The sequence below is a fragment of the Mustela nivalis genome, assembly GCF_964662115.1.
Source record: "Mustela nivalis genome assembly, chromosome: 10".
NCBI classification, from domain to species: Eukaryota; Metazoa; Chordata; class Mammalia; order Carnivora; family Mustelidae; genus Mustela; species Mustela nivalis.
Window position 1 is genome coordinate 26,652,727 of NC_139029.1, and position 69,528 is coordinate 26,722,254.

General features: G+C 51.2%; 2 protein-coding genes across 4 annotated transcripts; both read right to left on the reverse strand.

Moving 5' to 3' along the window:
- Positions 1-2,327: 2,327 nt before the first annotated feature.
- On the reverse strand, positions 2,328-9,295 carry MRPS15 (mitochondrial ribosomal protein S15). Its single transcript, XM_082686932.1, has 8 exons — positions 9,037-9,295; positions 8,707-8,751; positions 7,529-7,604; positions 6,676-6,724; positions 6,074-6,158; positions 5,075-5,133; positions 2,729-2,920; positions 2,328-2,480 (listed from the first exon to the last, which is right to left on the reverse strand). Exons 1-8 carry the CDS (start codon positions 9,167-9,169, stop codon positions 2,343-2,345), a joined length of 777 nt encoding a protein of 258 aa, XP_082543058.1. The 5' UTR covers positions 9,170-9,295; the 3' UTR covers positions 2,328-2,342.
- Positions 9,296-9,931: 636 nt separating this feature from the next.
- Positions 9,932-25,499, reverse strand: CSF3R (colony stimulating factor 3 receptor). Of its 3 annotated transcripts, XM_082686894.1 has the most exons (18): positions 25,161-25,444; positions 23,935-23,989; positions 22,675-22,809; positions 22,047-22,130; positions 19,877-20,173; positions 18,428-18,551; positions 18,085-18,272; positions 16,896-17,065; positions 16,634-16,787; positions 16,464-16,543; positions 15,849-16,056; positions 14,703-14,891; positions 14,231-14,332; positions 13,494-13,640; positions 13,228-13,368; positions 12,898-12,991; positions 12,573-12,654; positions 9,932-12,144 (listed from the first exon to the last, which is right to left on the reverse strand). In XM_082686894.1, the coding sequence occupies exons 4-18, from the start codon at positions 22,108-22,110 to the stop codon at positions 11,665-11,667; spliced, it is 2,520 nt and encodes an 839-aa protein (XP_082543020.1). In that variant the 5' UTR covers positions 22,111-22,130; positions 22,675-22,809; positions 23,935-23,989; positions 25,161-25,444; the 3' UTR covers positions 9,932-11,664. The 3 variants fall into 3 exon arrangements, with proteins under 3 accessions (XP_082543020.1, XP_082543021.1, XP_082543019.1); XM_082686895.1 differs by lacking the exon at positions 22,675-22,809 and having other exon boundaries at positions 12,573-12,651; positions 25,161-25,499; XM_082686893.1 differs by lacking the exon at positions 22,675-22,809 and having other exon boundaries at positions 25,161-25,499.
- Between the last annotated feature and the right edge of the window lie 44,029 nt (positions 25,500-69,528).

The window sequence follows — 69,528 nt, forward strand, 5'->3', positions numbered from 1 at the left end:
CTCTCTCCATCCCACTCAAACTGCTTTATCATGGGGACTTTTTCCTCCTTAGCTAACATCTCAGCATTAGCTGCTATACAGTAGTTGAAAGCTGGTGGTTCAAGGCTTTGATTTGATTTTCCCTGGTCTCCCCATTTTCAACAGGGACAAGAACTAGGGTAGGAATGTATCAAGAAATTTAGCATCACTATCTTAAACTTGGCCTCATGCATTAACCTGCCTGATTGCTAAAGGCATTTTAGTATGCTATAGTACCAAATCCTCCCATAGTGACTCAAGTCATTTTTTTACCCCTAGCTAGTGTGGTATAATGAGCAGAACACAGGCTTGGAGTGAAGACAGATTCGGCCTGGATTCCTAGGCCTGTTTCTAACCAGCTGTGTGAACTTGGACAAGTTACCTAACCTCTGAGCCTGAGTGCTCACATGGTAAAATGAAGATAATCATGCCCATATGGGGTGGATGGGTGAGGAAAGTGGCTCTCAGATGAGATATTGTGCCTAAGGCAGCACTTACGATGCCTTTCCTGTAGGGTCTGCTCCAGGGTGTCCCTTTTCTCACCTTCTCCACTGGTCCCCCTAAATGATGGCACCTGCCCCCCCCCCCCAGCCATAGGCTCTCCATGCAGCTGTGTCTACTTAAAGCCCTGCCCCTTAAAGGGCCTTCCCCACTGTTCCTGGAGGTGACATCTGAACATCAAGTTTATAGTTCTGAGCCTCTCATCTCACTTCTGATTCTGTAGGAAAACAGGCTCTATTCTATCCTCACTTCACTCACCACTCCCTCTGGGGCTCTCAGCTGCTCCCGAGTCCCTCTATGTCCCGAGAGCATCCTTACCATCCTGACATGGCCCTTTCTTTGCTTACACTCCCTCCCTGGGCAATTTTACTCCCACCCATGGTTTCAATCACCATCTAAACCTAACCCCTAAACCTGTCTCTACTTCAGGCCTTCCTGCAGTCCTGGATCTAAGTTTCCTACCATTCTTTGGACGTCCCTTTAACACACCTTCCCCCATTTTGGCTTTCCTTCTCAGAATGAAGCCCAAAGTTTTCTCCCCACTGTTGTGGACTGAATGCTTGTATACCTCCCCAAATTCATATTATCAAAGCTCTAAGCCCCAACATTACGGTATTTGGTGGTGGGGTGTTTAGGAGGTAACAGATTAGATGAGATCATGAACGTAGGGTCCTCACAATGTGATTAGTGCCCTTGTAAAAGGAAAATATCTTTTTTTCCCCTCCCCTTGCATGTGAGGACATAGAAAGCGACATTCTGCAAGCCAGGAAGATTCCTCACCAGAAACCAAATTGACCAGCACCTAGGTCTTGGACTTCCTAGCTTCCAGAACTTTAAGGAAGTTTCTGTTGTTTAAGCCAGTTTACAGTTCTTATTGGCAGCCTGAGCAGACTAATAAACCCAGAAAACTCTGTTATCTGGTGTCTGCTCTTGCCTCTGACCTCTCTCCCTACTCCTCTCTTTGTTCACTCAGTTTTACACGCACTGCCTTCCTTGAGTTCTTCAGAGAGGCCAAGCATACTCAGACATCAAGGCCTTGACAGTTCACTTGGTGTGAATCCGTGAGTTTTGCAGGAAAAGGGGTATCCATAACTCCCAAAATTTATGAAGAATGTTTTGCATTTGCACTTTCTTAGGGATAGGACTTGTAGCTTCTAGCAGATTCTCAATTTGAGCACCAGTACCCTGACCCCAAAACAATAAATTGCTCTGAGTGTCTCCCCCTCCCATCTACCCTTCACAGTGCTGTTGCTTAACCATCTAAAAACAGACTTGGTGCTGTCATCACTCCTTCAGTTTTAAACCATAACTGTCTCTCCACTCCCTAGAGGGTAGCCAGTACATCAAGCCTCTCACTGCCCAGGTTCAGCTTACTGGTCAAGCTTCATTTCCCATTCCCAGTGCTCCTTGAATACGGCACACACCTGCTGACTTCCTTGCCTTTGCACTTGCAGTGCCTTCTGCCTGGATGTTTTCCCACCCCGTTTTTACCTGGTGAACTTGAACTCATCCTTTGGGGCCCAGTCCCAAAGGCAGCTCCTACAGCTGGCCTCACCCAGCAACCAGCCGGCCACACTTCCTTGGTGTGACTGGGCGCTCAGTCTCACCTCCTTAGGAACATCACCTGGACCGCAGGGAGCTGTTTATGTGAGTGTGTGTGAGGTGTGTTGTGAGAATGTGTCCTCTGGTGTGTGAGGGCAGATGCCCTGCCTCCGACAAGCTGAATGGAAGAACGAATTCCTCCTCCTCCTCAGGCTACACAGAGCAGTACCACGTTCTCTCCTATTATCCTTTAAGGCAGAAAGACATAACTCTAATAAAGTTTATTGGTTTTCTTTCATTGGCTCTGGTTCAGCTTTGGAAGAACTCTCTGGGTTCTTCTGGCCTTGTTTCTGGGCTGCTGCTGCTTTAGCTTTTAAGGCCCTTTTCTGCTTCTTGAGCTTTTGGGCCTCTTGGAAGACCTGGGGATGAAAGGGAGCAGAAGAAACTGTAATCCCATGTAAAGCCTCAGGCATAGAGCAGGTGGGATGGGCACAGACCTCCCTGGGTGGGCACGCCAGACTTTCTCCATGGGAATGATGGCTTGTGAGCCTTCTTGGGGTCTGGGGGCCAGTTCCGTGCCTCAGGCAGGAACAGACAACCCTCCCTGCTGCTCTCTCCACCACCGTCCCACAGTGGGGCCAACCAAAGCAGCAATTCTGACTCATACCCGAATGCACAGGGCCTTCTTGGCTGCCAAGCGTCGGTGGGGTTTCCGGTTGTACAGAGGAGGGAGGGTGTACTCTATCCCCAGTTCCTTGCATGTCTTCTCGAAGACACTGTAGTTGGTCTTACGGAGGGTTTTAAGCATCTTTTTCCTCTGGTCGATGCTCATCAGCAGATAGCGCTTGTGGGCTTTGTCCTGAGAGAGAGGTGGCACATTACCTTTAGTATTCTATAAGTGAGTGGTGTGCCACTTTACGGTAACAAAGGACGGTCATTGTATCATCTCACTGAATCCTCCTGACAATCTGATGCAAATATTAGTGTAATTCTGGGGGAGGTATTGTCACTGTTATTCCCATTTTATAGAGGGAGAAAAAGAAAGGCTCAAAGATGTCACCTGATTCATAGAATGTCCTAGAACTCTACAGGGCAGGGACCTTGTGTGAAGTCAGGTCTTGAATCTGCATCTACAGGTTTCACTCCAAATCTCATGCTCTTTCCCCTACACTCCCTGCTCAGCCTCCCCACACTTTGGCCAACTGTCAGCTGGGGTGGAGAGAAGGGAAGGCCATCTTGGATTCCTCAATGAGGGACCTCTGCAGTGGGGCTGCTGTTCCACACTCCAAATGAGCAAAAATCTCATCTCCAAAGAGCTGGCTCAGGCGGCTCCAAGGACCACCGAGTGCCACCCCTGCACGGTGCTGGGACGTCTGGATTTACAAAGGTGCGTTTGTTAAAAAAACCTGCAGTTGCCCAATTACAGCAGCACCATGCCCAGTGCTGTGCTGGGGTATGGCATCGTGGTTAAGAGTATGGGCCCTGCAAGGATGCAGAGAAAGAGGAACCCTCCTCCACTGTTGGTGGGAATGTAAGCTGGTGCAGCTACCTTGGAAAACAGTATGGAGGATCCTCAAAAGGTTGAAAATAGAGCTACCCTACGACCCAGCAATCGCACTACTGGGTATTTACCCTAAAGATGCAAATGTAGTGATCCGAAGGGGCACATGCACCCGAATGTTTATAGCAACAATGTCCACAGTAGCCAAACTATGGAAAAAGCCTAGATGTCCATCAACAGATGAGTCGATAAAGAAGATGTAGTATTTATATACAATGTAAAACTATGCAAAAACCGTCAAAAACCTGAAATCTTGCCATTTGCAATGACGTGGATGGAACTAGAGGGTATGATGCTGAGCGAAATAAGTCAATCAGAGAAAGACAATTATCATATGATCTGCCTGATATGAGGAATTTGAGAGGCAAGGCAGAGGGTTGTGGGGGCATAGGGAAGGAAAAAAATCAAACAAAATGGGACTGGGAGGGAGACAAACCTCAGGAAACAAACTGAGGGTTGCTGGGGGGTGGGGGCTAGGGAGAGGGTAGCTGGATGATGGACATTGGGGAGGGTATGTGCTATGGTGAGTGCTATGAATTGTGTAAGCGTGACGATTCGGACTTGTACCCCTGAAGCAAAAAATACCTTATATGTTAATTAAAAATAAAAAAAGTATGGGCCCTGGAGCAAGATCACCTAGTTTCAAGTCCTAGCACATCATTTCCCAGTTCTGTGCCTTGAGGATAAGTTAATCACCTCATGCCTGCATCATTCCTCTGTAAAATGGAAGAGGAGGATAGTTATAAGAGTTAAATGAGCTGAGGCATGGGAAGTACTCAGCACAGGCCTAGTACTTCACATGACCATGCTGGTGCTTTATTATTTATGTAGTTCTTACAATCCTGTCAGCAGGTACTGTTATGATCCCCACTTTACTTACGAACAGGAAAACTGAGGCTTGGGCACATAAAGTAACTTCCCCAAAGTCACACGTCTGGTCAGTGGGAATAGCAAAGCTGAGAATTTGAACTGAGTCCAAGAATATTCAAAAAATATTTACTGAGTGGGCGCCTGGGTGGCTCAGTGGGTTAAGCCGCTGCCTTCAGCTCAGGTCATGATCTCGGGGTCCTGGGATCAAGTCCCGCATCGGGCTCTCTGCTCAGCAGGAAGCCTGCTTCCCTCTCTCTCTGCCTGCCTCTCCGACTACTTGTGATTTCTCTCTGTCAAATAAATAAATAAAATCTTTAAAAAAAAAAAAAAAAAATTTACTGAGCATCCACCATGTGCCAGACACTGCGGCCGTGTCCTGAAGTTGGTTTTCTGGACCATGGGTGACACTCACCGAAGCCCTGTAAGGCTCCCATTTCCCACTGGAGGCAGGAGGGAAATGTCTGGCCCACTGGAGCTGAGGGTGCTATAGCCACTCGGCTTCTCCAGCTGCTTCCCTGCACCCAGAGCCCATGACCTCTCAGACTCTGCTGGTCTTAGCCGTGAGCGATACCCAAGGCTTACCTTTCGGTGTTTCTGCATGTGCTCTTCATAATTGCGGATCTTGACAGTCAGGGCAACAACTGAAACCACAAACCACAGAGGCTGAGAGCTGGCACAGAGGAAGGAAGGGCCCGGGCTTGGGTTATGTTTTAAGACCTCTCGGAGTAACAATCACCAATGCTCTGGTGCAGCTCTCCACAATTCCCAAAGCACTCTGAATGTCAAGCGCTCAGAAGACTTTGGATTATCTTCCTTTCAGAAAGCAAAGCCTAAAGAAGGAACATTCCTTAATCTTTTAAAGGTGTCCTCCCCAGATCATAGCAAATAGCATTCTTAATAGTAAAACTTCAGAGCACTCCTGTCAAATTCAGGAATTAGCCTATGATACATGCTCTCATTCTTAATGATTCACCACGGCACTGGCTGTCCTAGCCAATGCAGGAAGATCAGGTTCCAGAACCGACAAGGGTCCACTCCTTGCCTCTCCTCTTCCAGCTGCCACCCTTAGCTCTGTTTTCACTGATGAGTTTTCAGAATTATCAGCTCCCACTCCTCTCCTAAAGCCCCACAATATCTGTCCTTGGGCAGCCTCTTGTTTGATTCCTTCCTGAACTACAAAGATGGGGGCAAAGGCAGAAGCAGAAGGTGGCCCCAAGGAGATGCTCTCACTACAGCAGGCCCTTCCGTAAACACGATGAGTTTTGGGAGCATTGTAGGGTGAGGCGGAACCTGGGCCCTGACTACCTGGCCCTTCGTACCACCTTAGCAGCAGGGTAGAGAGAGACCCAGACAAGGTCTGGTTCCTGAGACTTGCCTAAGCTCACAAGAGAGGTGTGAGGAGGGACCTGGGAGCTAACTCCTGCGTCCTGGTGGGCAGTTTTCATTGCCCTGGGTCCTTCTTGTCTCTTGCTTCATCAGGCCACGTCTAATACCTGGTGCCCTTGTAGAGAAGGGCCCTGGATCGAGTGCTAGCTAGGAGACTCCCCTGCACTCCCTCTCCCCAAGGGCCCCCTGACCAACTTCGAGCCTCCAGGGAGCTGGTGTCCTCAGGGTTTGCCACGACCTTGTTCATCAGCTGCTGTTGCTTGATTTTTAGCTTCTCCTTCTGTTGAAGATAGAGACAGAGAATCTGTGAGATCTGCCCTCTCCTAAGAAATAGCCAAATACCTCAAAGGCCCTGGGTGCAGTCATGGAAATGAGGCCATAAAGCTTAGCACCTGGCTTCACTCTGTTCATCAGGACATGGCCTTTGTCAGCGCGTGGCTATCAACATCTGGATAAGCCCAAGGCCAATGGCAGGTGACACAGCTTGTTAGAGGAGAGTGCTCAAACTGTGCTCATTCATTCAGGCATTAGATCATTCCTGAGTACCTACTCAGTTGGGTGTTGGGGGCTAGGGATAAGTGGTTTGTTGGAGGCTGGGGGCTAGGGATACAGTGAGAGAACAAGAGCATCCCCGCCCTGGAGAGGCCTGTTCTGGGGGGTGGACAAGTGGACCTGGAATTCCAGTGGGATAAATGCTGTTTTAAGTTGAGAGGCACGGGATGGAGGTGTTACCACAGTAGGAGGGAGTCCCAGAGAAGAGGACTGGGAGAGGCTGAGGTCTGGCACACGTCACTCACCTGGTTTCCCATTTCTAAAGACAAGAGTCTTCTCACGACGTCGTCAAACCTGTGGGGAAAAGCACAGCAATGAGAGACAGGTGTGGGGGAAAGGGGAAAAGGGAATCAATGCTGTTTCCGTTTTTGTTTGAAAAGCAAGAATGATCGAGAATTTCTTTTATAACAAAAGTGTCTCTGTGGAAGTGGAGAGCCCTTTCTCAGGGATTCAAAGTCAGCAGGAATCTGATCTGCTGTGCTGAGAACATGGAATGATGTGATAACTGCACAAAATTGGGGCTTTTAGCTGGAGTGTTCCAAGGTCCTCACAGGGAGGGCAAAGGGAGGATTTTCATTTCAGCTGGAATATGGGTCAGTCTGTCTTGAGACATTTTGATTCTATAATCATTGTTTTTTTCCTCCTGTCACACGGTATAGCAGAAGGGACGGGCCAGCTCTGGCTGTATAGGGCAGGGGCTGGGCAGAAGGATCCGGTGTCTTTGGTGTCTTTCAGCCCTGCACGCCAGGAGGTCTATGATATTGGGCAGACATTACTAATCCATAAAATGGGGACACTAATTCTTTCCTCACAGGGCTTTTGTGAGGATCAAGAGATGAGAGATCTCACAAAGACCTATGGGGCATGTTGCCTCCTTCTATCTGAACCACAGTAGGAAAAAAGGCAAGCAGTTAAGCTCCATGAACTCCATTCTGACTCTGCTGCCCCTCAGCAAGCCTGGGCTTCAGTAGTTCTCGCCAGATTCTACCATCAAGCTTCAGATACAGCGGGCCAGGCCTCGAAGCCATGGTCTTCCCTCTTACCTCCCCAATCCTCTTACAGCCCCCTGCCTAATAAAAGAGATTTCTTTCTGCTTACTTCTCAATTCCAGGAATGTTCTGGTAGTCTTTGAGCAGCGTGGAAGGGGGTGGGTCATCTTCTTGGAGGGGCTGGACTGTCAAGTGTGGGGAGAGAAAACACCCAGAGTCAACTCTCGCTGCCCATGCTCCCTGTCCTGGTTTTTCTCACCAACTCTATCACAGACACCCAGGGCCTCAAGCAAGGCACTAGAGATCTCTGGGCTCAGCCTCTCCTTTGCAAACCCTACAGGCAACTGTCTTGATATTGCACACTGGGAGTGGATCACCTTTCCTAAGGTCCCATATTGTGTCTTTCCCTCTCACACCACTTTAGATTCGCCACTAGGATGGGTCATTTGGAGGATGGCCTGAGTTTGACTCTCTTCAAATCCCCTGGTCCGGTCCATGGGCTCATGGAAAACAGACACTCAACCAGCACTTACTGGTTGACAGCATGAATCAAATAAGGGCATTGAGGAGGGAACCCAAGCTTTAGGGCATAGTAAGCACCAAACAAAGACCACATATAGGAAACCCTCAGCCTTCGTGTGTATCATATTCCCTGGGAGGTGAGGGAGAGGCACGAGGGAGATCAGCGGGTCCTCTCCAGCCCAACCCCGCTCTGCCACTAGGCAAATCACAGCAATAAATGCTAATATATACATGTCTTACACCCAGTGTGAAGAACACTCTCTTCGTGTTAGCACTGAATCCTAACAACGATTCTTTCAAATAGATACTTTTATAATCGTTTCAGAATGAGACTCAGAGAAAGAGGAAGTAACCTCCCCAATATCATTTACCGAGGAAAAGAGATCTTCCCACTGTGCAGACGGCCTTGGAATGGGAAAACAAGGCCTCCACCACAGACAGAAGGGCAGACACAAAGCGTCTACCTATACTCTAGGTAAGCCTGGATGGTGCCAGGACGCTTTCTCTCGGGCTAGCTCATTCTCTCTCAAAGCCGGTCCGCAAGCTCCAGCTCCCACCCTCCCCCGGCCTCTCTCCCCACCCCAGAAAGGCTTCAGGCTACAGCCCGGTGGCAAGGCGGACGTGGGGGTCTTCTGCTCAGGACCTCTGGCCAACGCGTCTGCCCACTCCATCAAGTGGTTTTAACTAGCCACCTCCGTCCCTTTGGCCACCCGGCGCCCCTCCAGGAAGTGCCTCTCTGCCGAAGTCCCACCGCAGAGCTCCTACCTGGTTTCCCGGCGGCATATCCGCGAACGGCCTGGAGGATGACACCTACGCAGAAGAGAGAGGGCTGAGGCCCAGCTCCTTAACGAGTCCAGCCTCCATTCCTTTCTGTGCTCTCCGTATTACCCCTCCTGCACGGTCTTTGCGTCTCGGCGCCTTATCGCCGCCCCATTTCGTCCGCATCCCGCTGCCCCACGCCTCTCCCACCTCGTCTCACTTCTTCCCCGCCCACCGGCCTTTTCCCCTCATCCTGACGCTGCTCTTCTCCCGTATCCTCCACCTCCGTCTAACTCCACTTCCCTCATTGCATTGCCCCTCTTCTCAGCGCCTCACCTCGAGTACAGGGAAGGGCCCACTGGCGGGAGGGCGGCCTGGCACACGCTCCGTCTGGCAGCCCAAGGACTGGGGCCTGGGCTACTGCCTGGGTCCGAAGTGACCTCAGAGCCCTCCACGCCGTCCTCAGCATCGTGACTTGTGACACCGCGGGGCCGGCGCCACGGCCACTGTCCCTTTCGCCGCACGGACGGGGTTACATGGGCGCCGCCATGCTGCCTCAGGCTCGACCAATGGAGCGCAGTTGCGAGACTGGAGCAGATGAGGACCGAGAGAATGGATTAGAAAGGCAAGACTTGGGGTGCGGCAGGGTTGGGTCCAGGGGAGGGGTCTGGTTGGCAGCGCCGCAGGGCTGGAGGCTGGGTGGTTGCGGGCCTGGTTAGTGGTGTGCGGCGATGTATAAATTCTAAAATGCCGTTTTTTCCTTGGACATGCAACCCGCCCTTAATCCCATTCTATGTTTCTTTTGGAGGTTTTCTCGGGGCCTGCCTGTCTTCTTCCCCAACCTAGTCTTTCTGCCTCCTCTTCCACCACGTTCCAGGATGAGGCCCCGCAAGAGGTACTGGGATTCATTCAGCCTCCTGTGGGGCAGCCTTGTAAGCCTCATGATGAAGGTCGCTGATTTTGGAATGGAACAGCACTGGGCTGATTGAAGCGCAGCTGCTTACTCACTGTGATCTTGTGGGCAAACCACCCCACCTTTGTGGGCCATGGTGTACTCATTCACCAAAGTGGAACGGTATTTACTCTTTAGGTTGCTGGAGTATTAACTGAGGCAGTTGTGTGCAAGGGATCTGCTTGCAATATAGGAGGCATTCAATAAGTATTTGATGTGATAATATTTGTGAAATGAGGGGTGTAAAGACAAATACAAATTAAAAGCAGGAAACATAAATTTTTTTTTAAGATTTTATTTATTTATTTGACAGAGAGAAATCACAAGTAGTCGGAGAGGCAGGCAGAGAGAGAGAGAGAGGGGGAAGCAGGCTCCCTGCTGAGCAGAGAGCCCGATGCGGGACTCGATCCCAGGACCCCGAGATCATGACCTGAGCTGAAGGCAGCGGCTTAACCCACTGAGCCACCCAGGTGCCCAGGAAACATAAATTTTTAATGAAATAAAAATAACACTTTAATTCTCCCTTGGTGCAAAAAAGGAAAAAGCTCTCCTCCCCCTCATTTTTTGTAAGCACTGACTTTTGAAGAGTTGTAATTGTGAATTCTTTCTCTTTTATTTATTTATTTGACAGAGAGAGATCACAAGTAGGCAGAGAGAGGAGGAAGCAGGCTCCCTGCTGAGCAGAGAGCCTGATTCAGGGCTCGATCCCAGGACCCTGGGATCATGACCTGAGCTGAAAGCAGAGGCTTTAACACACTGAGCCACCCAGGCGCCCCCTTTCTCTATCCTTTTGAGACCATGTACATCTTTCCAAAAACTGAATAAGCCTCTTGCCAGTTTTACAGCGCAGGAATGTTCTTCTCAGGGACCTAGGCATCATTTCTTGAAATGCAATCATTAAGGAAGACAGTGCCTCTGTCTCCCGGTTTCTGCCGGGCTCCAAGTTGCCAACCTGCCTCTTCTCATAAAGATACAAGAAATTTCGTTTTCTCTGGGGTAAAGGCAATTAGCAAACATGGGTGGCTACCCCATTTACCAGGTGAATTTAGGATGAACTCTGTGTGACAGATGGTGCCATACACCTGTATCCACTTGGCTATATACAAGGGTAAGACTTCTTTCTGTCTTTTCAAGCTCTTTAGAGGATTGCTGGTGATGCAGATCACATTCTGGTTTAACGCTCATTCAGTAATAAAACTGATTTTGTCCTCTTCTACCCTCATGGAGTGGTTTTGTAGGTTGGCAGGAGATTTTGTGGTTTTTATTATTTTATTTTTTAAGCAATCTCTACACCCAACATGGGACATGAGCTCACAACCCTGAGATTGAGAGTAGCCCGCTCCATCCACTGAGCCGGCCAGGCGCCTCCGCAGATTTTCTTTTTAATTATATCTACTCCAACAGGGCTTAGTCTTTTCTGAGATCTATTCCCTATGTCCCACAGCCCTTTTGGGGCTCCCTTCAACCCTGGCCACTGTGCCCTAATGTCTTCAAGTCTCTACCACTAGCATGGGAGCCCTTCGCGGGTGGACTGAACCAAATCATTTTTGAGTCCCTGCTTCCAGCACAGGGCCTCCATGCTAGGTAAGTGCTGGTGGAATGAATGAGCGAAGGAAGGAATACACAAATGGATACTTCTGATAAGTACCCCCATCACTGCTAGGCCCTTAAAAGAAAAGGGACAGAGGCACAGGCACACTCGAGAGTTTCTCAGAATCAAACCAAACCAAACCATGAACCAGTTTAAGAGACTGAAATTATAGGAAATAAGCACAAGAGGTGAGTGGGCAGGGTTGGACAAAACATTCTCTGGTCACTAAAGTGAGAGGCCCAGTGGGGTCTGGGGAGATAGAGGAAGAGTGCTGAGGACCAGAGATAGAGAGATCCTGGTAGCCTTTCTGCCCTTCTGGAGCTATGTGGTTGTTTTCATGATGGACTTACTGACACTCTCCTCTCCTCTGGACGGCCCAGGCCTTTCAAGAGGCAGGCCCAGGTGGGGGCCCCAGGGAACGCTAGACACCCCCCAGCCCCTCTACCCCATGGACCTGGAGCCCTTGCAGGAGGGGGAAGTCAAGCAGTGGCCCAAAGACACAGTCATCCTCCTGGTTGGGTACGAGGGACTCTGGGGTATCCAGGGGGGTGGTCTGGAACCAGAGGTTCTCATAAAACTTGGGGCTGGGACTAAGGCTCCCTAAGAGGGGCTGAGTAGAGTCACAGCGGAGGTAATGCCCTGGACCTGGGCCTGTGGGGCTGCCCAGCACCTTCCCGTAAAGGACCTGGTCACTGGTGATAGACGGGGGCCGGGGCTGGTTGGAAGGTGTTCTTGGGTCCCCTTGGAGCACATAGGCCTGGACCAGGGTGGGGAGGCCACAGGTCCCTGAGCTGTCATTGGACTCCCTGGGCCCTGGCTTCTTCTCTTCTTCTTCTAGCACCGTGATCTTGGTGATGGGTGTCATGCCGGGGTCCCGAAGGCTGGGCAGCTGGAAGGTCTCCTGGACACAAGGATGTGGGGTGAGGGCATGAATCATCTCAGGTGTTCATCCCAACTGCCACCCCTTCCTTTGCTGGGACATCTGTGGAACTATTCCTTCTGTGGAGCCCAAAGGATGACACTTGTAGAACTGCTCATACTTTCCTGACACATGCTGTGTGCTTCAGACTTAGCTTGGTGAATGTCCCCAGCGATTCTGGGTGACATACATCTCATCTCACAGTGACATGGCCCAGGCTTTGTAATGGGTGGAGCTGGGATCCTAACTCAGATCTGCTTTCCTCCAGAGGGAGGGGACCTTGCCGGGAAGGGATGGGAAGTCCTGAGTCCTCACCCTCGGAGGAGTATCTTTTCACTTTGAGCCTGGACCAACACCAGCACCCCCCCCCCCACACACACCCCATTTCCCTCTCCTTCTGGGGTTCTCACCTCCACCATGATGGTCGGCACCCAGGAGCCCAGGCTGCTGTGGGCCGGGTCTGGGACACTTGGCCAGAGGGGATTCTTCCTGCTGCAGAAGAGGGCAGGTGAGGGCTGGGTCAGGCATGCCCTCCCATCTTTCCCTTCTTTTTTCCAACCCCTTCCCAGCAGCTTAAGGCCCCTTGGGCAGAGAAGAGTTGGTGCAGGGTGTAATCCAGACATGGGCCCTGAGGCCTGTGAAGGCCTTCGAAGAGGGGCTTGGACTGGCCCACTCCCGCCTGAAGTTCCCTGTGGGCAGGGGTAGCTTGGTGTCAGGTCTCTTGAAAGGACTCACCTGGGTCTGCAGCAGAACCGGGTGGCCCCACAGAGGCAGATGAACAAGAGGAGGAAGCCAAACAGGCCCAGGAGGACATGCAGCTCAGATTCCTCTGGGGTGAGGGGAAAGCCAGAGGTGGTTAGAGTGCATGTGAGTAAGGCTGGGCCTCTTCCCTCTGACTGAGCTCTGAAGGCAGGATTGGGCCTCTTCCCTCAGTCTGAGCCTCCTGGGCAGGGCTGGGTCTCTTCCCTCAGATGAGTGGATCCAGGCAGGTTCTCAAAATGAAAGCTCTATTGGATGAGGAACCTTCCCAATAGCCTTGTCTAGCGGGCCCTCTTCTCCCCTTACCTAGGGCCAACGTCATCAGGGTAAGGCTTGTACTGTTGGCGGCCCCGGCCTTGTTGGTAGCCATGAGGTGGACATGGTACAAGCTGGCAGGCTCCAAGCCGTGGAGGACCAAGCCATGGGAGGAGGCATTCAGGACAGTGGCTGGGAGTAGAAGAGAATGGTCAGCCTGGGCCCAGATGCTGAGACTCCCTCCAAGGCTGCCGAGTGCACCTCCCCGCCCGCCCCCCAGGCCTCCTGGGGCTGTGGGGTGCTAAGGATAGACTCACAGAAGGACTGGTCTTGAGCATTGGTCCAGAAGATGGTGTAGTGGGTAAGGGGGCTCTTCCCCAGCTCGGGGACCTGGGGCGCCCACTCCAGCTGGGCCCAGGTCTTGCCAATGTGCTTTAGATGCAGCTCTGGGGCGCGGGAGGGGGCTGCCGGAAGAGAGAGGTGCAGGGGCTGACGGGAAGCAGGGCAGAGTGGAGAGCCCAGCGGGACATCTTGGGGCTCCCCAGACCCCAGAACTGAGACACACTGTGCCTTAAGCCTCATGTTGCCAGGACCTTTGACTGAATTCCATCCACCGCTAATAAGTGGCTGGTTCCATATTTGAACTTGGTTCTCTTTGACTCCAAAGCCTTGCCAACTGCTTTCTGCCAAGCTTGATTTTGCTGGGCTCCCTCTCTGATTTCTACCGCTCGCTCTCTGACTTTATTCCAGGCCCTCTGTCTAACTTCTGCCACACAGGACGCTTGATTTCTATCAGGGCAATGGGTCGATTTTTGCCAGACTTGCTTCCCAAATTCTGCTGAACCCACTCCCTAATTTCTGTCGCCCCACCACCTGACTTCTGTCCCGTTGCAGGTGTCCAGTGTAAGACAGGGGTCATCTTGGGATTGGAAAAGAGCCTCTTCTGGGCCAGAGGTGGGGGAGGAAGGAAATGGTCCCTCGTTGTCCTGATTGCTGGGACCCAGACAGGCACTGAGAGGAGAGGATTCTGGGAGGGACCAGGTGGCCGACGTACCCATCTCTTGGGAGTAGGCGTAGATGTGCTGGGAGGGTCCCACGGTGTCCTGGTAGAGAGCGGTCACAGTGATCTCGTAGAGCTGAAAGGGCCTGATGTTCTCTGTAGAGAGAAGATGGGGCAGGCCCCCTGGTGAGGGAAGCTAACCTCAGAGCTTCAGCTGGGGACAACCCAGGCCTCCTGCTGCAGAGCATTCCTCTTCTACCTCTTCTTCAGATCATCTGATGGGGAGAGAGCAGAAAAGTGGGAAAGCTAGGAAGGTGGTGGTGTCAGGACTGTGAAAAGAGAGGGTCCAGTTAGACTGGGAGAAGGTCCTGATTCTGGGGATAAGAGATGACAGGAAAGAGTCTAGAAAGACTGGGGAGTCCGCTTCTCAGGTGGTTCAGGCCACCCCTTGCTAACTGTCAGACTAGCACTGCCTCCCTGCTTCCCAGGTGCGCCCCCCCCGGCCCCGCCTCCCCCTGCACCTCACCCTGCAGCAGCGTCCCAGAAATGCTTCCGTTATGCTCCATCTTCCAGCTCTTATTGCTGCCGCTGGGGCTGGGGGGACCCAGGCCCCACTCAATCACATAACCCCGAGGCCGAGGGCTGGGCTGCTCCCAGCCCACCCAGAGGCTGTGGGGATCTCGAGCCTCGATGTGGAGTCTGGCCAGGGGCGGGCCTGGAGACAGAGTAGGAGTTGAGAGAACAAAGCACGAAAAATGCAGGTCCCAGAGCCAGAAGCTTGGGTTCTGGTCCTGGCTTTGTTACTTACAGACTGGCTGACCGAGGGTCCCTCAAGCTCAGGACCTCACTTAGCTCATCTGTAAGGGCTCTGTGCAGATCCCATGAGCTGCTGCATAGGATGAGCCTAGCACAGTGCCCCGTGCAGAGGAGGGCCTGACCGTGATCAAGGGTAACACTGTGTAGTTCACAGTATATGTCGCTAGGGTCTTTGATCCATGTTAATTTCCTGAGTCCCCGAGAGTCCTGTGAGGGAGCTGCCGCCCTGGCCCCATTTGATCAAGGAGACAGTTGAGACAGGTTCAGGAACTTGTCTAAGGTCACACAGCTAATGAGATCGAATAGTCCCTCTTGTTATCGCCAGTCTCACCCGGTGAGGACCCATGTGCAGGGGATCCTGGGGATGGTGGTGTTGGCTGACCCTTGAGAATGAGCAATTAACTCAGGGACCGTGTTCCAGCTGGAAAAGTGTAGGGCTTTCTTCCCATCTTCCTTGGCAGCATGGGCTCTGTGTGTGTGCACACGGGAGTGTGAGTCTGTAAGCATCCGCGTGTGTGAGTGTGGAGTGAATGTGTGTGTGGTGCGTGCGTGCGAGTGTGTAACCACCAGCAGCCCAGCTTGGTTCTGGCTCGTGATGATAAGAGTGGCGAACACACACTGAACAGTAACTTGGTGTCAGGCACACGTCTGAACGCCTGTAGCCTTGTAACGACGCTTTAAGGTCGACACTCTATTGTCCCCCTTTGCGAGGTGAGTAAACAGAGGCCAGGGAGCTGGGATCCCTTGCCCCGGTCACGCTGCTATCTAGTGACAGGACTAGATGTGAACCCAGGCAGTCTGGCTTCCGAATTGACATGCTTAACCACCATGCTCTACCAGCTGCCAGCCCCCTTACCTGTGCTCTCCAGGAAGACCACTGGGCTGGGGTGGGAGGTCCCGGCTGTGTTATAGGCCACAAGGACCACTGCCTGGGCTTCCGAGGGCAAGTGGAAGGTGCAGCTTAGCTCCGTGGTGTTGCAGAGTGGGGGGACTGCCTCAGTCTGGTTCGGAGCTCTGACCAGGTAGCCTTGGATCTGCCCACTGTATTTGTCCAAGGGCATTGGCTGCAGTGGGCACAGGAAGAAGATAAGGGGGTTGCACAGCTCATCTTGAGTTGGGGGGAGGCTTCTAGATGGGGTGGGTGGGTCTTAGGAACTGAGCCCCACAGGCTGGGAGTCAACCTTCTTCCCTCCCTTCCTTCTACCCCTGTTCACCCTGTGCCAGGCCCTTGGAAGGAGAAAAGGAAGAAGCACGTTGACACTGAACTATTCCCTGAACCAACCCTTTGCCACAGGTGAGTCCTGCATTCTAGTCTCTCCAGAAGGGCACTACCCAGCTTCCTAGGCACACACAAATCACATACAAATGCATCCAAGGCTCCTGGACAGGTTGGAGTCCAGGGCCCCAGCTCACAGGGATGTGTCTGGGTTGGAAGGAGTCTCAGGGGTGGAGGGATGTCAGGATGGGTCACCTTCCAGAACAGCTGCACGGCCACCGTCCTGGGGTCCAATGACCTCTGCCGCCACCATGTGTCCAGTCTGACGATGGGGACTGTGGAAAGAGCCGGAGGGTCAGGGAGGGCCCTCGGGGCTGGACTTGGCCCTGATACCTGCCCCTGGCTCCTCTCCACCCACTGCTTACCCCGTTGCGCAGTGGTCAGCGTCAGGCTAGGGCTCCAGTCGCTCCATTGGCCAGGCAGGGGCCAGCGGGTACAACGCATCTGCAGGACGTAGGCTGTGGATGGGAGGAGCCCGCAGAGCTCATACTGGAGGGTCTGGGAGAGCAGGGGGCCCACCTGGTGGGGTGGCCATGGCTCTGAGCCTGGATCCTGTGTCCTTCAGGGCCAGCTCAGCCGCCCTCCCCTCAGCCAGCCCCAGGCCCTCCAGGCTGCCCTTCACCTCACCAGGACCCAGCTGTCTTCTCCAAGCTGTGGCTGATGGCGCAGCTCACATTTCTGTTCTATGTACAGGCTCGGCTTCCATGGCTCCCAGCGTAACAGCAGGCAGCCTGGCTGGGGTGGGGCCACCTCAGGGCTGGGGGCCAGGGCCCACAGTGTCGGGGGTTCCAACTTAACTGCAAGGAGAGGGGATGGTCAGAAACATTCCCTGTCCCATCCTGTAGGGGTCTCCTGTACTCCTGCTTTTCTCTTGGCCTGTTATTCCATTTTTGGCTCTGGATCTCCATCCCTGGGGTCTCTGTCAGTCTGTCTCTCTTTTCTCTGTCTCTCTGAGTCTCTTCATCTCCATGCCATCACAATTTCTGCAGGTCTGAGTGTGTATATGTGTCTGTCTCCCCCTAGGTCTCTGTTTCATCCTCTTGCCCCAGGGCCTTTGTACTTGTTCCCTCCGCCTGCAGATCTTCCCCTTCAGACATCCAGGGGCCTGCTCTCTCATTTCCTTCAAGGATCTTCTCAGATGTCACCTTCTCAGTGAGGCCGCCCCTGGCTATCTACCTGGGAGGGCGGTTGTCCCCCACCCCCAGCTTTCCCTACCCCTTTCCCTGTCACCCTTGTTGCCTGACATTCCATTTTATTTAGTTTGCCCCCTAAAATGTCATGTTCCAAGGGCAGGAGCTTCAATATTTCATTCAGTGCCCTATCTCCAGCACCAAGAGCAATGCCTAGTAATCTGTGGGCAACTCAAGAAACTTGCTGAAAGAATTATAGAACGTGTCTCCTTGCCTCTGTCCTTCTGCGTCTCCATAGCTCCATCCCCACCTGCATTCCATTTTGTCCCTGTCTCTTGCCTGCCTCTATCTCTAGGTCTCCCAGTGTCTCCTGGTCTGTGTCTGGGTCTGTAATTTCCTCTCTGTGCCTCTCTGGGTTGGCTCATCGTTATTTATTTATTTACTTTTTAAAAGATTTTATCCATTTATTTTACAGAGATCACAAGTAGTCAGAGAGGCAGGCAGAGAGAGAGAGGGGGAAGCAGGCTCCCCGCCGAGCAGAGAGCCCGACTTGGGGCTCTATCCCAGGACCCTGAGATCACGACCCGAGCCGAAGGCAGAGGCTCAACCACTGAGCCACCCAGGTGCCCCTCTGGGTTGGCTCATCGTGGGGGCCTCTCCCCTCCACCAGACCCAGCGTCACCTACCGACATCCATGGGAACGAGGCACAGCTGTGGGGACTTGCTGGTCCCTAAGGCGTTCTTGGCCTCCACCCAGATGCCCATGTTCTGGTACAACAGGAGGTCTCTTCGTGGGATGGAGCAGTGGTTCTGCCCATCGTTAGGCAAACAGTTGAGGATAGAGTCCTCTTGTGTCTGACAGTTTCCCCGGCTCCTGCCAAGAGGCCAGGCTTGGGTGTCTAGCAGAAAAAGGAAGCGAGGCTCCCTGCTCCCTTCTGTGTTTGCTTCTGGCTCCCCCATCCCACAGTCCCTCCCATGCCCCACCCTAGGACCCAGAAGAAGGGACCTAGCATTGAGACCCTTACTTACTTGAAGCTCTTGAGGGTGAAGTGGGTGGACAGGTGGGTGTCCGGTCCTGGCTCCCACTGACAGATGAGGCTGTTGGTTGTGAGGTTCATGAGGCAGGACAGGTCATGGGGAACGGCGGGAGGGTCTGCACATAGGGTGGGGAAAGCTGCGATTGGAACCAGTCAGCTTTGTTTCCTTGCTCTGGTTTGTTCCCTCTGGAGTCACCTTGTCTTGTTGCTCATCTCCCTATCAAGTGACCCAGGAGGGGCAGCCCTGGGGAAAGTGAAATGCAGGCCCGGACAGGGGCAGGTGCCACAGAGCCTCCCACCTCCTTGGCTCTGCCCCCTTGGACAGGGATGGTGCAGACCTGGCTTTTCATCCTGGTTTTGCCATTTGTTAGCTGTTGCGATCTGGAAGTCACTTAACTGTCCTGTGCCTCAGTTTCTTCATCTGTGAAATGGGAGTGATGGTAATATGCATACCCCTTGGGGTTTTGGGGACTGAATGACTATTTACACAGTGCTCTAGGCCATGCCTGGCATATGGTAGGTGCTATGTAAGTGTTAGCTCTACTATTAGTGATTTATATATATATATATATATATATATATATATATATATATATATATTTTAAGATTTTATGTATTTATTGGTCAGAGAGAGAGCAGGAGGCAGAGGAAAAGCAGACTCCCACTGAGTAGGGAGCCAGATATGGGACTTGATCCCAGGACTCTGAGATCATAACCTGAGCCAAAGGCAGATGCTTAACTGACTGAGCCACCCAGGTGCCCATACTATGAGTGACTCTTAGGAAAGAAACTGGTCAGATTGGCTGCGTGGCTTACTCATTAGGCGTCTGCCCTTGGCTCAGGTCATGATCTCAGGATTGAGCCCCGCATTGGGCTCCTTGCTGGGCGGGAAGCCTGCTTCTCCATCTCCCACTCCCCCTGCTTGTGTTCCCTCTCTCGCTGTCTGTCAAATAAATAAATAAAATCTTAAAAAAAAAAGAAAAAGAACTGGTCTTAGTGGTTTTCTTATGCATTGGCTTGGCAGAAAGTCCTCACTTCTCGGTTTGAGTAGGAGGCTGAGACTGCCATGGGGAGAAACTAGGAGCAGGCTGAGCTGGTCAGGTGTCCTCTCTGGGCACACTGTCCAGTGGCTGAGTGTCTGGGCTTACTTGCCAGCCACTCGGAGTAGTGGTGCCCTCTGACTTTGGAGCCGTACTGCCTGATAGAAATCTCAGCTCTATCCTTAGTTTGTGACCTTCACCAAATCACATATACTCCCTGAGCCTCAGTTTCGTCATCTACAAAATGGGGCTAAACAGCACTATCGCCGGGTTGAGAAGATTACCCAATGCCATGCCCATATCGTGTTTATTGAACAAGATCTCAGTGAATGATAATGGCTCTCCTGAGCCATGGCAGGAAGGCACGGGGGCCGGGCGGGTGGGTGGCCACGGGCACTTACAGCCTGCCTGCACCTCAGCCTGGTCCAGGATCTGTAGGCTGGTGCCCCAGCGCACGCAGCAGGAGAGAAGGACCCGGGGACTGCTGAGGCGGGGCACGGTGATGGTGGATTCCTGCCTTCCATCTGCCAGACGTCGCTGCCTCTTTCCAGGTTGAAGCTCTGTTCCCAGTTTCCACAGAATCTGTGACTCGGGGTCCAGGTGGCTGCAGTTTGGGCTGATGACGCAGGAGGCTGTGATGGGATCCCCCAGGTGGACAGTGGGGGTGGGGAGGCTGATGCGCCCACATTCCTCCAGGCCTGGGGGAGGGGAGAATGGGCCATGAGTCACTCCTCTGCCATGAGGAGCTGAGTTATAAACCTAGGCCTTTGTATTCCTAGACTCAAGGTCCTTACCTCCTTGCCTCACGCCCTGAGATACAGGGGCTGGAATGGGGTGAATGGCTGTGGGGATGGAGAGGGGCTTCCCGGGGTGAGAGAGAGCTAGGGATGTGTCCATCAGGGCCTATCAGCTGGCTCTTTGAGAAAACCAGATACTGATTGGTAGTCTGAGCTTCTTTCTCTGGTGTAAATATTCCCACCAAGATTGCTTTTCAAGCTACCAGTGCGACCTCACTGAACGTGAACTTGGGGAGGAAATGTGTACACTTAGGTCTCATAAGCCAGCACTAGCACACCGCCAAGCAGACACCAGGCCCCTCTGCGGCACCCTCCCCAGAGGTGGTGAAAGCATTGGTTGGAATGATAAGAACCCCACGGCCACAGCTCTCAGAATTCAAATCTTGATTGTGTTACCCCATCTGGACCACAGCCCTCCAACACTTCAGTGGTGTGTTGGGTAAGAGCACGGCTGGGTTTAGAGCCTGGCTGTATTGCTTATTAATTACATGACCCTGGCAGGTTACTGAGGGTTTCCATGCCTTGATTTTTCTCATCTGTACAATGGGGATGAAAAATAGTTTCCACCCATGTTGCTCACCTGATTAACATTGAGCATCTTGGGGGAACCAGACCAGACCCGGATCAACCAGACCAGGTCAAGTGCCCTGAACTTTCCCAAAGCTCTTATTCTCCTTCATAATTATGGAGTCATGTGATTCATTGCTTGCCTGTCTCCCCAGTTAGACTAGAGGTTCTGTGAGGCCAGAGACCTTGGCTGTTGGTCTTATTACTGTATTCCCAGAGCTTAGCACAGAGTAGGCCCTTGGTGAATATTTATTGTATAAACAAATAAAGATCCGCTGTACTTTGTCCACCGTGCCTTCTTTCCTCTGTCATGTGTTCTGGGGTCTGTTTTGCTGAGGAGGATGCTGAGGTCCTAGGAATTTGCCCAGGATTACAGAGCAAGTTCATGACTTTCAGCATGGAGCTCCTATCGCTTCACCAACTCAGAATTTCAGACTGGAAGGAATCTTGCAAAACTGTTTACTCCAGAACTCCACCTAACATTGCATCCTCTTTAGCAGGGCTAGGATGGTCCCGGTTTTGTACGGTCTGACCACTAAGAATGGGTTTTCCATTTTTAAATCCATTAAAAATGGGTTTTCCATTTTCCATTTCCCAATTTTAAAATTTCCACTTTTCTTCCATTTTAAAGGGTAAAAACAAAGCAGAAAACAGATAAGAACATGCAGCAGACACTATATGCGGCCAGCAAAGCCTAAATATGACTATCAGACAATGTTTGCTGACCTTTGCTATGCACCATCCCTGTCAGTCCTGGCCTCAGCTTGCATACCCCCACAGATGGGAAGCTCTCCACCTCTCAAGACAGTTTCCCTAGTTTAGAGAGCTCTGCCTGGGTTTCCTTATTCTGGGAATAAGTCTCCTTGTGGCTTCCACTCCTATTCCTTTGCTGCCCTTGAAGGCTGGAGAGGACCCAGAGTTTCCTTCTGACAAGCTTGGCAGAGATTTGTGGACAAGACCTGGGTCCCCTGGCCTTTTCCAGGCTGACCAGCTCAGAGTTTCTTGCCATTCCGCATGGGTGGAGGTTTGCCTCTAGAGGTTCATGGGTGGAGGCCTGGCTACCCCACATTCTTGGCCCAGCCTTGATTGTCTGGGAACCCCAGGAGCAGTGTGGCCGGTGCAGGCCAATGAATCCCTCTTCTACCCGCTGTACCTCTCTCCCGTGACTCTCCTCTCCTCATTGCACCCGATCCCCGGCCATACTCACTTCTGGGGAGCAGCGGGACAATCAGGGCAGCCACGGTCAGGCTCCAGGTTCCTAGCCCTGCCATAGCGCCAGTTTGGTGTTCACCTGGAGGCAGAGGGGGAAGGGGAAGGTCATGGGCTCTGGAGTCAGAGCTGAGCTTAACCCTTGCTCTGCCACAGTGTGGCTTTGGCCAGGGGATTTGACCTCTCTGAGCCTCAGTTTCTTTGTCCGCAAAATGGAATTAACAACAGCCTATATTGCATAGGACTTTGGGAAGAAGACACACAATGATGCAAGGCACATAGGCAATGACTTTGTAAGTGACAGCCACTGCTGTTATTATATTTGCCTTCCAGGAGAAAACAGGGACAGGAGCATCATGTCCTTTCCCTTTTATCTTGGCCAGGCTTGCATGCAGGTAGTTTATTTTGGAGAGACCCCAGGAACAGACGGAGGGGTTGGGGAGAACGAAACAGGTAAGGAGGGAAAGCCAACACAAAGGTGCGTCATGGAATTGGGGTCATCTCTACGGGTGAGGGGGGCTCCATCCTACTGGGACCTTCCAAGGAGCTGTGTAGGCTATGCCTCAGGACCATCCACTCAAGAGACAATGTATCCCTTGAACAGGAGAGAGGATGGGAACATTTACCTACTGACTTCCATCTCTCATCGGTCAGAGGATGTTCTTTGGGCTATTCACTTTCTGGCCCATCCAGGTTACACACGCATGAGTACGAGGCAGGTTCTCTTGGATGAGCCATGCCAGAAGGGTCAGAGACGCTCCCTGGCATGGATTAGCCGAGGCAAGGGGCTGTCAGTTTACACCTGTGGGAAGCTGGCCTCCATGGATGATACAAGGGGTCCAACACATGCCCAGTTCTGGGCACAGACCTCTGGAGGTTTTCTGGGGCCAGGTATTCCAGAAGCTATGCAAAAGGTATTCTACCACTGGGGTGGGCTTCTAGCCTGACCTCCATCCTGCTCCCTTAGGGGTCTTGGGACCAGGGACCTGCTTCCCCAGCACCAGGTGGCACTCTTGGCAGCAGGTCAGTGGAAATCACTGACTAGCCTGCGTGTATATCCAGGAATGCATTCGTGTAGGTGGTGTCCCAGCAGATCCCCTGTGCTCAGAGATGGGAAATTCCCCCTTTCTCTGCCCCTCTCAGACAGGAGTGTGAGTAGAAGCTGCCCAGGATACCCAAGGCTGTTCCTTCTCACAGGGGCCTTACCCCAACCCCCGAGCTATTCAAATACATTTCCATATCAAGATGCCAGAGGACAGCTAGCCCATAAGTCACTTTTTTTTGCAAATCAGGAAAAAAGTACCACTACCTCTAGACAGATGTAGCCTCACACTAAGACCTGGCAACTGAAGAATAGGCTGGATTTCAGCTTCTACTTGGTCCTCAGCTGGGCAGCTTTATGCAGTGAGAAACCCACACAACTGTTCAGAGCATCCCTGTCTACCAATCAGTGGTTGGCAACTTTCTTACCAGAGCATGGCAGTTTGATTATCCCCCATGCACACTTGTGGGGGGAAGATTTAGCCTTGTAGGCCTAGTCTTTGGGATGCTGGTTTCCATTTCTTTGTGCTTTTGATCATGTTGCAGCTCTGCTACCCTTGCAGGGGTCAGCATCACGCCTAGTGTGTGCCCAGCAAGGTACTACTTCATCCCTCTCTCTCCTCTGGCTCCTGTCCAGAATGGGCAACCAAACCTCACTCTCAGAGGTCCTGGTCTCCTCCCCTGGGCTGCCGAGTGTTGGCATGTTGGCTTTGGTCCCTGGTCCCCTGCAGCAGCCCGGGGTGCCCTCCACCCCCATTGAGTGTGATCGGGGATCTGTTGGAGCATGGTCTCACTCTCTGGGGGTCAGTACGTGGAGAAAGTGGGAGCCCAGCTCTGGGACTTACCGGCTTCGTGACTGTGGAGAAGTTACTTCACCTTTCTGAACCTTGGTTTCCCCATCTGTGAATGAGGGGGAACATTAGCACGCACTTCTCAGGATTGTAGTGAGGAGGCACCGAGATGGGCTGGGAAGAAAGCGCACTCAGTGACCGTAATTTGTTTTCACGCGACATGAAGTGGGACACCGTGTGGTGGAATCCAGCATGGGGCCTCTTCTCCCCCTCGCAGGCCGCAGGCCGTGTGGTCACAGCCTCCTAGGACTGCCACCTGGCTTTCATCCGTGTCACGCAGCATGGCTTCAAAGCCCCGTTTCTGGGTCCCCTACTTGCAGCCTCCCCTCCCTGAGGGGCCCTCAGTCTCCCCTTCGCTTCGGCTTCAGTCCTCTCTGATCAGTCCCAGCGGAACCCGCTGCCTCCTTGAGGCACTGCCATCACCCACCTCTTCCTGCCCTCCTCTCCTTTCCCTGCACTCTGGCCTTTTCCCCTGCTCCCCCTGCCCCAGCTCGCACCCTCTCCGCCCTGTTGTATCTCCTCTCCTTAAGGGAGATTCTTCCAGTGGGAGGAGGGGGCTGGGACTGAACCGAGGGAGAGGCCCTTGCTGAGAAGGAGGGAGGCAGAGCTGCAGAAGGTGTAAGAATGTGAAACAGGCATGCAGGCAGTGAGGCCTGGGCAGGACAGGTGCAGAGAGACAGGGCCCCGGGAGGACAAGGACGCTGACCCAGAGACCCAGGTGCTCAAGGCCAAGAAGCAAAAGGTCCCCGAGCGAGTTTAAGATTTGAGAGAGGGAAATGTGAGAGACAGAGAAAGGCACAGAAAGACTTCGAGACACACGGACAGACGGAGATCCAGAGCCCAGATAGTCCAGGTAGGGGCTGGGGAGGCAAGACAGAAACAGGGGACAGAGAGGGACAGGCTGAGACATAGGGTCTGAGACAGGAATGTGGAGAAGGATGGTGATCACGCCCTTCCCTGAGCCCAGCTCTGTGTTCCCAGAGAGGTATTCAGAGGTTCGTGACTTCCCCAATGCCCTCCCCCCCAAAAAGTGGGGGCAGCCCTGGCAAAAGAGACTCCGTGCCCGGGGGCTCCTGGTTCCCAAGGACCAATGCTAAAGGCAGGAGCCCTGGTCCCAGGCCTGTGCATGGGCACTTGGCCGAGGTGGGGGGAGAGGACCCAGGACTCAAGGGTCCTTTCCTGCCCAAGGTACAGCCCTCCCAGCGGATTCCCCTACTCACGCTGGAGCCTGCAGCGGGAACCCGCCTGGCCTCCTTGGTCTCCGCGCTCCTCTGGAGGGCAAGTTCCTGAAAACAGCCGCAGTCCGGCTCCTCTCCCCAGCCCTGTCGTTAATGGCTCAGTCTCTGACAGGCCCAGGGGCTGCCGATTGCAACACCTGCCCAGCCTCCTTCCCTCCCTTGTGCTGTCAGACAGTCACTGAAGCACAGGGCAGCCCCTTCCTCCCAGGAAGGAGCCTGGGAGGGAAGCCGGTGAGGCCAGGCAGCCTTCCTGCCTCGGGGGTCTCAAAGGGGCCGGGGAGTGTGGCAACCGCGTCCCTCTCCCCTGCCTCCGGATTTCCTGACCTCAAAGCTTTGGGGCTGGCCGGGGCCCAGCCGTCAAGCCGCCTGGGTGCCATTCCTGCACCCCTAACCCTGAGGGAGCATCAGTGGGAGACAGACCTTGGCTTGAAGGGTCACTCTGCTCTAAGCCTCTTTTTTGGCTTAGCCTTGGGGCCCTAATCCTCACAGTACTCAAGAGACAGCCTCCAGGTTATGGGAAATTTTGGATCTGACTCCCTGTGGCCTTCTTGACTGCCTATTTTCCACCATTGACTGGCAATGGGGAAATGGGGACTCTGGAAACAAGACGGGGGGAAGACCTCAGGGAAGGCTCAGGGTCTTCATATGTGACCTTGAAATTGGTTTACTCACGATGATTCTGCTACCCTGAATATTTTTGGATTGGGTGTAGCAGGCTAAATTTTGTGTCTTTCATTGTTTGTATCCATGATTTCCCTGGAACTGGTTATAAAGACTTATTGAAAAATTTATTTATTTGATAGAGAGAGTGAGAGCGAGAGCAAGCACAGGCAGGGGGAGTGGCAGAGGCAGAGGGAGAAGCAGCCTCCCCTCTGAGCAGGGAACCTGACATGGGGCTTGATCCCAGGACTCCTGGATCAGGACCAGAGCCGAAGGCAGGTGCTTAACCAATTGAACCACCCAGGTGCCCTTCAGAACTGCTTATAAATAATTTTCTGTGCATTTTTCTGAAGAGGGTTCAGACTGTTCATAGTTCATTGGATTTATGACCCAGTAAGGTTAGGTACCAACTAACCAGCAGAGCGTCCATAACGTATGATCCTTTTTGGAAAAAAGGCTTCTGAGTCTTATGTGAGGGGCAGACGTGGGCTGCAGGGGAGGGTCCAAAAGGAAATACCCACCTGTCTGTGGCAACCTCCCCAAGATGTCCTATAGGGACCCCGCCTGCTCAGCAAATCCTGTCAACTCTTCTTTCAAAATATAAGCAGAGTTTTGGGGAGACAGTTGTTCCTGTTACAGTTCACCTTGCCTCTATGTTTCAATATTTTCATGATACAAAGTTGGAAAATATAACTACCACTTAAACCAATACTAGTCAGGATTAAACAACCCTAACCTCTTACTTAGATTGTTGCAATAGTCTCCTACTTCCATTTATCCTGTCCCCCACCAATTTGTCTATTGTACCTTCAGTACTGGTATGATACTGACCAAAAAAAAGTCAGTTCCTGTCAAGTCACTTCATGTCATCCTCTGTCCCAAGCCCCCAGTGGTTCTCATCTCACTCAGAGTCAAGTTCAAGGTCCTTTTGATGATCTACAAGGTCCCACTCAACATGGGGGGGGCACTCTCCTATTCTTCTCTCCCTTGCTGCTCTGCTTCAGCTATGCTGTTTTTCTTCTTGTTTCTTAAATTTGCTAGGCTCCCTCCTGCCTCAGGGCCTTTGCACTTGCTGTTTCTCTTGCCTGGATTCCACCCCCCCCCCCCAATAATGACATGGGTCCACTCTCTCTCCTTCTTCAGATCTTTGCTCAAATATCAACTTCTCATTGAGTCTTTCTTTGATTACCCTTTAAAAAAAATTGCACCCCCTACTCCGTAGCCCTCTTTTTTCCCATATCCCTTTTCACCATCTGTCATTGGCTTTCCCCACCCCCCACCTCCCACTAGAATGGAAGTTCCATGAGGGCGAGGGTTTAAGTCTGTTTTTGGTCAAAGCTTTCTCTCCACTGCCTACAACACTGCCTGTCACCTAGTGAGCCCTCAGTGCACACTGGATGAATGAGTAAAGTGGAGAATGAATGACTGAATGGATGAATCTTCTCTGCACCTCGCCAGACCTGTCCTCAGTCCTTGTGGGCCTCATCTTGGTAAAGTATATCACCATCCCCACTTCCTCAAGTCACCCAAAGAAGGGACCCAGGAGTCCTTCCTCACCCCCCCCCCTTCTCCACACTCCCATCTCCAGCCAATCCCTAATGAAGGAGAATGGGCCTTTGGTTCATTATTCAGAAAAACGTATTCCCAGAGCAGATGCCGGGATGTAATGGTGACCCAAAGCAGTTTTCATTCCTGCCTTTGTGGAACTCTTTGTCTTGTCCACAATTCTGAAATTCATCTCTCCCCGCCTTTGTCGGGTCTCCCCAACCCTCCCTGGGGCTCCCGTGGACTCCCTGCTCTGGGTCCTCTCCCTCTGCCAGCTCCTGGCAGAGTGAGCTTTCCTACATGCAGGGATGGCTGACCATGTTGGTCCCCATTCTTCAGAGGCCCTATGGCACATCCTAATTCCTTCACAGGACAATCAAGGTACCCGGCCAGCTGGTCCCACCTCCTTCTCCTGCCTTACCCGCCTCTGCTTCCCCAGACACATTTCTTTGGGTTGTGGTCCAGCAGCGTTGGTTTACCTCTCCCTGCCTGCCTCAGGCTCTGAACACCTCCGCGTGTTTGCTCTTGCTGACCCCCTGTCACCGCCAGCTGGCTGAGTCCTGCCCCTGAGCTCGCCCAGACTTGAGTCTGTGCTGAGCATCTCTCTGGGCTGGTGCCCTCTTTCCTCGGCGATCCTGGATAACCGCAGTGGGTTCTTGGCTGTCTACCTCCTCCATTAGACTGTGAACTCCTTGAGGGCAGAAACCATATTCTCATTCTGCCTCCAGCCTCCACCTAGAGGATCTCTTGGGCTGCAGAATCTCCCTCTCCAAGCCTCTGTCTGTTGCCTTACCTGCCACAGGGAAAGCAATTCCTCCCAGGGGTTTTGTGATGATTAAATGAACTCTGGGAGGTCTAATACCCAGCGTGGTAGGTGTTCAGTCCAATTCTTTTCCTTTCCCCCCACTGCATAGTTCAGTATTTCAGAGCAAGGTTTTACTGATCTCATCTGTGTTCTGTTCTCCACTGAAGGCCTGCACCAGGAAACAAAACTGTGGCAGCTGAAATGAAAGTTAGGTTTAAGGAAGAACTTTATTTAGGGGAGAGACCTTAGAGACTTTGTATTAGGCGTTGAGAGGTGAAGAGCGGGGCTGAAGGGTTGGACTGCTTGGATTTGCCACTTACTAGTTGTGTGATGCTGGGCAAGTTGTTTAACCTCTCTGAGCCTCAGTTTTGTCATCTTTAAAGTGGGGATGGTAGTATTTGCTTTATGGGGTTTTTGAGAGAAATTGGTGAAACAATGCATGTGAGGCATGTGCAACAGAGTCAGGTATACAGTAAGTGCTCAATAAGTGTTTACTCCCGTGCGCTGAAAAGCACGAGACAGATGTGGTCATCTCCTCCATCACACCCAGTGTCTGCTTTGTGGATACTTCCTCCTCCAGCCCTCTTGCCCCAGCCCCCTCCTCCATCAGACAGAGTGACCTCCGGGGTCTGGAAAGCCCAGTCAGGAAGCCCAGGGGAGGAACCCCGCTCTTGGCAGTCCTACGGCGGGTTGGATCGTTTCGGTTTCTGTCATTGTCTGCGGTGTGTAGGGCTCCTGAGTGGGTCAAGGAGCTGCCTGTCCCCAAGGGGCGGGAATGGGTGGGCCAGCCAGGGTACGTGTCCGGAAGTGGAGGCTGTGCTCATCTGCCCCAGGCTGGTTTGGCTGGAATATAGCAGTCGGCCGAGATTGTGCAAACAGGTCATTGTGCAAACACGTCCCTGTGTGTGACCTCGATTGTGCAAAAAGGTGTTTACTGGAGGCTGCCTGCCTTGGACTGCTTGCTTACAAAAAGTGCCTGAGCTGTTGACTCAGAAAGAAACCAGAATCTGGACACTCATTCTTCCTTGAACACACCCTGAACTTTGTGTCTGCCGGTCTTTGCTGGGGCTGGTCTCTCTGCTTGAGGGCCCGCTTCTGCCTCTCTCCACTTGCTGAAATTGTACCTATTCTTCATGGCTCAGAGAAAATACCACGAAGTCTTTCTCCATAAACTTTTTCCCGACTTGCCTCCTCAAGGGACACAATACACCTCTTAATCAATGGTCCTGTTTTACCTTGTGGCCCTTTCTAGACCTCGAGCTCCCTGGGGATGAGGACCTTTCCTTGTTAGGACAGGTTCGGATGAGGCCCAGAGAGGGAGAGTGACCTGTCACACGGCCAGCTCGCAGCTGAGCTGGGTTCTATGTTTCGTCTCCGCACTTTCTGTCATACTCACCATTCCCTCTTTTGAACCCCACTCATCTCTGACTGTGGCTCTGTGCTCTAGCCCCTGAACGGAGCTGTGACTCTAGCTGGAACTGGAGGGTGGGTGGGATGATACAGAGGAGGAAGGAGTACTCTGGGCAGATAAACAACAAGAGCAAAGGCATCAAGGCCGGGAACAGGAAGAAGGTGTATAGAGACCATAGTAGGAAGAGGCAGCACTGGCCCTGGGGAGTTGGCGGGGCAGGCTTGCGTTCTAGACCCAGAGGTGGCACTAACCCTGTATGGCCCTGGGTAACACCTCACAGGCCTGCTTCTCGGATCCCCATCTGCCCTGTGATGCTCCAGAGATAGCCCAGACTAAACGTGCCTCCCACCGAACTCCTCCATGGCTCGCCTCCCCCCTGCCCTGCTCTCTACAACCTGCTGGAAACCTGCACTCAGCCTGGACTCCTTGCTTTCCCTTTGGCCGCACGTCCAGCCCGTCAGCCCTTTGCATGGGTCCTTCTCTCCCAGCGCCCTGCCACCGGCTGGGCTGCCAGCCTCGTTCTCAGGGACAATGGTGGCAGCCTCCGCCTGCTCTCCCATCTTCACTCCTGCGAGGCCACCCTTGCTGTACTCGGCTGGACAGCTTCTTCCAAAACACAGCCCCACCTGACCATTGCGCCAGCAAAAACCTTCCATTGGTGCCTTGTTGCCCATGGGATAAAGTCCCAAGTCTTTCTTCTGACCTTTGAGGCCTTTCAAAACCAGCCCCTAACCCTCCCTGATGCTGGGACCTCATCTCTTCATGCTCTTGCTACCTTTTTTTTTTTTTTTTAAAGATTTTACTTATTTATTTTAGAGAGTGAGTGTGAGTGCGGGAGGGGCAGAGGGAGAAGGAGCGAGAGAATCTCAAGCAGACTCTTCACTGAGTGTGGAGCCCAGCGTGGGGCTCGATCCCATGACCCTGAGATCATGAGCTGAGCCAGAACCAAGAATTGGATGCTTAACCGACTGAGCCACCCAGGCGCCCCTTTTCATGCTTCTTTCTAAGCTTCCTCTTCCCTCTCTTGGACCTGACAGCCCCGCCATAGGACAGTTATTATCACTGTCCTATCACGCGTGGTTTTTTCATGGCTCCAAGACTTCTCCACATGGTTCCCTCTGCTTGGAATGGCCTTCCCCTTATTTCTGTGTCTGAAGAAATCCTTTTCATCCTTTAAAACCCAGGGGAAATGTTACCTCCTCTGGGAAGCCTCCCTGGATTTCCCAGGCTGGGTTAGCTGCTGCTTACCTGGGCTCCCAGGTGTTCTGTGAAGGCAGGGACTCACTCTGTGACTCCAGTACCCAGCATGGGATGTGGCATTAGAGGAGGTGTCTGTGAAAGGATGCTGAACAGTTGGGATGTTGGACCCGGTTTTCAGGCCTGAGAGGTCCCCAGCAGCCATCAGGTTTCCTGCCAAGAATCTGGAGAAGTCTCTTCCACCCTGTGGCAGCCAGCACTCCACTGTCCTGCTTCCCTGGTGCTCAGACTGGCAGGATTTTCTCCCTCTGATTGGTGCCCCGAGATGAGAAATGAGTCAGTTAGGACACAATCAATGCTGGGTGCTAGAGAGCAGAGTGCAGGGCCCAGGCTGTGAAGGCGCTGGGATGACTGTCCAGATACTGTCTTGGGGCCCGTCTCTAGGGAAGGAAGCAGAATTTGAGCTTTGGGTGGACCAAAGGGAAGGACCTCCCCCCCAACACCCCTCTTGTGGTCTGCTGGCCAGGAGGGCCTTATCTCTGTTCTCCATGGTGTGGCTGGGGAGGCGGTATGGTCTGGGGGACAGGGTATGGGAAGATCAGAGGCTGAGGAGAGATAAAGCTCAGATACTTATCTTGGCTTGGAGGAAACCTATTCCTTCTGCAACCCTGTGGCTGGCAGACGAGGTGGGGGGCAGCCAGATAAAGGGGAGAATCTCCAGGCCAGGCCAGCAACTACCCTCGTCATGGGCTTCCTTGGCTGGGGGAGTTAGTTCAGGCAGCTGGTTCACCTTCTCACAACACTGGGGTGGGCCCATGGAAGGGACAAGACAGGGGCACTTTTCCTGAAAAATCTTGCCAGTAAGAGTGTCAGGAAACTGGATGACCTGTTTAAGGCAAGAGAGAGGTGAAGGCAGGTCCATAACTTCTGTGATGAGAGCTGGGGTCTGCATTCTCCCCTGCTTTCTGGGGTTTTCCATCTGGATCCTGAGAGGGAAGAGGGGTCCCCATTGGTTTCCAGTGCTCCCTGGTGTCGTGTCCTCTGCCCCACCAGTCTAGATGCAAGGGCCACAGATGGGGGCTTGTGGCCACAGATAAGCCTTTGGGCTGGGGGAAACCAGGGAGCAGAGGGATGGCGACTTTTGCAAACTCCTTATGCTTATAAATGTTCTTATGAGTGGTTTGGACTGTGAGGGAAGGGCCTGACGTGTCATCTCTGTCACATTTCTGACCTCCCAGGCTGACCTCTCATGTTTCCTGGATTGCTCGGTTTATTTAATTCATGCATTTGTTGATTTACTCATCCCTACACCCATACTTTTTTTTCCTCTTCATCCCCTTACTCACCCATCCACCCACCCATCCACCCATCCATCCATCCACCTACCCATCCACCCATCCATCCATCCATCCATCCATCCATCCACCCGTCCACTCATCCACCCACCCACCCACCCATCCAACCATCCATCCATCCACCCACCCATCCACACACCCATCCACCCACCCATCCAACCATCCACCCACCCATCCAACCATCCATCCATCCATCTGTCCATCCATCCTCCCGTCCACCTGTCCATCCATTCTCCCACCCACCCACCCACCCACCCATCCACCCATTCTCCCACCCACCCACCCATCCATCCATCCACCCACCCACGCATCTACCTGTCCACCCATCCATCCATTCATACACCCATCCATCCACCCACCTACTCACTTATCTCTCCACCCACCTATCCATCACCCATCCATTTTTCCATCCTGTTTTCTACCCACCCACCTGTCCATCACTCTCCCATTCATTTGTTCATTTGCCAACCATGCGCTCCTCATCCATCCATCCTTCTGTTCAGCAAATATTTTTGAGTACTTACTACTAACCTGTCCTTGCATGTGAGTCTGAGGATAGCATATGAATAAAAGGCCAGGTTGTGCCGTCTTTGATAAGCCAACTTGCCACCCCCTTGAGCTCTTCACAGAACCCATGTACCTCCCATCCCTAAGGACATCTCCCTGTGGCCCTTATGGCTGGAGATGGTTCCTTTCATCAAGCTCCAGGTATAAGAGGAGTCAGAAGCATGGTTGAATTTCTTCTTGATCCTGGTGTTGGATCTAGACATGGCTCCTGGGTCATCATTTGAAGCCCTTCCCCGTGAAGCTGTGATACCCTCTTCTGTCCTATCACACTTCTACTTTTCTCTGGGCACTTGGCCTCATTCTCTCCTGACTTGGGAGCCTGCCTCATCCTCATCCTCTCCACTCCCATCCTGCCACCAGTTGGGGGCTCTTCTCAGCTACATGGATGGTGCCCCCACATGTTCATTGTTCAGTTCCTTGACCAGTGACCTCCACCTAGTTATTTGACAGAGAGATCACAAGTAGGCAGAGCAGCAGAAAAGAAAGAGAGGGGGAAGCAGGCTCCCTGCTGAGCGGAGAGCCTGATGTGGGCCATCCACGTACCCCATGTATGTACTTTTAAGCTTTTAATTTTGAGATCATTTCAGATTTATAGAAAAGTTCCAAGAATAGTGCAGAACACTTTTATCTACCCTTTACCCAGATCCTCAACATTTTATCAAATTTCCTTCTTTCCTTCCTTCTTTCCTTCCTTCCTGTGTGCCTCCCTTCCTGCCTTCCTTATCGATCTATGTCTCTGTGTATCTATCATCGCTCTATCATGGGCTGAGTTGTGTGCCCCCCCATCCATATGTTGAAGTCTCAACTCCTAGCAGAAAGTGACTGTATTCGGAAATAAGGTCTTAAAGGAGATGATTAAGTTAATACGAGGCCTTTGATATAGGGCCTAGTTCAATATGATTGGTGTTCTTGTAAGAAGAGGAAGAGACACTAGGGGTGTGCATATACCTTGGAAAGACCTCTCACCATGAGGACACAGTGAGAAGGTGGCTGCAAGCCGAGGAGAGAGGCCTCAGAAGAAACCAACCCTGCTGACACCTTGATCTTAGACTTCCAGCTTCCAGAGGACTCCTGAACTCTGGTATTTTGTTACGGCAGCCTTAGCAAACTAATACAGAGTGTGTGTGTGTGTGTGTGTGTGTGTGTGTATGTATACGAATACCATTTATTTCTGAACCATTTGAGAGTAAGTTGTACACTGTGATCCTCCAACAGCCTTAAGTGTTATCATGGTGTTTTTCCTAAAAACAAGGACACTCTCTTACTTGACCACTGTATAAGGATAAACATCAGAAAATTCGTAATATTACTATCCAGTCTATAAATCTTATTCAGACTTCCCCAGTTGTCCCTGGATATATCTTTAAAATTTAAATTATTCTTTACTATTTGATATGTAAGCATGCTTGAAAACTATGAAGCATTATAATAAAGTGACCATCTGTCCATTAATCACTCAACTTCAGATCTAGAATAGGCATCTTTGGCTATATATAGACTATATATATAGAGAGAGACTATAGTATATAGTCTTTGACTCCCTGATTTTTTTTTTAGCATTATATTTCTGCCATGTCACTCTGGGTGATTGGAGCTTTTTCGCTTTATCTGATTCTTTTTTTTTTTTTAATATTTTATTTATTTATTTGACAGACAGAGATCACAAGTAGGCAGAGAGGCAGAGAGAGGAGGAAGCAGGCTCCAGGCTGATCAGAGAGCCCAATGCAGGGCTCGATCCCAGGACCCTGGGATCATGACACGAGCCGAAGGCAGAGGCTTTAACCCACTGAGCCACCCAGGCGCCCCTTTTTCGCTTTATCTATGGAGAGGTCATTGTGTAGCCATACCAAAAATTAGTTTAGGCATTTCTTACTAATAGAGGTGGAGGTACTATACCCACCCTTTTTTTGTTCCTAGGGACATTCTTTTTTCTTTTTTTTTTTATATTTTATTTATTTATGATTTTATTTTATTTATTTATCAGAGAGTGAGAGTGAGTGAGCACAAGCAAGGGAGTGGCAGGCAGAGGGAGAAGCAGGTTCCCCGCTGAGCAGGGAGCCTGATGTGGGACTCGATCCCAGAACCCCGCGATCATGACCCAAGCTGAAGGCAGACGCTTAACTGACTGAGCCACCCAGGCATCCCTCCTAGGGACATTCTTTTTTTTTTTTTTTTTTTTTAAAGATTCTATTTATTTATTTGACAGACAGCGATCACAAGTAGGCAGAGAGGCAGGCAGAGAGAGAGGGGAAAGCAGGCTCCCTGCTGAGCAGAGAGCCCTATGCAGGGCTCTATCCCAGGACCCTGGGATCATGACCCGAGTTGAAGGCAGAGGCTCAACCCACTGAGCCACAGGCGCCCCTCCTAGGGACATTCTATACAGCTTCCCTGAAGCATGAGTTCCTGGGTTTCTCTGGAGAAATTACTGGGCACTGTAGGATATGCAAATGTTCCAATTTGCAAAGGGCATCATCTTGTCTCCCAACAGGCTTTGGTCATACTCATTTGCATTACTACCAGCTAAGTGTAAGAGTTCCTGTTGATCCAGATCCTCAACAACCCTTGGTGGTGTCAGACTTCACTTTTTGCCAACATGGCGTAAAATTGTAGCTCATGTTGTCTTCATCTACATTTACTGATTATTAATGAAGTTGATCTTTTCATATGTTGGTTGTCTTTCATGTCCTGCTTCTGAGAAATGCCTGTTCCTCTCTTTTGTTCGCTCATGTGTTCAGCTGGGCTGTCAGTTGTGTATGTTGCAGATACCTTTCCCCGGCCGGTGGCTTGTCTTTTCATTTTCTTTTTTCTTTCTTTCTTTTTTTTTTTTTTAAAGATTTTATTTATTTATTTGACAGAGAGAGATATCACAAGTAGGCAGAGAGTGGGAGAGAGGAAAGCAGGCTCCCTGCTGAGCAGAGAGCCCGATGCAGGGCTCAATTCCAGGATCCTGGGATCATGACCTGAGCCGAAGGCAGAGGCTTTAACCCACTGAGCCACCCAGGTGCCCCGTCTTTTCATTTTCTTTGCGATGTCTTGATGAGTAAAAGTTCTTAATTTTAAGGTAATTGAATTTATGAATAATTTCTTCCATCATTGGTTGGTGCTTTTTACTTTATTGGGGAGGGTCTTTCCCATTCTGAAGTCATATAGATATTCTCCTGTATTTTTTCCTACGAGTTTAAAAGTTTTGGCTTTCATATTGAAAGCTTTAATCCACCTGGGACTATTATCATTAATGGTTTGAGGAAAGGATCCAATGTTATTTTTTTCTGGGTGGATTTCCAATTACTCAAGTACAATAGGTCTTGCGTTTCCCAGTGATCTGAAATCATACTTTATCTATGTCATAGACCAAATTTCCATATATTTGTGGTTTGAGGCTCTCTATTCTGTTCTGTTGGTCTATTTGACCATCCCTATGCCAATGCCATATTATTTTTGTTACTTGACCTTTAAAAGTATTCATATTTGGTAGTGCAAGTCACCTGGCCTTATTTTTTATTTTTTGCCAGCCAAGTTAATGCTTGGGTGTTTGCTCTTCTAAGGTGGCTAGAGTTAGCTAGTTAGCTTGTCCAGATCTGCAACAGTTTTGTTGTAAATTTCATTGGCACTGCATTGATTCTATAGACCAATTTAGAAGGAATTGACATCTTTATTTATTTATATAGTTAAAAAAATTTAAAAATAAACATATAATATATTATTAGCCCCAGTGGTACAGGTCTGTGAATCGCCAGGTTTACACACTTCACAGCACTCACCATAGCACATACCCTCCCCAATGTCCATAACCCAACCACCCTCTTCCTACCCCCCTCCCCCCAGCAACCCTCAGTTTGTTTTGTGAGATTAAGAGTCTCTTATGGTTTGTCTCCCTCCCGATCCCATTCATTTATTCTTTTCCTACCCCCCAAACCCCCACATTGCATCTCTACTTCCTCATATCAGGGAGATCATATCATAGTTGTCTTTCTCCAATTGACTTATTTTGCTAAGCATAATACCCTCTAGTTCCATCCAAGTTGTTGCAAATGGCAAGATTTCATTTCTTTTGATGGCTACATAGTATTCCATTGTATATATATATATACCACATCTTCTTTATCCATTCATCTGTTGATAGATGTCTAGGTTCCATAGTTTGGCTATTGTGGACATTGCTGCTATAAGCATTTGGGTGCACGTGCCCTTTCGGATCACTACATTTGTATCTTTTTTTTTTTTTTTTTAAGATTTTATTTATTTATTTGTCAGAGAGAGGGAGAATGAGAAAGCGAGCACAGGCAGGCAGAGGCAGAGGGAGAAGCAGGCTCCCTGCTGAGTAAGGAGCCTGATGTGGGACTCCATCCCAGGACGCTGGGATCATGACCTGAGCCAAAGGCAACTGCTTAACCAACTGAGCCACCCAGGCATCCCTACATTTGTATTTTTAGGGTAAATACCCAGTAGTGCAATTGCTGGGTCATAGGGTAGCTCTATTTTCAACTTTTTGAGGAACTTCCATACTGTTTTCCAGAGTAGCTGCACCAGCTTGCATTCCCACCAACAGTGTAGGAGGGTTCCCCTTTCTCTGCATCCTCGCCAGCATCTGTCATTTCCTGACTTGTTAACTTTAGCCATTCTGACTGGTGTGAGGTGATATCTCATTGTGGTTTTGGTTTGTATTTCCCTGATTCCGAGTGATGTGGAGCACTTTTTCATGTGTCTGTTGGCCATCTGAATGTCTTCTTTGCAGAAATGTCTGTTCATGTCCTCTGCCCATTTCTCGATTGGATTATTTGTTCTTTGGGTGTTGAGTTTGATAAGCTCTTTATAGATTTTGGATACTAGCCCTTTATTTGATATGTCGTTTGCAAGTATCTTCTCCCATTCTGTAAGTTGTCTTTTGGTTTTGTTGATTGATTCCTTTGCTGTGCAAAAGCTTGATGAAGTACCAGTAGTTCATTTTTGCACTTGCTTCCCTTGCCTCTGGTGATGTTCCTAGGAAGAAGTTGCTGCGGCTGAGGTCGAAGAGGTTGCTGCCTGTGTTCTCAAGGATTTTGATGGATTCCTCACATTGAGGTCCTTCATCCATTTTGAGTCTATTTTTGTGTGTGGTGTAAGGAAATGGTCCAGTTTCATTTTTCTGCACGTGGCTGTCCAAATTTCCCAACACCATTTGTTGAAGAGACTGTCTCTTTTCCATTGAACATTCTTTCCTGCTTTGGGAATTGACATCTTTAAATACTAAGTTTCCGTATCCACAAAGCTTTCTTTCTTTCAACTTTGTTTACTGTCTTTAAGTTTTTGGATTCTTTCCATTCAGGTTTTACACATCTTTTATTAGATTTACTACTGGTAACCTTATGGTTTTGTTGCTATTGTAAATGATACATAGTTTAAAATTGCATTTCCTAAATGCAGCTGATTTTTTCCCCCTTTCAGGAAAAAACACCTTTCTTCTTCCCTCTTATACATTGTGTCTTTTTTTCCTTCTCTTTAAGATTTTATTTATTTTTTTGACAGAGAGAGGGAACAGAAGTAGGGGGAGTGGGAGAGGGAGAAGCAGCCTCCCCCCCCCCCCAGCAGGGAACCTTATCCCAGGACCCTTCGATCATGACCTTAGCCAAAGTCAGATGCTTAATGACTGAGCCATCCAGGTGCCCCTTATATATTGTTTCAAAAAGCTTGCAACTTTGGGGGCATCTGGCTGGCTCAGTCAGTCAAGTCTGCCACTCTTTACTTTTGGGTATTGGGCAAAGAACACCTTGGACATAGAGCTTACTTAAAAAAAGAAAAAAATCTAACAACTTTGTTACATCTCTTATCCTAACACTTTGTAGATTTTTGGGTTTTCTATGGAGATAAATATGTAATCTGTGAATGACATACATTTCTTTCCCTCTGATCTTTGCATTTTTTATTTCATTCTTTTGTCTTATGTACTAGCTAGGATTACCAGTTTGGCTTTGAAGAGAAACTGGGTAATAACATCTTTGTCTTGTTTATTATTTTAAAGGAGATGCTAATATTTCCCATTAAGAATAAAGTTTTCTAAAGGTTTGGGTAAGTAACCTTATTATTTAGGAATTTTCTCCTCTAGAAAAAACATTTTTTCCCTCCTAGTTCTAGTTTGTTAAGAGTTAAAAAATCATGAGTAAGCTGTTATGTCCTATCAAATACTTCTGCCTCTAATGAAGAGATAATGTGGTTTTTCTCAATTCATTTGTTAACATAATGAATAACATTTGTAGGTTTAAAATATTAAAACATCCTTGTAATTCTAGGATGAACCCAACCTAGCCATATTAACATTTTTATGCATGGCTGGGTTCAGGTTGTTATTACCTTGTTTAAGATTTTTTGTGTCTATGCTCTTGAGTGAAATTAGCCTATAATTTTCCTTTCTTGTATTCTCCCTGTTAGGTTTTGGAATCAAGGTTATACTGTCCTCATGAAATGAACTCAAAAGTGCTCTTTGTTTAGTTTCTATAGGTTTGTATAGGTTGGAATGATCTTTTCCTTAAAATAGAGTCAGTGGGTCATAGCATTCACTTTCTGTCCTTCAAATCTCTTCTGGATATATACATATGTTCCTTTAAAAATTCTTTTTTTTTTTTTAAAGATTTTATTTATTTATTTGACAGACAGAGATCACAAGTAGGCAGAGAGGCAGGCAGAGAGAGAGAGGAGGAAGCAGGCTCCCCGCTGAGCAGAGAGCCCGATGTGGGACTCGATCCCAGCACCCCGAGATCATGACCTGAGCTGAAGGCAGCGGCTTAACCCACTGAGCCACCCAGGTGCCCCTAAAAATTCTTTTTGAATATAGAATTTTGGATTAATCTCGCCAGAGGTTTGTCTATTTATTATTCTTTTCATGAGGCCAGTTTTTGACTTTGCTTTGCATTAATTTGATATGCTTTGCATTAATTTAATTAGTTTGTCTTCTTAGCTTTATTACTTTTTAAAAATCTCTTTGGGTTTATTCTGTGGTTCTTTTTATAAATTCTTTTTTTTTCTTTTAAAGATTTTATTTATTTATGAGAGCTGGAGAGAGAGAGTTGAGAGCAAAAACTGGGGGAGGGACAAAAGGAGAGGGAGAATCAGGCTCCCCACTGAGCAAGGAGTGGAAGGGGGGGCTCCACGGGCAGGGTGTTTGGGGGTAGCTACATTCCAGGACCCCAGGATCCTGACCTGAGCTGAAGGCAGTTGCTCAACCTACTGAGCCGCCCAGGTGCCTCTTTTTATAATTTGTAAGTCAGATGCTTAGTTCATTAATTTTTTTGACTTTTCATCTTTTCTAATAGAAACTTTCAAGCTCTCTGTTTTACTAGAAATACTACTTTGGCTCTACCCCACGGTTTTGACAGGCAGTATTTTCATTTCATCGTTCTGTTCTAAGTGCTGTTAGATTTTCATTTGGATTTCTACTTTGATTTATGAATTACTTAGAAGAAAACTTTAAAATGTCTGAATGTATGGGGATTTTAAATTGATCTGTTTCTTACTGACTTCTACTTTAAATGCACTGCAGTCAGGGAACATGATCTGTGTGACATTTCTTTGGAATCGAGACCTGCTTTTTAACCTAGTACGTGATCAATTAAAATAACTTATTTTTTATTTTTAAAATTTTATTTATTTATTTATTTTTAGAAAAGAGTTTTATTTATTTATTTGACCCAGAGAGAGATCACAAATAGGTAGAGAGGCAGGCAGAGAGAGGAGTGGGGGGCGGGGCGGGGGAAGCAGGCTTTCCAATGAGCAGGGAACTCAACACAGGCTTGATCGCAGGACACTGGGATCATGATCTGAGCCAAAGGCAGAGGCTTTAACCCACTGAGCCATCCAGGCACCCTGTCTTATCGGTATCTTAAAATCCCTTTCTAAAGAATACAGTGAGCTTTTGAACACTTGAACTTCGATCGTCCACAGATGTACATGCTATTTGGAAGCAGCATTTTAATTATTTCTGTTCCCATATGTTGTTGTTATTTTATACAGTGTTTGTGTAGACGTAGCTCCCTGTTTATCAACGTCTGTGCTCACCATTCTTTCTTGCACACCTGATCTTTCTTCTGGGGTAATTTCCCTTTCTCTTATAGCACATCCTTCAGAGCCTCCTTTCGGAAAGACTCGCTGATGGCTCTTTTTATTTATCTTAAAAAAAAAAAAAAAAACAAAAAAAACCCTCCTTTTCAGCCTTAGCCTTGAAAGATAGTTTGACTAAGCTCACAATTCTAGGTTGGTGGTTATCTTCTCTCAGTGCTTTGAAGCTGTTCCCTGTCTTCTGGTTCCCGTGATTGCTTTTGAGAGGTGTGCTGTCCTCTAATTATCCTTCTTTGTAGGTGGTGTGGCTTTTCCTCGTTGCTGCTTTTAAGATCTTTGTCTTAGGATGCACTTTGCTAGCCATTTCACCACGTGTGGCTAGACGTGGATTTCTTCTCATCCGTCTCTTCAGATGTTTGTGTCACTTGCCATATCTGTGCAGGTGTGGCTTTCTGCAGTTCGGGAAAATTTTCAGCCATCATGTCTTTGGATAGTCCCCCTCTGTTATTTTCTCTCGCCTCTTTGTGGAACCTTGGTTCGGGCCACCGTGGCCATTCTCTTGTCCTTCACATTTTCTGTCTGCTCGTGCCTGCGCTGTCCCCTGTGTGATTTCTTCAAATCTCTCTTTTAGCTCACCCTTTGTCTCTTCCGTCATGTCCTATCTACGGTGGGACCCATTGGCCGACTTCCAGTTGCAAGTTACCGTTTTTATTTCTAAAAGTTCTGGTGTGTTCTTTTCCAGAGCTGGCGAGTCGGGTTTTTTTTTTTTTTTTTAAAGGTTTTATGTATTTATTTGACAGATCACAAGCAGGCAGTAGAGGCAGGTGGGGGTTGGGGGGAAACAGGCTCCCTGCTGAGCAGAGAGCCCAATGCGGGGCTCATCCCAGGACCCTGAGATCATGACCTGAGCCGAAGGCAGAGGCTTTAACCCACTGAACCTCCCAGGCACCCCTGGCAAGTTGGTTTCTATTTATTTATTTATTTATTAAAGATTTTTATTTATTTATATGACAGACAGAGATCACAAGTAGGCAGAGAGGCAGGCGGAGAGAGGGGAGGAAGTAGGCTCCCTGCTATGTAGAGAGCCTGATGTGGGGCTCGATCCCAGAACTCATGACCTGAGCTGAAGGCAGAGGCTTTAACCCACTGAGCCACCCAGGCGCCCCAGCAAGTTGGTTTTTAAATGGCCTCTTGTTACTTGGTAACTCTTATGATTTCATCTTTTATTTCTTTGAAAATTTCAACCAGTTACTTAACATACTGTAATTATAAAAGTTACAATTGCTGACATCCTTGGGGACCTGACGCTGTTGTGTGTTATATCTGCTCACTCTCGCCTCTGGGTGTATTTGAGTTTTCAAAAACTTGTGGGTCTGTATGTGTATTCTTTGGGAATCATGAATGCCTGAGTTGGAGATGCTGTCCTCCAGCCAGCATTTTGTTTGCTTTTGTCTGGGGTCAAAGGACGCCTCTGCCTGGGGTCACGTGAGCCTCTATTGTGGGTCCTGGGTTAGTGTTAAGGTGACGGGCCGCACCTTGCTTCTAGCTCCCTTGTTTTCTTATAGTTCTCTTCCCAACCAGATGTTAACTCTCAGTTTTTCTCTCTGCTGATGGTGCTAGTGTGCTCAGAGCAATCCCTTATCCCGGCGTGCCTAGCAATGCCTTAAAAGGCACTGTCTTTCGGGGCACCTGGGTGGCTCAGTGGGTTAAAGCCTCTGCCTTTGGCCAGGTCATGATCCCAGGATCCTGGGATCAAGTCCCGAGTCAGGTTCTCTGCTCGGCGGGGAGCCTGCTTCCCTTCCTCTCTCTCTGCCTGCCTCTCTGCCTACTTGTGATCTCTGTCAAATGAGTTAATAAAATCTTAAAAAAAAAAAAAAGGCATGGTCTTTCAAGGATTGCAGCGTGAGGGACCAATATCCACACTGTTGCTGGGAGAGGACTCCTCTGTTTTGCACAATTCCCTCCTCTGTCTTGTGACTTGGATGTTCTTCCTGTCTCCAGCCTGTTAACCATCTTCCATACCAATGCTCGAGAGAATTACCAAGGCATGCATGGGATCAATCACTTCCCTGGTTAAAACCTTCCAGGGGTCCCCAAGGCCCACAGGGTAAAGTTCAAGCTCCTTAAGGCCTGGCCTCCCGTAGTCTTTCCAGTTTCATCTCCACGGCTTCTGGCCTCAAACTGCATGCTCTAATAATTCCTAACATCTCTGTGGCTCCCACTTTCTCCCCCGAGTCCTTTCCATGTCATTTGTCTATTTCCTAGCTGGAGCCCAAGCTTTTTCTACTGCCTAAAATTCCCTTTCCACTATCTTACTGCCACCTTTTTTTTTTTTTTTTTGGCCTGGATAAATTTCATCCTATAAGATTTATTACTTGTGACACCTCCTCTAGGAAGCCTTCCCTTTTCCTCCTTCAGGTTGCAGGGCTCTCTCTCTCTCTTTTTAAATATATATTTCTTTATTTATTTGAGAGAGATAGAGAGAGAAAGAAAATAGGGGGAGGAGGGGACGAGAGGGAGAGAGAAACTCAGGCAGACTTGGCGCTGAGCACGGAGCCATCCGTGGGGCCTGATCTCACGACACTGAGATGACCTGAACTGAAGCCAGGAGTCGGATGCTCAACTGACTGTGCCACCCAGGCGCCTCATTTTTTTTTTTAAAGATATTTATTTATTTGAGAGAGAGGCAGTGAGAGAGAGCATGAGAGGGGAGAAGGTCAGAGGGAGAAGCAGACTCCCCGTGGAGCTGGGAGCCCGGTGCGGGACTAGATCCCGGCACTCTGGGATCATGACCTGAGCCGAAAGCAGTCATCCAACCAACTGAGCCACCCAGGCGTCTCCAGGTGCCTCATTTTTTAATACAATTTTTTTTTTGAGATTTTAATTTATTCATTTAAGAGAGAGAGAGAGAGGTGGGCAAAAGCGGGAGTAGGAGCAGGGGGAGGGGCAGAGGGAGATGGAGATACAGACTTCCTGCTGAGCAGGGAGCCTGATGTGTGACTTGATCCCAGGACCCCAGGACCATGACCTGAGCTATAGACAGATGCTTCATCAGCTGGGCTCTCCAGGTGCCCCCCAGACCCCTTATTTTTGTTAAAGATCTATTTATTTATTTGACAGAGAGAGAACAAGTTGGAGGATGCTTCTATCCTCTGGATAGACTCCTCTATCTTCCCAAAGCCTCCTGGGCTTACCTTACTCACAGAAGTCGCCAGCTCATGTTGAAAGTTATCATTTATGCATTTCCTTCTCCACTAAACTGGGGTGCCTCTTGACATCAGAGATGGTTTCTCACTGTCTGAGTATTCAAACTGCTTGGCACAGTCCTGGCATGGAGAAGTTCCTCCATACACCTTTGTAGGATTGAACGCAGACCCTTTTTTTCCCATCCCGAAGTTTCCCTTGCCTGAAATTATTTGTTGATTAGAAGCACTTTTACATACGAGGACATCATTTGATGTTGTGCCTGGGAGGCTCCCTACCAGGGCTCAGAATAAGAAAGCTCCTTTAGCAAGAAGAGGTCTGTTGGACACACAGACTGATGGGTGCCTGGCTTCCTCGTTGGGCATGAGCCATTGTGGGTCCAGTACCCTTTCAGTTTCTGTGCCATCCTGTGTTGTGATAATACTTATTATATGATAGTAAGTTATTATCATCATAATATGTTATTATATGATAATACTTATTATATGATAAATGATAATCATTATTATATAGGCTTGTTAGAAATATTAAATGAGTTGCTATATGCTCAGTGCTTGGCATACAGTAGACACTTAAAAAAAATCTAGGTCCTTTTTCTCTATTAATGATCGAATTCTTTGAGTTTGGGAATGCTGTGTTGTTTATTTCCTTGGTTCCCACTCCGTGTAGTTCAAGACCGGCCACGAAAGGGATATAGTAAATGTCTGATAAGTCCCTGTGTGTGTGAAACCTCAACTTTCAGAAGAGGACTACCCTTCTTGGGACATCTCTGGTTTCTGTAACCTATGGCTCTGCCCCCACTCTCCCCCACCCCACAGTATTTTGGAATCTGTCAAAACCAAGTGCAGCTTTCCGTTCTCAAAATACAAAACCGAGCAAGAGGTCAGACACATGGGGGAAAGTTCTAGAATTTTCTAGAAAATTCTTTTCTGAGCTTTAGCCTATAGGCAGTCCATAGGCTGGGGCCCCCGCATCTGTTGTTTCCAAAACTGCGTGATGCCCTCTATTCTTCTACCCAGATTCTCCATCTGCTCTTGCTGTCAGATAGTGAAGAAGATTGCTTTCTTATGATGTCACACCACGTCCCCGACACGAGGCCCTGTAGAAGTCTCTTTCAGAATTAGTTCCTGGAAATATGTGTACCTGCAGAGGAACTAATCTGCTTCCTCCTTTCTCATAATCGGTATCAGAACTTAGTGTTTCATTTCTTGCCCTGGCTACCTGGAAGCTCAGTGCCTGATTTCAGGACCAGTTACAGCAACTATGGCAACCTTTCAGATTGCTGTTTTTATTCTTGAGCAATTCGAATCTGTTGAACGAATTGGTCTTTCCTGTTGTACGCTGCCCCGTGCCCTTTTGGGAAAGAGATGCAGCACACGGGTTTCAAAACTATGCCAGTAGCAACATAGCAGGTAGTCACTGCAACAACACAAGGGGGGCGACAGGGAGCAGGGGGAAAATCTGTGGGATGCCGGCAAGAGCTATGGGCCAGACTGCCCTTGTGCAAATCCCAGCTCTGCCCATCATTCCCCCAGAACTCCCGTGCACATTTGATAATTTTCCTGAATGTCCTCAGTTGTAAATAGGATCATCACGGTCTCTACTTTAAAAAGGTCACCATGAGGATTAATGAGCATAGTTTCTACTTAGCATGGGCTCTGCCACAGAAGAAACCTCCAACTGTTTTTGTTTTTGTTTTTTAAGATTTTGTTTATTTGACAAAGAGAGTGAGAGAGTACAAGCAGGGGGTATGGCAGAGGGAGAGGGAGAAGCAGACTCCCCACCGAGCAGGGAGCCCTCACCTCAGGATCACAGCCTGATCTGATCTCAACCCACTGAGCTACCCAGACGCCCCGACCTCCAGTTGTTTCGAAGGTATTGCACTGAACACTTGAGCCTGGGTGGCTGGGCAACAAAACAAGAAGCAGGGAGGAAGGATTCGGTTTTAGGAGAATCGCGATATGGCTGGGCACGTGCCTTTTGTTTCTAGTTTCCACCAAGCCCTCACCAGCCTGGGAATGGCACCAGTGGAGTCCTATTAACAGTCACGATCTGTCCTTGGCTGGCTTCTAACCCCATCTGTTTACCAGCATTTCCAGAAGCCTGCAGGGCTTGTCTAGTTATTTCTGGTAACCTCCAGGGGCTTTTGCCTAGTGTTCATGAAAGATCCGACCAGCTTGAGGCGCCTCGTGGCAACGGCCGTGTTTTCCGGCCTGGGATCCTGCTCCCTGCCCCCTTGGTGTCTGCTGTCTGGGAGCTTTCTGGAGGCTGCCTCACATTTCACAGCTGCGGGGGGCCCCTCTGTGGGGGCACCTGTGTCCTGGGGACAGAGAAGGCTTTTCTAAGCAAGGCACGCAGTTCAGAAGCTGTGAAGGAAAAGACTGTCAAGTTTGACCTCATAAAAATAAAAATCTCCTATAAGACAAATGACACCATAAACAAAGGTAAAAGACAAGCAACAGACTGCGATTTGAAGGGGGAAAGAAGAAAAGAATCTCAACGTTGAGATCTTTTGTCTCAGCACTGGGAGGCAAAGGAGGAGGGATGATTTCCCTGAGGTGGGGGTTTGGTGCCGGGTCTACCCATTGGGCTGACCCCAGATTAATCTGACGATGCTTCCTCTGTCAGCCAGAAATGAGATCATCCCTTCTAAGAGGACCGTATCGACAAGGGGGTTACTTTTCATGGCTTCCTATAGCCAGAGTCCAGGGTGGGCCAGCAGCCGGACACAGCTCACACAGAGCCCTGCGAATCACGAACTTACCAGTTCATCCTGCTAGAAAAGTCCTCCTGCTTCTACTCGAGCTTCTGAACCGTCTCCACCCTCTCCCGGCCCTGATCCTAACCAGTGGGTCCCCATCACCAGGGCAGCATGAAGAGGCCCATCTAAGTCTGGCAAGTTCTGTGCTTTCAGACATGTCAGCAATAGTTCAAGAATGGGAACGCTGGACTTGTCCACAGGCTCCCAGGGTGATCCCTAGGGTCAAGGGGAGCTCCTGAAGGAGCGTTCCAGAGCTGGTGAGGATCTGCGGCTGTTCACGTGGTCCTGGGGTGCCCATGCGTACCTTCCTGCTGAGCAGTGGGCCCCCCCCCACATCTCTGGCAGAGAGTGGGGATGGAATGCAGGAACAGGGGACCTCGCAGGAAGGATCAGGACTCTCCCCAAGGCCACCCCCATGTTACTGTAGGGACCGGGTCGGCAAACTCACCAGTAGAGACTGCCAAGGGCTGTGGAAACAAGGGGGTAACAATTTGCTTGTCCCCAAATGCTGCTCCCCGAGCTGAGGAGCTGTGGAGAATGGCTTCGGCCACTTGAAGACGGACAGAACTCCAGCGAATCGGGCTGTCTTTCTGGTCTAAGATGGCGGAGGACGTCAAGTACCAATGGGAACCCTGATGTCTCGTGGAGGAGACCACGTGAGAGACTTACCTGGTGATCCTTCCAGGCCCTGGGCCTCAGAAGCCACTGTACTGACATTTCTTGTCTTTTGAGAGTCAAAACCTCTAGGCTGGGAATCATCAGTTGCCTTCGATGCCCAGACCTGTCGTGCTGGGTGGGGATCAGAAGGCACCCACAGTGGCCTCAGTGGTGTGAACGAGGCAGCTGTCAGCTTGTGGGTTTGCTCTAGGATTGACTTGAACTGGGACATTTCTACCGGTGTCTGACTGGAGGAATGCCTCTCCCGCTGCAAAGCCCACGACTGGGGCCAGCATTTCCTTTCACGTGGCAGCTGGGAAGGGGTATTTGCTTGGGGGTTTAGACAACGGAGAACTTCTTTCCCTGTCATGTACAAGTCCAGGGCTGGAGGAGCTCTGGAATGTTCTTGGACTCTGGCTCCTGGCAGCTTATTGCTTCCTGTCCTGAGGGTGTCCCTCTTGTCCTCATGGTCCAAGATGGCAGATCCACGTTTTAGGCAACAGACTGGAGGATGGGTTGAAGGAAGAGTGCAAGGCGACCTCCAAGTTTCTTCTAAATAAGGGCCCAGGAGCGGCCACACACCACTTTGGGGCCAAGGTCATAGTGACCTGCCAGAGCCTTCTTCGAGGGAGGCTGGACGCTGTAGAACACGGTGCCTCTGTGGCGGGATGTCACGACTTGAGCACGACTGGAACCAATGGGCCGCATTTTAATTTTACTTAATAAATTTAAGTAAGCTCTATGTGGGGCTCGAACTCATGACCCTGAGAACAAAAGTCACACTCTCCACTGACTGAGCCAGCCAACTGCCCCCGACAGCATTTTTGATTCACGTAATATTCATATGTGCCCTGCTATGTGCCAGTCACTATTCTAGCTACAGTTTACAGGTCCTTAGGAGAATCGACAAGGTGGCTACAAGCAGCACCCTCATTTTAGAGATGAACGGGAGAGGTTCGTTGACCAACTTGACATTGCCCAGGAAGTGTCTGAGCCGGGAGGGGACCCAGACAACCTGGCTTTAAAGTTTGCGCGCTCAGCTCCTGCGCAGTTGAGTCAGTCGGTCCCCTGGGGCTGCTGTAACGGGATTCACCTGCTGCCACCCTTCCCTCAGCTCTGGGGTGGCGTTGCAGGGCCGCCGGCCTTGGGTACGTTCGGGAGCTGAGCCAGCTGGCTGCAGGTGCCCTTTGCTGCAACAGCCCAGGACCAGCCCTGGGGCCCTGGGTGATGGTGTTTGCGGCAGGAAGGGGCACGAGTGCAGCCCAGGAAGGATAAAGCAGCCCAGTGCCGGAAGCTGCCCTCATCTCATGGTGGGGAGACATGGGATTTTGCCACTGAGTATGGGACAGGTAGAGGGCGACAGGGCAGGTGTGGAGGAGCCACAGAAAAAGTGACAGATGGCTCTGAACATGAAATTGCCCCTATTGTAGTTTGGTGCCTGTGGACCCTCATGGCAGAAGATGGGCCTCCCTCTAGATGGACTCTGAGGACTGTGACCCTCGTGCTCTCAGGAGTGAAGGGCGAGGACTGGCCATCGAGGGTCAGGGTTGCGATGTGCAGGTGGTGGCTTGTTGGACAGGGCACTTAATTCTGTTCCCCTGTGAGAATTACTCACCTAGGATGACTGGGAGGACCAGTCCACACTGTGGACAGCTTGGGGGCCTGAGGAAAGACAGGGGCATCTAGCAAGGAGTTAACAAGGTTCCAGGTTCCTCTCCTGGGCCTCTGAACAGGATGACTACACGACAAGGTCCTCTTTTTCAGGGGACAGTGACTGTCTTGGGAGACTCAGCTGAGAACAGGAATTCTGGTGTCCAGCCTGCACAACCGGCCATGTCCTTTTCCCCCAGGGTCAGGACTCTTGGGAAGGCTCTGAGGGTATAGTTTTTGCATGTGGCCCATCAGGATGGGGACATTGTTTCTTCTTTTCTGAAGTCCTTCATTCTGCCCTAACTAGGGAGGCTGAATCAGCAGGAAGAAATGAAAAGACATCACTTCTCTGTGGAGGCCCAGATCCCTTGGTGTTCCCAAGGGTTGGCTCCCCCTCTATCCCCCGGGAGTGAGTGTGTGTGTGTATGTGTGTGTGTGTGTGTGTGTGTGCAAGGTACACTGGGAGGACCAGGGTGGTGGGTGTCTGCTGGTCCTTAAGCTCTGTCAAGTGCTACTGTGGGAGAGAGGAAGGGAAGCCAGGGTGTGGCATGGGGCACCCTGGAAAAGTCAACCAGGAAAATGAAACCACTGAGTATTTAAGTCGGGGGAATTTAGTGCAGGGTATTGGCTCCACGGCTTATGGAAGAGGGGGGGGGGAAGCGAACATGAGGCCCTGAGGCTGACCTGATACTGTTCACAGCTGGGAGCCATTACCACCCCGAGGAAGGAGACCTAAGACAAGAAGAAGGACTCCTGAAACTCAGGGGCTGGGTCCAGTCGCCCCATGGAGGGCCTGCCAGGTGCGAGCTGGGGCCCCGCACGGAGACACAGCTGTTGTCAGAGATGCCAGCCAAGGAGGGAGGGCGGTAATGCCCTGGCTTCTCCCTTCCTCCTGCCCGTCTCCCATGAATGCCTCCTATTGTCCCAGGGGCCGGAGACACAAAGCCTGCAGGCGCCAGCCCCTGGGTACCAGGAGCAAGGAAGGGCTCTGAGGGCCAACAGATCTGGGACTAACATAGGGAGAAACTGGAGGAGAAGCCTGTGGGGAGACAGGGGGTGAGGCATGCGGTCCTGGTTGTCTGGCCGGACTCCTGATGGTGGTTCGGGAGCAGGTCGCCGCTCTGGGGCTGCTGGGCCATCCTGGCAGTGCCTGGGGTGTGGGAACAGCCCCCAGCACTGTTGGGATGCCCTGCTTGCGTGCTCTGCTCCCAGGTGAGGGGACTGTCAGTCTGCTGGCCCTGCGTCCTCCCAGTGGGGAGAGGTGGCAGAGGGCTCCTGGAGCTGTCCTTCGTGGTTGGAGAGGGGCCCATGGGTGGCTGAGCCCACGAGAGTGAGAGAACAGCATAGATTTGCAGGATTTCAAGGAGGGAGAATCAAGAGGATTTGAACACTCCTTGGATGTGATCAGGGGCGCATGACGAGGGACGCATTTTCTCTTCAGTGGGGGGAGGGTGCACATGCGGTCTGGGTGCTTCAGCCTGATGCTGGTGCCCATGCCGTGTGGGGCCTGAGTTCAGGTCCCCATGTAACAAACCATAGCCTGGTTCAGAGGAGGCTTCTGGGGAGAGACAAAAATTGAGCCGGCCCAACGGGAGGTGAAGTGGGGCTGTGAGACCCCATGCTGCCCTGTTCCGGGAGACCAGAACCCTGGGGTCAGGAGGCTGCTGGGACAGCCTAGGAGCCCCACGCTGGGTGGAAAGATGTGGGGAGTTCCTGGAGCTCGGGGGCCCAAGTCTGGTCAGGGCAAGCCCTCCCACTCAAGTCCAAGCTTGGGGACAAAGTCCTCAGCTGGCCATGGACCTGTCCCTCAGGCTGGTCCTGGGAGCTCTGACCGGTCCTGGGATCCCCTGACCTGAGCTCACTGGTCAGTAGGCTGTGAGCCTTTGCTTTCCTGGCTGAAGATATGTGGTCAGTCCTTTCTGCCCCTGCTCAAACCCTGGCCTGGACAGCAGTGTCCCTTCTTCCTGGCCAGGCTCTGAGCTCACCCCTGGGCTTGCCTGCCATTCCTGGGAAAGAGGAATTACCAGCAGGTCTCAGAAGAGCATGGCTTCCTCCTGGACATGAGAAAGCAGAAGTCAGAGGTGGCACTGTTGGGCTGTAAACCCTGGGCTCAGGTCAGAGACCTGGGTCCCTTTTGTCCCATTTCACAGATGGGGAAACACAGACCCAGAAAGGAGATGACATTTACGGTCACTAGACAAAGATGGGAATAACCCTGTCCGTAGGCCTGGCCCTTGAGGAACTGAGTCTCACTGAGTTAATGACAGTCACGATGGGGTTCCTCTTACTTCCAGGACCCCTAGCTGCACCCCATGTTTCCCCATAGTCCCAGGTCTTTGTCCCCTGCTGGGACTCCTGACCCACGACAGGCTCTGTTTTCAGCCCCTTCACCCCAACCAGACTGTGGGAAGTGGGACAGGAACTGGATCCTCTCTCCTCTGAGACCCCCCAGTCCACAGCAAAGTCTTGCAGACTTGAATTGAAGATGTTCCTTTCACTGTGTTGGGCCCAAACCCTGGAGATTTAGAGGATGGAGATGCTGTTGCTGTCATTCCCAACTTGGAGAGCTGTGACCTGGCCACCACTTTCTCCTGGCCCTGCCCAGGGGATCTGGGTGGGCTCTGAGGCAGAGAGAAGGGGCCTGGGACCCACTCTGGTGGCTTGCTGGGGAGGCCCCCATTGCCCGTTCTCCTGAAAGAGAACCGGGCTTCCCTCAGGCTGCTTGTGTCTTTTCCCCAATGGCCAGCAGGTGGTGCTGTGTCCCCAGCTTTGCCCATCCTCAGGCCTGGCTCTGCAGCTGGGCTCTGATGGTAGTGGGAGGCTGGGCTGCAGCCCTGGAGGGACCCTGAATCTTGCCAAGGCCCCTTTGTGGCTCTCTTCCTGCCTCTTCTGGTGGGTTCTGGTGAGGCAGGATGTCTCCCGGGCCTGGCAGAGCCAACACAAGCTCATGGCATGCCCCTTATCCCAGCTCCTTGCCATCCTGAGTGATTTCTCTGCTGCCCAGGTAGCCTGTTTTCAGTGGCCAGGGTGTCTCATTCCCTGATGGCTTCTATGTGCCACGCACAGTGCTGGGTGCAGTGCAGGTACTCATCACACAACTGTGTGAAGTAGGTACCCATTGTCCAGATGAGAACACCAAGGTCAGGGTACTCAACTAACATGTGGCAGAGCCAAGCCTGCAGCCTGCTTGACTCACCCCTGTGTTTCAACCCCTTCACTAGACTATAGCCACGTCCTGGAGGAATTACTGCTTTTAGGCAAACGGCCCTAAATCTGGGACCCTCCTTTCCTCCTTCCCCACCTCGATCCTGGAGTACTTTGACCATCCGCACCAGATCCTGAGCTGAGCCAGAACGGACAGCTCGAAGGAGCTGCCTGGGCCTGCCAGGGTGGGGTGGCGTCTTACCCCAACCTCACACGTGCGGTCAGTGCAGGGGTCGGGGGGCAGGGCGAGGGAGGGCCTGTCCTAGCCGCTGTGCTCCCACTCTGCTGCTTCTTCACCCTGCTTTCTCCCTTGCCCGTCCCTCTCCCTCTTCCTGACCTCATTTCCAGTTCCTGGCTCTCTAGATGCCTCTCCCTCCCCGACTGTCTGTCCCCCGTTCTCCCTTTTACTCTGTCTGTCTCGGCTGCTCTGTCAGCTCGTCTTTCTCTCTTTTTGTGTCTCCGTCTCTCTCCAACAGAATCGGAGTTAAGTGACAAAAGAAAAATGATCCCCTCCTGCCAGGGTTATTAAAATCATGTTCTACAATTGAGCCGCCAGAAGAGCCCCAGTTAATGACGGATGATGAGGCCACAGCTTCCCCACGGCTGGGAGCAAGGCGATAGGCTCTGCGGCAGGATTACCACCAATTACTCTGGGCAGAGAGTGAGCAGTCCCTCTCCTTGCCTTCCAGATCGCCGCCCTCCTGCTCTGGGCAGATAAAGTTTCACTCCTGGCCGGGAGGCTGGCTCTGGGGTAGGGGAGAAGAGGAGACAGGTCCCCGGGAGCCAGGCGGCCCTCCAATTTGCAGGGAATTACCTCAGTTTACCCAGGGCTTCCCCGTCTCACAGCAGTCTTGGAGGCAGGCAAGGCAGGATTCTGAGCTCTATGGAGACCAGGGCTCAGAGAAGTTAGGTAACCCGTTCAAGGTCACACGACTAGTTAAGTGGCAGGGCTGGTACTTGAACTCCAAACTCCAGTGTCTTATTTCTTAGTCAGCCTCGTGTCCATGAAAGGAGCTTCGGAGAAGAAAGGCTTTGTTTGGCAGAAAATGATAGAACTCGGTCAATCAGATTTTGATCCAACTGGGACTGTGGTAAGAGTAGGCAAGTGTGGAGCACCTGGATGGCTCAGCTGGCTAAGCGTCTGAATCTTGATTTTGGCTCAGATCATGATTTCAGGGTGGTGCGATCGAGCCCCGCATCTGGTTCCACGCTCAGCAAGGAGTTTGCTTGAGATTCTCTCCCTTTGCCCCTCCCCATGTTGTCTCTCTCTCTCAAATAAATAAATAAAATCTTAAAAAAAGAAGAGGAAGTGAGTACATTGCAGCAACGTGGATTTGAGTTAGACACTGGGAAGGACTTCTCAAAGGAGTGGGCACTAACAGAGACGAACGAGAGTCTGTGGTTTTGCCTTCTCTGGTGGTCTTTCAGAACGAGAGGGATCATCGTGGTAGACTTTCTAAGCTAGACAAGGTTCTGGAGCAAGAGAAATCCAACTGGTCCAAGGGGGTTTGAGGGTCTCAGGATGGGCTCTGACAGTCAGGGAGACTTGACAGGGTAAATTGCAGGAGAGCTGAAGAAGTCCATTTGCTAGACGTAGGCCCAAGGCCCGGAACCCTGGAAGTGAGGTTGGGGGACTCCGGGGCCCTGCGGTTATAGATGCTGCCGGTGTGGGTTGGGGTCACGTCTTACGAAGCCCTCTCACGGGCAGCTCCTTCAAGTTTGCCATCCTCTCTTTGGGTGGACAACTGAGGAATTACTCTGATTTTGCAGCTGAGGAAAATGAATCTCCAAGAGGGGAGTGGGTTAGGAAAGGTCGGATAACGAGGTAAGACTCTGATGTCCCAGCTCCATACTCTGGTTCTTTCCATGCTGCCGGGCTGGGAGGAGGCCAGTGGGGGCTGCAGCGTCCCAGGGGTCTGTGAGCCCCCTCCTGACTGATCCCATATCTGGCACTGGCCTGACCACTTGCTCCCCATCCCCCACCCCCAGAAGTTAGTACCAGCAGCACAGTCTGTACAGAATGAATGACTATCTTCTTTCCCATCTGGATTCTATTATTTTTCAGTTTATCCTGGTCAAAAACACAAGATGAACGTCTAGAGGAAAAAAATATAATCTTTGAGAAAATTGAAAATATATATCATTGGTTGGGGCTGGGGGCTCGGGGGCCCTGCAGGCGAGTTTTCCCAGACTGATTGCTGGGGGCCTCGCTCAGCCCATGTCTGCCCTCACCGTGGGACCCACAGAGTATCTCTTCCCTTGGAGCTCTGTTCAGGACCTGGTCTCCGGGGTGTATGTGGTGGGGGGCTGGGAGGGAACAGAAGTGGAGCCACAGACCCTCATTTCCTTCCCTGGGAACGTGGGCCTGTTCTGGATATTTTTGTGACCTCCAGATTGTTCCCTGGAGGAGAGAAACCCACCTCAGCACCATTGGCTAAGGTACACTGAGCCTTTATTATGGACCAGGCATCTTCCAACTCCCTTCTGTGTGTTCTAGGGTCTGTTCCTCCGCTGGGTTCCTCACACCAACCCTCTCTGCTAGTACCATTGTCTCCTCTTATAGGTGAGGAAATGGACAGCGACAGCTTAAGGAACGTGTGCAAGTTCACATAGCAAGGCCAGGGCAGAACCATTCAAATCCAAGTAGGTGAACTCCAGAGTTCACGGTGCAACCACTAAGCCATGAAGCCTCCTTTCTTGGAAGGAGACGGGAGAAGGTGGAGGAGAGAATGTGCACCTAAGTGGGTCTGTGAGTGATTATTCTGTATGTCCCAGTCTAGAACCCTGTAGACTACGCAGCTCTGTGTCCCTTGTGTCCTTGGCTGCATGCAACTATATTTGTTGATCCATCCATTGGTCTGCTCTCCTCCTCCCCACTCCCATCCGTCCATCTCTCTCTCTTTCACCTACCATCCATTTCTATTTATTTACCCATTACTTACTCATCCGTCCATTTATTACCTATTCATTTTCTCCATCCATTCATTCCTCATTCATCCATGTATCTATGTTTCTCTCATCTCTTTTTAACCGTGGGGCCCCACGTGTGTGGGGACACTGCCAAGTAGGTCTGTGCACACACACACATACGTCTGAATGCATGGGATTGGTGTCAGTATATGGCCAGCTATGGGGACAGGTGGCCCCCTCTACCCCCGACCAGAGCCACTTCCCCCACACCTGGCAAGCGACCCCAGGGAGGGGACAGAGGCCCAGGCTCGGGGAGCCTGCCCTGGGCCCTGGCTCCCCTCCGAAGCCTCAGTGGAGAGTTAATTAAATCCTTTCCCCAACAAGCGTGGTAATTAGTGCTAATGGCCGGCTGCAGCTCGCTGGGCAGCTGAAGAGGTCCTGCTGGGGGGTGTGTCTGTGTTTGTGTGTGTGCCTGTGTGTGTGTGCGAGGGATGCACCGTCTCTGAGTCTGGCCGGGTGGCCACGTGGGAGAGGAACCGGTGGGGTTGTGTGCTGGGACGGCCCCGATCCCTGGGCTCTGGGTCCGGGTGTGCACACCGTGCGTGGTGTGTCCAGACTGCCCGGCTGCTCCGGGCGCGCTCCGTGTGTCTCCGGGGGCTCCCTGAGCGTGGGGCCCCAGGGAGTGTGGACCCCTGCACGCGTGTCCTGGAGAGCGAGGAGCTGTGGCGCGGCTGACTTCGGGGTTTGACTGACACCCCTTGCAAATAAATGTGACAATGAAATATAGTCCTGGAATTGCTCTGGATGCTCCGTCAAGCAGGCGACGCCGAATAGGTGAAGTTGTAAAACGTTCCCTGGGGAGCCATGGCGGCTGAGTGACAGCCCGGGCCTGACTCCCGCCTGGCTGCCTGGCTCGCCCTCTGTGAGGCCCCTCCGACCCTAGGGCACCCCCACCTGCGGCCTGCTGGGTTGGCGGGGGCGGTCAGGGCTGGGGAGGGCCAATGCGTCTGTCAGGACTTCTTGGATTGATGTCCGTCTCACCGCTGTCCTCAGAATGGGGGACCCAGCATTGGGCTCTATCTAGGCTCCCCTGTTGGGCACTCAACCTGGCTTCCCGAGGCCATGGCCGGGTCTCCCCCTGAGACAGGACTATTCTGGGGACATGTCCCCTCTCAGACTGGATGTCTTGAGGGCACGGCCATGTCCCCCTCAGCCCCCAACCCCAGACTGGGCTCCTGGAGGACACAGCCAGCTCTCCCTGGTGGGGCTCTGCCTCCATCTCTGCCTGGAGTTTCCTTAAGAGTGGGGAGGTTCCCTCGGAGACTGAGAGACCCCTAGAGAGAGTGTCCGGTGTCCCTAGGCACCCCCCCAGGCCCCTCCCTGCTGGCACCTTGTGACTGCCTAGCTGGGGGTGTGCACATAGGCACAGGAAGGAGGGGACAGGTTTGGAGGCTGGAGAGCCAAGTTTCCTGAGCCTGGGCTCATGGTACAGGCTTCTGGTCTTCCGTGGGTTGGCGATGAGTGGCAGAGTCCTCTCCCGGCCTGAAGGCTGCGTGGGGGACACTGTGGTTTCTCTGTTTCACTTTTTGACCTGTGGGGGTGGCTGTCTGTCCTGAGAGCCCCAGGATGTGTGTGTGTGTGTGTGTGTGTATGTGAGAAAGAGAGAGAGAGAGAGAGGAGGAGAGAGGAAGGGAGAGAGAGAGAGAGAGACAGGGAAAGAGGAAGTGGGGGGAGAGAGAGAGAGAGAGAGGAGGTCTGTCGAAGAAGACAGGGTGGGGTAGGGAGGGGGCATGATAGGGAACCTGGTCCTTTTCCCTCAAACTGGGCCCTCTCAGTCTTCTAACAAGAACATCCCTGGGGTTTCCACCGCCCTTTCTGGGAAAGTTCCCGCAACTCTCTGAACACAAGGGATTCCAGTCCATGTGTCCAGACTGCCCACAGTGAACGCTCTTGCCATCTGCCCTGCCCCTCCCACAGCAGGTCCCAGGAGGGGCTATGGCCTGGGACGGAGTCCATCCCTGCTCCCGCGCAGGCCATAGCCTGTCACTGGGCAATGGGGTGTCCCCTGCCCAGAGCCCACAGCACCATGAGTCACGAGGGCCTGGACCATGGTGTCCTCACAGAGACATCCTCAGCTCCCGGCCCATGATAGCTGCTTCACAGACACTGGTTTTAACCACTGTGTTTTCCCATCAGGATCCATCCTTCCACAGCTGTGGCTTCTGGCATTGTGCACGGCATGACAAAAATTAAGACCAAGATTGCTGGGCTGGCAGAATGTTCTGGAGGTCTTACCGACAGGTAGCATATTCCACGGGATGAGGGTCAGCAAAGTCTTGGGTCCAGCCTGACTCCGAGAGAAAGATTTCCTCTTAGCCTCTATAAGCCCTAAAGAGACAGTAACGTCCGTATCTCCTTCTAGCAATTTCATCTCCATTTTCATACGAGACCTGGGCCTTGGCAGGAGAGGAAATTTGTGGCTGTGACTTTTGCTCTTTGTCCTGGAGGCTATGTGCCCCGCCTTTAATCTTCCAAAGAGGCCATCCGTTGACCCTTTGCTGCCCTCAGCCAAACTTGAAAATTCTGAGATTCTAGACTGCAGACCAGACAGACGGCAGTGGACATTTCCCCCTTTTGCACCTGAACACGTGTTCGTCATCAGACCCTGTCTGGATGCCTCTGGGTGTAGCTGAGGTGTGTGTTCTGGCCAATTTCGTCAGGAAGAAAAAGAACAAAGGCAAAAACCATTATGCAGCGATGATCGTTTAACACCCGGGCTGGCTTTGCCGGGGAAGGGAATGCGGGAGGGAGCCAAGTTTCAAAGTGTCTGCCCACGCCTGGGTCGCTGCTAATTTCATTTTAATATCAGACCATTGTACGATGAATAATTATAGACCTCCAGAGAATGAAAGAAAGATGGAAAGAAGGTGCATACAGGTAGGCATAGAGCACATGGGTCAGAAGCGAGGGTTGGGCTCTTCTGCTTTTTAGGGGGGTGACTGTGCAGAGCTTCCTTAGCGACTCTGCCTCAGTTTCCTCGTCTGTAAGACAAGGATGGCACTTACTTTACAGGGCATTTATAAGAAATTAGATTCTGCATATAAGGTACCAAGTCTCTATACTTCAATATATGAGTTTTAGGGTGGCCCCATTCAGCCCATAACACTGGGAGAGAAAGATTCTCCAGCACAGTTTTCTGTGACCAGAGCACCCTGGCCTGACCGTGCTCCAGTGCCCTCCTCTGTAAAATGAGGAAAAACTGTACCGACCTTGTAGCTGTTCTGAGAATTAAATCAGTTAATCTCCGGAAGTGTTTAGGGTCTGGCACACAGTCCGTGCTCCATGAACACTGGCTGGTTTTGTGATCATTTGTGAATCTGTATTATTAACAGGTTTACACTTGCTGTGTTTCAGGGGATGGTGCTCCCATAGTGATGGTTGCGACGTCCCAGCAGCCGGGACGGTGGACCGCGGTGCAAACCTCCAGGGCGGGCTTCCTGCTCAGCATCCGTGGGCTTAGAAAACTCTTTCCCTGAGATCTGACCTTGAGCCCCAGAGCTCCGTTGCTGAGCAGGAATTCTCTCTGTAACCCCCAGACAAGAACAGCAGGTTGTTTTTTGTTTTGTCACACCTCTGGGGATGGGGAGCTCACTGCATCCCAAGACAACCTTGATAGAAAGTTCTTTCTGGCAGCATGTCACTCTGCCTCTGCCTCCTCCTTCGGCCATCTGTGGCCACCCAGCCACCCTGGTCCCATTTCTCAACGGTTTCCCTCAGAGCCGCAAGCCTCCAGTATTTCTTTTGTCACGTGAGTTGTGGCCCAGCCAGACCTTTAGCCTAGACAAGCGAGGCAGACTTTTACAGAAAAATGTTAACAGCGCTCTTATTTTTCTTGATTTAAAAACGTAATACATGGTCATTAAGAAAGTTCCGACATTACAGGAAAATACGAAGAAGAAAGTAAAACCACCTATCACCCCAGCAACTAAAGATAACCAGTGTTAACATTCTCTAATTTAATTTTTGAATAGGCGATACATTCACAGGGTTCGAAATTAAAAATCATAAAAGGGTATTATTCAGGGAAAAATTTCCCTCCCACACCCCTGTCTTGTAGCCTTAGTTCTCTCCACAGACTAAAAAAGTTATTCATTTCTTATGGATATTTCCAGAGATATATTAAGATATATAAGGTTATTTTAAGATGGTTTAAGATATTGTGAGGCAATTGGAAAGGGTTTTAAAGGATATTTTTAAGCCACGGGAGGACACGCATGCACACATGCACACACACACACAAACACACACACGCTTTCCTTCCCACACTCCGATTTTATTCACGGCTTTGTGTGCTAAGCCAGCAGATGGAGGTGAAACTCTCTTCCTGTTGGTTTTCAGAGAGCGGATCTCTCCCCTTTCCGTGTTACACGTTGTCTTCTGGGCCCGAATGCGCTGCTTTGGACTGGCCAGGTGGGTTTTCATTGCTCTGTCGGTCCTTCTGGCTTTCTGTCGTCTTGTCATTTTCGGATGTGCTTTGTAATGACCCTCTCCAATGCCGTGGCCTCTGCTCCATTTAATCAACGCACCCCACGGCTTCAGTCAGCATGTGCCCGTATTTTATCCAGCCCGCATCTGACAGAAATCGAGGTGGCTCGGGAGGCCATCGGACGGGCTTCTGAAGATCCTTCGTGCCCTTCCCACTCATCCTACCAGAAACTTGGTTCTGCCTGGCGGTTAGCAGGTGGAATTTTTCAGTGAAAGGCTGTTGGCTCCTGGGGACTTCCCTTTTCTTCCTGAAAAGTTAACAAATGACCCCGAGTGCTGAGTGCTTTTCACCTGCCACACGTGGTTATTTCGCACACCTGAGGTCATACCCTCACCAGCCCTATTTCAAGGTTAGGAGACAGTCTCAGAGAGTGCATCACTTGCCTGAGGCCACCCAGCTTGTGGGAGGCAGAGCCATGCCTGGAGCCCACACGCCGGCTTCCACCAGAGCCCACCCCTTCTTGGCCACTCCCCTCCTGCCCCCCGGTCCACTTTAAGTCTTATCTGTCAGCTGAAAAATGTGCTCCAGAGTTTCGCAGGGATCCAGTCCAAGTTTCTGCCCCTGCACCACCATCAACCTGTTGAGCCCACTTGACTCAGGGGTCCAGGCTTCTCCATGGGGTCTCCTCTTCATGCAGCTGCGGTGGGGCCTTCGAATGACCCATCACTGACCCATCTGCAAATCTGCCTTTGCAGATTTCTGCCATGTGGTTTATGGAGAGGGTTTTAATCACAGGGGCTGCAGCAGAAGGTGTGAGCCGGCTCTCCCACAGGCCAGGGGAAGGGCCTGGGCATGGTGGCAACAAAGGGTAATGACCAAGACCACCTGAATTTCAGCCAGGTTCCACTCCTTACTACTGGGTAACCTTGGATGAGTTACTTAACCTGTCTGGACCTCCATTTCCCCATCTGGGGAGACCAATGGAGAGGATGCGTGGAAAATGCTCAGGGTCAAGGAGGTGGTCAGTAAATTCCCCGTCATTATTGTGGTCATCCCAACTTTATTTGTCAAACTTCAGTTACCTGGGCCCCTCTTTTACTCCTGTTTCCCCAGTCCTTCTCTGATGGTGCAGTTCGGATCCAAGCTGGGTGGGCTGGGGCTGTAGAGAAGAATAGTCTTTGTCCCGCCCTTGAGACTTCCGGTGTGGGGATGGGGCAGCTGGGCCTGGGGAAGGGAGCCTGGGACTGACTCTGCCCATCCCTTCCCCATCAGCTTCTGAGGCCCCCTCCCTGGTCTCTTCTGAGGGAGGGCGGTTCCAGATATCCCCCTCCCTTCTGCCATGACTGCTCAGTCTTTCTGGTCTTTGGGTTTCTCCAGTGGACATGCTGGCTTTGTGCCTTCCTCATTCAGGGGCTCTCCTGGGAAAGGTCCATGTGTCCTCAGAATGGACTTCCCACGGCCTCGGCTCTCTCTCCCCCTTCAGACTGGGGCCCCCAATGTTGGTGTGTCTTTCCACCAAGGCCGTCCAGATTGTCTCCTTATGACTGCTGTCTTATCCTTCTCAGAACGGGGGTGCCCAAAGAGAGAGATTGTGTTTCTCTAGGCCAGGGCCTTTGTGTCTTAGGGATATGACTTAGGTCTTCCCCCCTCAGGAAGTTCCTTGGGGGTAAGATCTATTTCTAATCTATTTCTCCTCTCACACTTGGAAACACCCAAAGATAGAGACTATATCTCCCCGCGCAGTCTGGGGCACTCTGGGAGCAAGGACTGTAACATCCTGCTCAGATCAGGGCTCTCCTGGGGTCAAGTTGTGTCTCCTCTCTCAAACTTGGGCTTTTTTGGGACAGACCTGTTTCCCCCCCTGCTTTAGACTGGGGTTCTCAGGCTGGACATTTGGAGCCGCCCCTCCCCCCACCGCCATGCCCTGGCCAGGAGTTCAGTGCCAGGCAAGTAATTGAATTCCTGTACCTTAACAAGTCAATCATGGAGTCTTAATGAGTCCTGAGTAATCTCAGACATGCGTGTTAATTAAATAGCTGTCCCGGTTCTAATCCGCTGGAAGTTAATCACTGGGGAATTAGGAAGTGTCAGCTGGGGAACTTCATTAAGGTGGTGAGGATGGGGTCCAGCTAGGGGAGGGGGGAGCCAGGGATGGAGTTGGGTGGGGGGAGAGGGGTGACCTCCTGAGTGACCCGTCAGAGAGTTGGGGTGGGGGCACATGGCTGGAGGGGTCCCAACCACCTCTGAGCAGCCGGGTCAGAGCACCCCCACCCTCAGTCTTTGCCAGCCCCTTCTACCTGGGCAGAGCCCCTCACCCCCAGCCTGGCCCTGCCTAGCCCCTGCCCGGTCTCAGGCTCCAGTCCAGGAAAACTCAGAAAGTGCCGGGCACAGAGTAGGGTTAGCGCAGGCATGCTCTGGAAACAGGTACTCCTGATCTTTCTGCTGTTTGCCCCCTCCCTCCCCCTGCCTCCAGTCCCCGCCACCCCCCTCTGCACCTGGGAGGCAGAACCTGTAGGGAGGGATCTCCTGCCACCCCTCTCTGGCTTCCAGGTGGGTGTGGCCCACGGGAGACTTCTGTAGGGTGGCAGCTGATGGGTCCCTTGAGCTCTGAAAGTGCCCCGGCAAACGGAGCAGGCTTTAAACCTTCTCCCCGAGCCCTTGGAGTGAGCGGTCTGTTTCCAGCCAGAGCCCTGACAGGTTTTGAACAACCACTCCACGCTCGGAATGTGGCCGCATCCCGGGTCTTGGTCTCTGCGGCCGGTCAAAGACGATCCCACTGCACATTCTGTGCCACTCCTCCCCCTGAGAGGTGGAGTCTATTTTCTTTCCCTTTGAATTAAGTTGGCCCCTGACAGCTTTCACCAATAGCGAAAATGACGCCGTGTCACTTCCGAGGCCAAAGTTAAAGAGATCTGCCACTTGCACGTTTCTCGCTCTGCTGGGCCTCTCGGAAGCCAGGTGCGGTGTGAGAAGCCTGACTGTCCTGAGACCATATTGTGAGGAAGCCTGGGCCAGGCACATGGAACATGTTGGGGGCACCAGATGGGTGAGTGAGACGCAGGGCTTTCCAGCCTGATTCACATGCCAGCCGAATGCATGTGAGCCCCGGCCCAACCCGGACACAGCAGAAAGACCACCCAGCTGACTCCTGTCTGCATCCCCCGCCCACAGAATTGCAGAAATAACAAACTGTTGCTGTTTTTAAGCCGTTAAGTTTTAAGTTTGTTATGTAGCAAAACCGAAATGGTTGTCAAGTGTATTGATTTCTTAGGGCTGTTGTTACAAGAGACCCCAAACATGGTGGCTCAAAACGACAAATTTATTCTTTCGTGGTTCTGGAGGCCAGAAGTTCGAAGTCAAGGTGTCAGCCAGTGGGTTCACTCTGGAGCTCTAAGGGAGCATCTGTGCCCCCCACTTGTCCCTGGAGGCTGCCAGCCACACCCGGTGCTCCTTGGCTCAGGCTCTCTTGGGTCCCAACACCACCCCCTCTCTGCAGGCTGTCTTCTCTCTGTTTCTGTTTTCCCTTTTCTGCTTCTTCTAAGGGTACTTGTCATTGGGTTCAGGGCCCACCTCATCCAAGATGATCTCATCTTGAGATCCTTACCATCATATGTCATTAAGACACGTATTCGCGAATCTGCAAAGACCCTTATTTCAGGTAAGGGCACAATCCTAGGGTCAAGGCAGACACTTCTTTGGAGCCTACAAATTCAGCCTTCTACAACTGGAAATCGTGGCGCACTGGGGCGTGTGTGGGGGCTGTGCTGGCCGCCCCACTTGGGACACGGCGATCTTAGCCAACAGAGATTCTCAGCCCACCGACGACCTGCACTGTGGTTCGTGGTGTCTTTTCTCTCTCCCATGGAGAGTGGTATAGTCTTCTCTGGCTATCTCCATGCCACGGCCACATGTGCTGACCTAAGCGTGGGGCACGTTATTAGACAGATAGTCACTGAAAGTGGCTCTCCCCACCACCTGTCTTTGGCATTCCCACAGGAGAGCATGAGGTTTTGTGGGGAGAGCTCTGTGCCATCCATACTCCTGGAGACTGTGGCCTTCCCTGATGGCTGGGGTGTTCCAAGATAGCAAATGAGGGTCGTGGGATAAGATACAATCAGGACTTCTCTGGGTCCTCACTGTCCAGCTCTTTGAAATCTGCCCCGGAGTCAGCTAGGGCTTTGCAGGATTAACTGTCTCTCCTTCGGCTCTCTCGGGGGTCTGGGGAGCATCTATGACTGCGTATTTTATTCTCTGCTCTTCTCCCGTCAGCTCTGAAGTCCTGCCCCTGGCCCTGAGCTGGGAGGTGACAGCTGGCTTGCTTCAGCTGGGAATTTTTTGCTGAGTTCTGGTATCTAGATGTTGAGAGGGACCCTTCCTTACTCCCAGCCAGATGGCAGAAGTGGCTATTTCAGTGGACCAGCTCACTACCTCGAAAGCTTCTATAGCTGAGCCTGTTTTGTAGGGTTTCCCCCACTGGGTCTGGTCTATAGCCTTGACTGTATCCTTGTTTGCGTTTGGTTTGTCTTGGCTGGTGGCCTCCAGAGCCATCAGCCCCGTCTCTGGGTCCCTATTGCATCCTGAGCTCTCCCCTCCCAAAGCCCCCCACAAACTCTGGGTGGGTGTAAGGTCTGGGTGTGTGCGAGGTGGCAGATGTGTGAGGGGCTGAGCGATGCCAGTGGACCAGAGGGCTGTAACCCCTGGCCCGTGCTTTCTCCTGTCTCCCATGTCCCTGCTGTCTGGCCCTGTTTGTTCTGCCCTGTCTGTCTGCCAGTAGTCCAGTGATAGGATGGCTATAAGCCAAATTTCTATGCTGCTGACCATGGAAAACAGACACGCCAGTCCAGAGCATGGCCACCTTCCTGAGCTTGGCAGGGTGCCACAGCCCCTTGTCTCCTCCTCCCTGTTCATGCCCCTCCCTCAGCAGGTGAGTCCCTTTCTGGTGCATCCCGCTGGGTGACAAGTGCAGCCAAGAGCGCCTCCCCAGTGAACGGATCTGCTGCCTGATTGGGGGAGGGGAGGGAGATTCAGTTCTCTAATTTTTAAAAAGAAATCTGCCTTTCAAGAGATAGTCTAGGGCAACGATAAAAGTCCAAATGCCCACTGGACATCCTAAGTTTGAATTCTTTCTCTGTCTCTCTCCAGCTGTGTGATTTCAGGCAAGTTCAACCTCTCTGTTCCTCTGTTTCTGATTCTGTATCACCAGGAGAATAACACCTACTTCATAGGACTGATGGTTTGAACGGTGCCTGGCAGGTAAGTTCTCGACCAACGTCCATCCCTATGCCTGAAGGCCAGGGCACAGGTCTGACTATGCTCAGAACTGTCTCCTTTCAACCTGTTTTTATTCCTCTTCTCTTCTTCATGCAAATATATTGTAATGATGCTTCTGTACCTTTTCTCTCCTGCCAACTGGCTGTCCAGGGGTGAAGGGAACCAGGTCCCTCTCCCTGCAGGCTTGAAGACTCCTGACAGGCAGTGGGCCATGAAGGACTAAGTGATGTGCCTGGGGTAGGCTGAGCCCAGAGGCTGGCACCTCAGGGCCACTGAGCTGAGGAACCTGAAGCTGACTCTGGACTGCATGGCTTACAGAAAGCTCTGTGTGGTGAATAGATTTTGAATCTGACTTGCTTCTTGTTCACTTGCCCCATCCATACTGGCCTTTTTATACCCCTGCCTCAGGGCGTTTGCACATACTTATCCTGCTGTCTGAACTTCTGTCCTTGATAACCACATGGCTCTCTCTTTTACTTCACTTAGGTCTCTGCTCAAATGTCACTTCGCAGAGGAATCCATTCTGGCTAAAACAACATTTCCCATCACTGCCTCTCCCCTTCCCCCTGCTTAGTTTTTTTCCCATAGCACTTATTACCGTCTGAAAAGCTGTGTTATTTGTTAGTGTCTTTGTTACTTGTCCCCTTAAGATAATATAAACTCCTTGAGGGAAGGGGCTTTGTTTTGTTCACCTCTGCATCCCAGTGTCTATGAGGGTGTCTGTCCCATGGTTGTTAAGTAAAGGAATGAACAGTGACTTATTTAAGCTTCATAATAGCCCTTGGAAATAGCTACTCTTAATTATCCCCGTGTAGAGTTAGGGAAACAAAGGCCCAGAGATGATAAGTAACTTGCTCAAGGTTACAGAAATGGTAAGTGGCTTAGCTGGTTCACAAACCCAGGTAGTCTCGTTCCAGAGAGTCTCACCACTTTTGTCCCCCAGTTTCCTGTTTGCACCTGACCCCCAGGCGTGGGCTGACCTCCTGCTGCTGTCTGCTGATGGGTCAGGGGCTGGCTGAATGGGCTATAGAGAGAATTTCTCATAGACACCACTCCTGTAGATTTGCAGGAAGAATAAACTTGGACCCTAGCCTTCCTGGGGTCCACATGGCTCTGGGTGATGGAGCCCAGGATAAGCACTGGGGTGGGCTGCCCTGCAGGTCAGAGGGGACTTGTCACCAGCCCACTGCCTGATTCACTTGCCTGGCCTTCCCCCTTGTCTTCATTATCCTGAGACATAATTATTTCTTAAGAAGATCCACACTCGGGGCAAGTTACAGGCTTTGATTCAGATCTCTTTGCCAGAGGAGACCTTCCATGACGTTGACCCCTTCCTACCCATAGCGGACTTGACTGGTGTTCATGTGTCTCGGGTTTAGACACACAGAAGACCGCACTTTCCACTTCATATGCAGGTAGATATGGTCACGGGACAGTTCTAGCTGATGCACGAACTGGAGGTGGTATGTGTCCCTTCTGAACCGAGGCATTTAAGAACCTGGGTGCTCACTCTTCGAATTCTCTGGAGGAACTTGGAGGTCCTGTGTTCCACACGGTAGAGCTACAAGATGGCGGGTTCTCTGTCACCCTGGGTCCCTGAAGTTCACCTGGCTGAGGCAGAGGCCCTTGTTCTGCTGGCCCAGATTGAACCTGCAATGTGGCCCGAAGTCAATCTTTTTTAAAAATTTTTTTTTATTATTGTTTTTAAAGATTTTATTTATTTATTTGAGAGAGAGACAGTGAGAGAGAACATGAGAGGCGAGAAGGTCAGAGGGAGAAGCAGACTCCCTGTGGAGCTGGGAGCCTGATGCGGGACTCGATCCTGGGACTCCAGGACTGTGACCTGAGCTGAAGGCAGTTGCTCAACCAACTGAGCCACCCAGGCGCCCCCCCCCCTTTTTTTAAAAAGATTTTATTTATTTATTTGACAGACAGAGATCACAAGCAGGCAGAGAGGTAGGCAGAGAGAGAAGAAGGGAAGCAGGCTCCCTACTGAGCAGAGAGCCTGATGCGGGGCTCGATCCCAGGACCCTGAGATCATGACCTGAGCTGAAGGCAGAGGCTTAACCCACTGAGCCACCCAGGCACCCCAGTCTCCATTGTTTTATGCCGCTGTGATTTGGGGTTGATTCGTTACTGCAGCTTGGCCTAACCTTTCCTGACTAATGCACCGTTTTGGCCCCATTTTGTGTATCTTCAGTATTAGGGGCTCATAGCTCATTCACTGCCTGCGGGAGCGTGAATCGGCAGCGTTGTTTCTGAGAGACAATGTGGCGGTTCGTGTGTATGAAAAGCCCTAAATAAATGTATTGTCTCTGACTCAGAAATTTCACTTCTAGGAATTTATCCTACAGCAATAATTGGACAAGTTCAGAAAGTTGTATGGATAAGGAGGATATTCATCACATAAAGTGGTGAGAATTGGATCAGACTAAATATCCCACAACAGCAAATTGGTTAAATAAATTGTGATCCAGCTCTACGATAGAACACTAGCTGCCCGTGGTGCAGATTTATTGGCATAGAAAGAGAGCCACAGTCTATCGGAGTGCCGTGTGTGCATAATGTGAGCCCATCTTTGTGGGGAAAAAATTATATATACATATATATGTGCATGAAGAAAGGCTATGTGAGAGTCAGCGAAAACTTAATGGAAATTTCTGGGTGTAGGAATCCCAGGTGGTTTTATCTTTATTGTTTTTATTTGGCCTCTTTCTATTCAAATTTTTTCCCTCACTGCTTTTGTACCACGGGTACAATTAAAAATTAAAGGGGAGGGAAAAAAAATGACTGTGCGCTCTTGGACCCGTTAACCCCGAAGAGTCGTGCTTTCCTTATCTGTGAAACAGGCGTGCCAGTACCCGCTTCGCTGGGTTTGAGGAGGATTCCGTGAGGTCACGTGTTATGAAGCTCCTGGCACCTGTGAGGCAGTCGAAATCCACGGTTTTTGTTATCAGCTATCAGTGAACTGAGGAATCTTAGGGGTTGGTTGCTTTATTAATGAATCCATCCCCCTATTAATTCAGTAAGTATGGTGTGGAGCCTGCTACTGTGTGTTTGGCTGCGGGCTGGATAAAACCAGAGGCATAATAAGAATAGTAGATATTTACATGGCCTTTAGCGGTGCCAGGCACTATTATAAGTGCTTGGAATTTATTCACTGTCACGATCTGCACCCGGACTCTATGGGGGGGAGAACCATTCTTAGCCCTGTTCTGTAGATGCTGAAATGGAGGCACAGAAGGGTCCAGTGACCTGCCTAAAGTCACAGGCCTGGGGGTGGGGGGCGGAGTCCAAGCCAGGCTCTGAAGTCCTCGCTCAACTTCCTGCCCTGGGTTCCACCCTGCTCCCAAACTGGGAGCAGCAGGGGTGAGGCGAGAGGGGCCCGCTGGGCAAGGAGAGCAGCTGAGTTGGAGCTCTCAGGGCTAATCCAGATGCCAGAGGGGGATGGGCAGGTCTAAGGGATGTCTATTATTCTGAAGCCCCTGGCTGAGCTGAGGGACCAAGGCTCCCTGGCTCTCCGAATCCTGGGCTCACAGGAAACTCACATTAAGGGGGGACACCTGTCTCCTGGTGAGCTGGGTGGAAGCCAGTAACAGCTCACACGCACTGTGCTCACCATGGGCCAGGGACTGGGTGAAGCCCGTTCCTGCAGGCTCTCTCATTCAGTCCTCACACCAACTCTGAAGTAGGCGCTGCTTTATAGGACGTGCAGCCGAAGCTCAGCGAGGCGGGGTGACTTGCCCAGGGTCTCACAGCTAGTAAGTGGGCAGCTTAGATTCACACTAGGGTCCTGAAGGTCAGTCTTAACCGTTTTGCTCAATATGCTCTCGCGTGGGACTCCCACATCTCCCTGCCAATCCCCGGGAGGGTCATGGGGGCGCGGGGGAGCTGGGAGACTTCCTCTCTCAGGCATAGACCATTTTACAGGAAAGGAAGTGGAGGCAGGTGGGACTTGTTCAGGGTCCTGCTGCGAGAATGGAGCGGGTGCTGGGACCCAGGCCTCTTGGCTCTGAAGCCAGAGTTCTTTCCTCTGCACCAGCTACCCCCTCTGGGGTCCCACTGCTCCCTGGAATTTTGCAAAGTACGAACTACTATTCTATTATGGTGAGGGGGAGGCACGAGCTGAGACTGCTGGTGGGTTGGGGTCGGGGAGAGTGGCCCCTAAGCCGTTACCCGCGGAGGGGGTCGGTGTCCCAGACTCCTCTGGGGCAGGAGAACATTTAACATTCCTAGAGTCCTCAAAATTTCAGGCCCTGAGTGTGGCCAAGCCCTACCTCCCAGCAGGATCTCAGGAAGACATCGTCTGTCTGTCCTCACCGTCACCACCTCCTCCCTCCCATTCCCCCACCCAGTCAGCCCTTACCTCCCACAGGCCTGGTGAGACAAGCTCTTGCCAAGATCCCAGTGAGCCTCCCATTGCTGATTCAGCGGTCACTTCTCACATCTCTGCAGACCATTCTCTCTTCCCTGAAAGAAACAGTCTCTGCGCTCAGCTTCTGCCCTCAGGCAGCACAGACCAAGGCTCTACCTCCGCCTCCCTGGCCATCCTTCTCTGTTTCCTCTGGTGGGTCCTGCTCTTCCCAACCTCTGACCATTAGGAAGGCTAACATCTGACTCTTCTCTTTTGGGAGTTGGG

Excerpts from the sequence above, each read along its gene's own strand:
- MRPS15 (XM_082686932.1), bottom strand. The coding sequence starts at position 9,169 with ATGCTGAGGACGGCGTGGAGGGCTCTGAGGTCACTTCGGACCCAGGCA. Across the intron at positions 6,159-6,675 it reads CTTTAGAAATGGGAAACCAG|AAGGAGAAGCTAAAAATCAA; the intron begins GTGAGTGACGTG and ends TATCTTCAACAG. Across the intron at positions 5,134-6,073 it reads CAGCTCCCTGGAGGCTCGAA|TTGTTGCCCTGACTGTCAAG; the intron begins GTTGGTCAGGGG and ends TTGTGGTTTCAG.
- CSF3R (XM_082686893.1), bottom strand. The coding sequence starts at position 22,110 with ATGGCAGGGCTAGGAACCTGGAGCCTGACCGTGGCTGCCCTGATTGTC. Across the intron at positions 18,273-18,427 it reads TTCACCCTCAAGAGCTTCAA|GAGCCGGGGAAACTGTCAGA; the intron begins GTAAGTAAGGGT and ends GCCTCTTGGCAG. Across the intron at positions 16,788-16,895 it reads GAGAAGACAGCTGGGTCCTG|GTGGGCCCCCTGCTCTCCCA; the intron begins GTGAGGTGAAGG and ends CCACCCCACCAG.